At 40.0% G+C, this 72,089-nt stretch overlaps 1 protein-coding gene across 1 annotated transcript; it reads left to right on the forward strand.

Annotated features, from left to right (window-relative positions):
- The first annotated feature begins 10,376 nt into the window (after positions 1-10,376).
- On the forward strand, positions 10,377-45,721 carry KCNK1 (potassium two pore domain channel subfamily K member 1). Its single transcript, XM_008920153.3, has 4 exons — positions 10,377-10,557; positions 11,166-11,687; positions 38,560-38,955; positions 42,449-45,721. Exons 1-4 carry the CDS (start codon positions 10,377-10,379, stop codon positions 42,706-42,708), a joined length of 1,359 nt encoding a protein of 452 aa, XP_008918401.3. The 3' UTR covers positions 42,709-45,721.
- The last annotated feature ends 26,368 nt before the right edge of the window (positions 45,722-72,089 follow it).

The raw sequence follows: 72,089 nt of genomic DNA on the forward strand, positions 1-72,089 counted from the left end.
TCCATTGATATTTAAACTGAAAATAACTGCTGTTCTTTAGTGGGGGATAATGTTTGGGAGATGCTGCATCATTACAAGGATGTCAAGTAGAAAAGGTTGATGGTGACTGGGATCAGAGCAGTTGGTACATGGACGAGTTTTGGACGTGCCTGCATGGATACAAACATCCAGAAAATACAGCAAGAATTACTGACAGGTAAAGAGTGTGGCCCGGTAAAGGAGCAAGGTAAGACCCCACCAGGGCACAAAACTTGCTGGCAGAGGTCAGCTTGGAAATCATCCCTTCCACATGCTGTAAAATAATATACTTTCCCTACACTTTGTACACAGACTTATTTGCTGGCAGCAAACAACTGATTCCATCATTGTTTTCTCTTCCATGCAGTGACTTTGGTCACTGGGGATTAGGAGGCAAGCAAGTCCTTCGTGAGACTGCAAAAAAGTACTGTTATCAACTGTACATAGCAACTTCCTAGTGATGTCAGTAGAGGTTTCATGGCACTCCTGACTATTTATGTTATTAATGTTATTAAATGCCTTGCCCCATCTCATGGTGACCAAGGTTCAAAAAGTTATTGTCTGTTTCTATGACTCCATTTTTCAGGCATAAAATGAGGAAAACAGAATTTCCTCACTCAAAGGCTGCTAGGAGATTAAAAGCACTGAAACTTTCTCTCTTTTCAGTGCGCAAAATCATTAAGCTGTTCAGTAATTATGGCACACTAATATCATATAATACCTGAGATAAATTTTGTGGCTTAATATATTTGATAATAGCATGAGGCTATAAATATGCAATAAAATATTGAGGTTTTCTCAACTCTGGATGAAATTGCTATGGTTTTGAATAGCAGGAATAACCATCATCATTTTTATCATGTATACATATAACCTCACCCATTCTGTGATTCTTGTCACTATTATTAGCTGACAAGTAGGACTTTTCTTCTAGGTGCCTTAAACAGCTTGAGGCAGATCACAAGAGCCTTTCACTGGTTTTGGCTAGGGGAGACTTGTCTTTACTGGAATTCTGACAGGAGGTCATTCAGCCTCTAGCTGCTGGATGCATATTCGGCTTGTCTTCTCATGCTTGTTTCCCTTGTGTAAGTGGATTGAGAATCCTTTGAGGACCAAGGGATCTTTTCAGCACTAACCTAAATGCTTAGTATCGGTGAAGCTTAATGTTTAATGTATAACACCATACATCATTCTTACAAAAATCTTACTGAAAATATCTTTTATCACAGTCTGATTCTTCTCTATTTTAGCTCCTTGGTGCCTTATAGTGAATTATTGTAATCAAAGCTCAAATTAACTAAAGAAGAGTATACAGCCCATGAGCTCCTTCTCTAAACAATACTTTCCTTTTTGATTCAATAATGGATTTTGGACATACTGGATTTCATCAGCAGATTCACTTTTTCTCATGAACAGTGGTTTGTACTATTGCAGGTAAATAGCACTCTACTGACAAAACTTTTCCAAAAAGAAACATTTTATGTGGTGAGGTAGGCACACAGCATATGAAACCCTTTGTATTTTGTAGCCAAACAAGTTATGGTAAGAATTCAACTGTAGTGAAACAGAGGACATCAGTACGATGTGAAAACGATTTATTTGTCCCTATTGACTAGTGATATGACAAGTTATTCTAATACCCAATAATATTAGGGGTTTCTCCTTCTTTTTTCCTTCTCTGTGCACTCCCTAGAAAAATACATCCCTTTACTTAATAAACACAAAATAAAATTAATTGTCATTATGGCAGTATGTCAGATTACTATTAATTATAACTTTATTATTGATTGTTAATATTTTGATTTGGTTTATTTTGATGAAGGATATGACACTGACTTGAAAGCAGAGGTTCATCCAAAGCATAAAACCTGTCAGGAAGATTGTTCTTATCCACTAAGTTGCATACGTACTGTCTCAAAATTAGTTTTACACCAATTCAGTTTCATTGGAAAACCTAGACTAATGGTCAATTCTGCAGCCTGGTTTAATATTTTATCATTAATTGTTTGCACCGAAGTAATGCTTAGGACTTCATCCATGAAAGGACAGCTTGAAAAATATACATAGTGTTAATTTTCATTTTTCTGTTTATGAAAATATAATCCTAAATTCACTTTATGGGGTGTGTAGTAGAACAAGACTTTTAACTAGGAGCAAATGGAGGCACAGGTAGGACTAGTTTAAACAAAGAAGTGGGAGAGGTAGACAAAATTGCAGTGCAGCACAAAATCAAAATCCATAGTTGGCAATGTTCAACAGGGTTTCAATTGTTAGGTCCCAACCTGATCTTCTCAAAGCATTTAGTAGATCAGTCTTAAAATCGGGTGTGAGACATCAGAAGAGAAATGGTGGCACTGTGAGAAATGTTTAGTCTTTTTTTTTCCTCTGGAAACTGGGTTTTTCAGTATTTTATTTTTTATTCCTGGCAAGGTTGAAGACTTTTTTGAAGGATAGCAGGCTGGATTCTGAGAAGGAGATTTCAAGAGGAAGGAAGGAAGGAAGGAATGATCTTCTAGCATATGTTGTAATTGTGTCCCATATAGGTCTCATGAGTCAGACAGAATAGGATCAGGTCACTGATACTTTCTTTGCCATTACAGCAAGAAAAACAGATTCTGGTGGTGAGGGTGGTGGTGGGGTGATGTTGTTTTTAAATTGCTTCATGCATTTCTAAAAGTACAGGGGGGAAAACTGTCAGGTTTTTAACAGAGGTTCTTCTGGATAGACTTATATTTTAAGCCTTTTTTTTAATAGCCTGTAGGCCAGGCAGCTTTTATATTTCTATATCTGTCAAATGCTGAAAGAGCATACAGTGCACTCTGACAGAAGTGAATAAAACAATAATAATACTGTATTATGTTAAAAATTAATCAACCCAATAGTATAAAATCTCAAAGTTGTCTTACTTCACAGAAGTTATTCTCTTGTCCTGTGATATTCTTTCTATCTTTTCAGGGGAGAGTGTAGAATTTGGGCCTGCTAAAATTGTATTTTTCTTAAACTTCAAGATATCTGATGACAGAAGATTTGTGAAGGTGTCTTGGGCTGAGTGACAAAATCATTCTTTTGTACTTCTGATAGGTTTTTGGGTTGATTGAAAATCAGTGGGTGATAATAGGATTCAAACTCAATTTTGATTGATGAGTCAGATGACACAGTTGAGAAAAGTAGGACACTGCAGCTTATGCTCCCTCTAAGTGGATAAAAATAAAGGACTAAATTTTCAAAAGATTCAGGTCACTGAAATAGGCTTTGGTATTCATTATAGCAGGTGCATGTGGCAATAGTACCCATGGGCTGTTCCAGACATTGGTTCAACAAGGCAACGAATTGCACTTATTAAAATTTAACACTGTTGAGGCAGAAGGTGTGTCTGGAAAATGAACCTATCCAAACGGTATAGCCAGGTGGGAGTATCACAAATGAGATGGTTTTGCCTGTGTTTCCTCATCAGTGAAGAGTAACTCCTGCTGACTTCACTGTGATAATGTGGGCCTTCAGCTATGAGGAACAGATGCTGTGGCTGAGGGTTCCTGGTTCAGTACGTTGGTTTATGCTGCATTCCCAGTGAAGAACTATTATGCCTCAGAGCTATCAGGACTGACCACTGAAAGAGGTGGATTTGATCAGCAGGAACGATGAGGGAAGGGTGCCTGTTTCAAAGCTCACCCCCCACCAAGGGCTGGCTGTAAAGCCTGTGCCCAGGGAAGAGGGTTCCCTGGGTTCTCCCTCCTGCTAGGACAGTTGTAGGAAAGCAATGGAGCTTATGCCTCCCTACAGTTAAACATTAAACTCCTCTAAACTGTAGGATTCAATCAGCACAGGAAATACACAAGGTCAGACACAAGGGTTGTTTTCAGGTATGTCTGAGTTTCTGGGTTAGAGTGTATTTTATGTATTAGAGACTGCAAAGATGGGTCTCTCATTAGAATTTAAAATCTCTAGGAGTCTAGAGCCCTGAAAAGCCAAGCTGCTGTACATCCTAGCTATCAGCTATGGCTGCAGCAGGAAACAGATTCTTTCCCAGAGCTGCAACCCTACTTCTTCCAAGGTCCCTTACTTCATGGGCTGCATCTAGGCAGCATCTGATAGTCACCCCAAGAACTTGCCCTGTATGATCCATGTGCAGGCATCCACATCCACCACCAGACTTCCCTGCTTTAGCAAAGTATCTTGGCCCGGAGGCAGTGTGTAGTTTCCAAAAGGTCTCAGACTGGCCAGGATCATTGCAGGTATCCAGACGTTCACTGTTACAAATGACAACTTCAAAAACACCTCCAGTCTCTGAAGTCCAACTGCCCAAGGCAGAGCCAAAGAGCAGACAGTGTCTGGACCCGGCTCCAGCACACTGACCCCAGTGCATGCAGTCCAGGTGTGCACACTGTTCTGTCTGAACTCACAGCCCAGGGCAGGGAGGCCTCAGAGAGCAGTGCTGTGCTGTGTACACATGCTGGTACGCAGGAACATGAAGTCAAATGGAGCCGAAGCTGAAAGCTGTTTTGACAAGTTAATGTGACCATTCTGTGAATGGACAAGAGGGGTGTGTGGGCTGTCAGTGAGAATGTCACCACTGCTGGGTCCAAGTTTTTGTCTGCCACTGTAACACAAGTTCAACTCAGCTTGTGCATTAAATTGATTATACAAGTACACAAATTCTACAGCAATACAAACTGAATTAAAGCAGGCTAAAGGACCTACCAATACTCCTCAATGACTGGGACTGGCTCTCAGTTAACCAAAATCAGAAACCACGGAAATATAGCCTAATGACTGGAAAAAGTTATTACAGAGAGACCATTTAGTGTGTAATCCTTTCTGGGGCTGTGTGTGTTTAGAAAGTGACCCAGAGAAAGATGGTAGGCTTTGCAGACACTATCTTTTCCTGAGTGCCCAAGAACCATCTCAGAGACAAAGCCAAGATTGGTCCCAGAGCTGGTAAGATCAGGAGGAACACCTGGACACCCACAGCTCTTTGAGCCCACCTCAGTTAATTTCTTATTTCCCATCATAGCCATCTTTAACAACAGGCTGCCAAGCAGGGGGAAGAAGTACAAAAAATTCTACAGAGAAGATGGAAGACATATAAAATATTCAGTGAAGCCTTATTTTCAGTAAAAAGTATTAAGTATATTAACCATTTTTCTTCTTTTGGGCACTTTGAACAAGAGGTTAAAAAGACCAGTTCTGCTGGGTGAGTGTCACAGGATTTAGGAGGACAAGGTCACTTTATTTAAAACAACTAATTTCATTTAATGTAATGTTCCAATAAGGTCATGTTGACATCCTGAATTCTCTGAGCTATTACATTTCTTTTAGCGTTAACACAATCCTACAAATCACAGGTAATTACCTTTCTACACAGATATGACTCAATATAATAGTGAGAACTTTGAGGAAGCATGTTATATATAAGATTATATAAAAAACATACACGCATATACATGGATGCATGTATTTATGTACATATATGCAGCCCTCATCCCCACTGGACTGATACTTCTTAGAGCAACCATGTGCCTTTTTGGACAATGTCATTGGGTAAACCTGATGGCAAGTATACACAAAATTAATTTTTCCATGACACAAAACGATTATCTTAATAAAAAAGTTGTCTATCAGTTATTCTACCTAGATACCAAGATCATTGGTTAAATATGAATACCTATTGCAACTCTAAGGAAAATCACATTTGCATCAAAGATGACTCACTCAAGAAAGAAATTGTGCCTGACCATGCATATAAACTTCCTTGATTCTAAACATTACTACTTCATGACATAAACCTTCCCCTAAATATAGCTCCAAACCAGGCACAGTCATTCCTTCACTATTACAGATCAGTGGTCTTAACCTTTGTGGACAGTGTTGCACCATTAAGTTAAAAGCATAAAATGATTTTTTGTTAGGAAGCCACTAAATCTCAGGCCTTCTCCCCTCCATCTCAAGTAGAATTCAGCCAGGCAGGATGTTGGAAATGGCATAAACATGGACAAAGATTTCACTTGTTTTCTTCCACAGCAATATTTCTATCCTCATCAGTTTGCTTGCTGATAAATTTTAAAGACCTAAATATTCCATACTAAATAAATAACCTATACTCTCCTATTGCATCTCCATCCTTCTGCCACATTAAGATGGAATGAATCCCCTCTTCAAAGATTACATCTTTTTTCTATAAATTCAAGCTGTGTTGTTTCAAATTCTGTAAGATTTACATTATTTGACCCAAAACTAGATGATTTCATTTAGCCAAAATAGAACACCTTACCCACAGCAAACAGAACACATGGCAACCCATCTGACTGCTTCTCAACATAACTGCATTTGTGTCAGTGCCTGTGAGGATGTGATTCTTAAAACTTCACATCCTGCCTGCCCACAGGGCCATGACATTCAATCAGAGCTAGCCAACTTTATGTTAACTTCTGCAAAAGCTCACAAATTGAGTGTTCAGAAACAATTGCTCAAATATATTTACTTCTATAACAGGAAATGTATTACGTCCCAGCTTTCATTTAACAGATAGAGCAAATCTTGAAGGGTTCTACTTCTCCTCAGTTTCATTTTAAAAAATATTCAGTGGAACAGTTAAATGTGGCAGAAGCACTAATGGAAGTGAATTCAGAGAATCTTACATTTATGGCTGTCTTTCTTCATTTACACATAATTTAGGACTGATCAGACAGACTTTAGACTTGTAATCACTGAATTCATACTCGCACCAAATTTGAAGAAAAAATACTGAAGGACAAATCAGTTCCCTATTGCTAGTCAATATTCAGCTGTCAGGGTGACACAGGTTTGATTCTGACTCATGTTCTCCCCACGTAACTGTTTATTGCCTCCCACGCTGTCCTGGTTCATCCCACTGTTCCTCAACACCACCTCCTCTGTTCTCTGAACTCATGCTGTAGGTATGCCAGAGCAGAACAGGTTTGTCAGGACAAGTATTGCCTGGTAACTGATTTTATTTACCCACTTCTTGGGATTTATGCTCTTCAATATAATAACAGGAAGGACATTTTCTTCCAAGACTGATGTAAAAATTTTTGTGATTTGGCCATGACACTACTCATTTGGGAAAAAAAAAAGGAAAATAAATAATCCTTTCAGTCAGCTTGAAACTTCTTGTGTATATGAGTCACTTTCAGGGTTTCCTTTAGTGCTGAAAATATTTTACAGTCTTGATATTAGTAACACTGCTAAACATGGGTGTCTTCCTTTTCCTCAGACTCATTCCTGCTCACAGACTAGAGCTCAGTGATTACAGCAGCCGAACCCCAGTGTCAAATCTCCTCTTTGGCATATGTCACTCAGCATAGGCTAGTCTCTGGGCGCTGAAGCACTGTTGTGAGCTATTCTTGCTTTTCACTGAAGCTACTATTTTTATCTATTTTCATTTTCATTCACTGGACAGAAGACTAGAGTACAGTGGTCCCCCTCTCTAGTCACTGTCTGCCACCAGGCTGTCCTCTTCCTCTAGCCACCATCTCTTTGTCTTCCGGTGTTTCAAGCCCCTCAGCATTTTATTGGAAATGTGTCAGTATAAAGATTCTTTTAGTTAACCAAAAATCTCAGAGGAAAACAGACTTGCCATGAACACAAAACCTTTTTACTTCAATTTCACTTCTCCTAACAGAAAATGTCTGTGATTTACACAGTTCTCAGAGGGCCTTACACTTCTCATGTACAAGAGAGGATTTTCTCAGCCTCTGGACTATGCTACAGAAGCTGCTAGCTGAGGGATGTGATAGGGGAGTTGTCCTATGTCCCCAGGAAGCAGAGTTAGAGAGACTAATAACTTTCTCTGTGGTTTTCTAGCACCCCGGGGCACAGCTGTGGCTTCTGTCTCAGTTCAGTGGTGGATTAGAGTGTCTGTCTTCTCTTCTCCCCTTGTAGACAGGCAACCTGTACTTGCATTTTCTGTAGCTCAGAGGGGAGTTGTGCAATAGAGAGCACCAGTATCTACCAATAGTGGGTTTCTTCACTCTGCTTGCAGCTGGACTTCTCCAGCACTTTCTGAGCATAGCTGGTGGATGAATGATGTGACGATGTGGTATACTTTATTAATAAACAGGATTCATGTTTTGTTGAGAGGGACGATCACAGTAGAATGAAACTTCTGCTGGGAAAAGACTGGTCTGTAACAGTCTGCTCCACAACTTCAGTCACTCCCTGCTGAAGCATGTTGGGACTTTCTGTTATATAGTACATAACACTGAATTCAGCACATTGAATCCTTGATTAGCCTGATCCTTGACGAGCAAAACAATGTGAAAATGGTTACAGCATACTTTGGAATTAAACTGGAATGACATAATTACATTACATAGGATATTATCTATAACAGGAAATGTATTATGTAAATACAATCACTTGAAGTCAGAAAACTGAATATTAAGACACCTTTCTGCACACCTATCCCAAAGAAATCTGTAATTAAATTACCAGGTATGTTAAAGGCTTTGAGTTAAACATGAACATTAATAATGGTGGCTAAAACTCAGACCGTTTAGATGTTTGCTTTGGAAGCAAGAACTTGAATGCTTTGGTGACACAGCTGCGATACTCTGCCATTGTTTCCCTCAGCCCACACCTCCAAAAAATTGTGGGGGGAAAAATCAAGTTAGAAGAGTAGTACAGGCTCTATTCAGCAGAGTCCTCTTTTCTCTCATCCCAGCAAGCCTCTAAGTGTGAGCGGCTTCTAAAAATGGAGAATGAGTGATTCATAAAAATGGAAAACTGAAGGAGGCTGGTAAATAAAACTGTTCAGCTACCCAGCTACAGTTTCCTATGACCACTGAAGTGAGGTGTGTTCTTAGGCAAACATTTTCTAACCTTTAAACAAATATTTAGCTTGAAGGTTGGGAAAATACTGTTTTATAGCAAAGATATGACCATTCTCTATCGCGAAATCAACTGTACCTACCAGATGTTGAAATAAATTAAAAATTGTATTATGAAACCTACCATAGCTAGTACATTTGATCAAAATGGATTCCAGTATGTCACATGTACTGTTTTAAATGTTTTTTCTATTAGAGATAGAGGTACTCAGTCATTTGGAATTTGAGGGGACAAGTGACTAACTAATTGGATGGAGTTAGTTAAGCATACCAAATCAATCAATGAGGTTCCTTGACCTGTTTTTCTGTAACAATGTTTAAATTCATGCTGCCTTAGTGCAATGCAAGCAAACATTTGTTTGGAATACTCCCTTCCAAAGCTTGTCTGCATTACACTCTCAGACAGTATAATCAATTTTTATTGCTATTGACTGAAATTGCCTTTTTCCTACACATCACTAGTTTATATTATAAAAATACACTGATGCTGATGAAAGGTGCTAAAGTGGTGGTATAGGGATGTGACATCTCTGCCTCTGTCCTTTTGTCAATTAACTTCTGGATATACAGCATGGATTTTCTTCAGCTCCTCATTTCAAGCCCTTGCCCTAATTTAATTATGCTGCACTTCTGTTGGGTGCTACAATTTCTACATATAAATAGTTTGGAACCATTTGCAACAGTCGAGGAGTTCAGCCACGGGGGAAAACTTAACCTGTATACTAAAACACGCAAGTGTCCACAGTGCCCCCTCCCCAGCTGTATGATGCACAGACACACACGTGTGGGCCAGCACATCTGTGCGTTCCTGGCACAGCATCGAGAGTCTGCCTGCTCGGCCTGTCTCGTATGTACCTGCCACATCCCCCAAGCGCACTACTGACCAAGCATTCAAGCAGCTGCTTTTTGCATGTACGAACATATTTACATTTTGATCATAAAACAAGGCTAGTGGGAGTGCGGGCCATATTTAAGTCCCTGGAATAGCTCAGCTATGGCTGGCAGTGGGGAATGGACCAGGAACTGGATGAGCTGTTCTGCCAGGCCAGATTAATCCCACAGTTTCATGTAGCCGTCCTATAACAGGAAATGTTGACACATTGTTTAAAGTTTCTGGCATAAAACATTATTTTGTGCCTTTCATTTTTCTCTCTTTTCCCATGGTAGCCCTTACAGCTTTGAGGGGTACCTCAGAGCTTAAGATAGGTTGCTGGATTTGATTTACTCTGTCCAAATTCATTGGCTCAGCCCTAGTAGGGTTCTAATTTACAAGCTACTACTTTGTGACTGTAGTATAAATTGCCATCAGCTGAGAGGTGAAAGGGAACTGGCAGAGCCTGGCAGGATGTGATCCGAGAATGAGAATCTCGTCTCTCTCCTTTACCAGAAGCTGCCTTTATTCACCCCTAAGGGATACTTTAGGAAGCTCTAATTTTCACTGATGCTTTTCATCTGGTGGGGAACTTCATCTGGTAAGTTAACTGTGTGGTTGCTGGCCAGAGTTTGAGATGGATGAAGAAAGAAGCATTCAAAGTGAAACTTGCAAAGATCACTGGCTGTGACTACACAGCGGGATGGCTGAACAGTGCCTTTGTATTCATCCTGGACGCTGCTTTGAGCGCTAGCTGGGCACTTCACACCATTAAAAAGTGTCTCCAGAAACCCAGCACAGTGGCAAAGACTCCTTTAGCTTGTATGGAGAGTTGCTAGTTGTATGGAGGTCAGCTAGTTTGAATTGCACCCCTAAAAGGCCCCATTTTGAAGCTATGGACCTGAGGGAGGACATTATTGCCCAATATCTGAGTTTCTTTGAACTCGTCATGTCCTGAACTGAATGAAATTCAGCCTACTGCTTCACACTGCGTCACCTTATTCTTCTTTGAAATGTGAATGAATAAATAAATAGCACTAATAAAACAACTCAATAGTGGAAGGAATTGCTGTTTTGGGAGTTTCCAACTGTAGGGGGTGGGGAACAGCGAGGCAAAGAAATCTCCAGAGACTTTGTGTGGAAATGGGAATAAACCGCCGCTGCAGCGCGGGGCCGGGGCGCTCTGGATCGGCTTCGCTGAGCGCCAGCGGGGGATCCCCCGCGCTCCCCACGCGTTACTCATTGACAAGGAACAGAAACGAGAGAAAGCGCCGGCGCCCCGGCAGCCAGCGGCAGAGGCGTGGGGCGGGAGAGCGGCGGGACCGGGCGGCTGCGGCGGCGGGGCAGCAAATCAGCAGCACAGGAGGCCGCTGCCTCCCTCCCTCCTCCTCCTCCCTCGCCGCGGTACCTGCGCCGGCGGCCCACGTGAGCGCCACATCAGCGCGGCTCCGCGCCTCCAAAGTCAGCCAGCGGCCGCACAGGGGGCAGGCGCCGGCCGCGCTCCCCCTTCCCTTCCCTCTGTCCCTCAACCCCCGCTCCCCCTCGGCATCCCGGCCCGGCCCGGGGCGCAAGCCGGCCCCGGCTTCGGGAAGATGCTGCCAGTCGCTGGCGGGCAGTTCCTGCGTGCGGCTTGGTGGAGGCAGCACCGCTCCGCTGGTGCTTCGCCCTGCTGGTTGCTGGCTACCTTGCTCTAACCCTGGTGTTCGGCGCTGTGGTCTTCTCCTCGGTGGAGCTGCCCTACGAGGACCTGCTGCGCCAGGAGCTGGGCAAGCTGAAGCAGCGCTTCCTGGAGGAGCATGCCTGCCTCTCAGAGCAGCAGCTGGAGCAGTTCCTGATGCGGGTGCTGGAGGCCAGCAACTACGGCGTCTCGGTGCTCAGCAACGCCTCGGGAAACTGGAACTGGGACTTCACCTCCTCCCTCTTCTTCGCCAGCACCGTCCTCTCCACCACGGGTAAGGGAAGGCGCCGGAGGCCTTCCGGGGAGGCCTGGACCCCCTCAGGGCCGCCGCGGAGATAAGAGGGGCTGGTTTGGGGGCAGCTGGGGCTGTGGGAGAGGGGCCGGGGCCCGCCGGCCCCCGCATGTCCAGGGCCGCGGGGACGGTGCGACCTCCGGCCCCGGGCGTTCGGGGGGCGGCGGCGCTTGGGCTCCCCAGTAATTGTTACTTCCCAGACTCTCGTGTGTGAGAGGCATGTTTTGTGTAGGATTCATCACCCGTATTTGAAACCCGCCCTAATTCAGCGTTAAAAGCCAGGTTGTCAGGTCCCCCCACCTTGAAATCACTGGCGGTTTCGAAAATCCTGCCTAATGCCCATCTCTTTCTTTGAACTTTTAAATTATTTTGGGGGTGTCTCCTGTGCGTTTCTTTCAGGCTGATTTGGGCGGAGAGGGGAAAACTGCTAAGCGGAGCCTACTGATGAAGTTAAACTTCAGTTTCATATTTTACTGTCAATTTCCATTTAACGTTTGCATGTAAAAGACTAAAAGATAATGCTTATTTTCTTCTAAATAGCAGGTTTCATTGTTGTTTTGAAAAGCTTGAGGAAGCATTCATCTGACTATAGTTTTTATAAGCACTTTTTTTTTCAGCAATCGGATTTCACTGAAGAGCATAGTGGACAGATTTCTAAAGGATGAGTGGAGACGTTTGTGCTGGGGAGCTGGGCTCTGGTGATTTGAATGCAGCTCACTGAAATAAATAACAAAGGCTTGTCAAATAAGAAAAGCGTTAAAAGAATCACCCTAAAATTTGTCCAACCAGAGGGCTTTGAGTCTTGGCAATACGTTGATACTACTATAAAAGATGCACTGTTTATTTTTTTATTCCCCCCTCCCTGCCCCCGAGTTAGCACTCCTTCTATTATGGGAAATGTAATCAGCAGATATTAATAATTTAATAATTTGCTTACTTGATCTTATTTTGGCGCTTCCTGACTGATTTCAAACAGGCAGTGCTTGTCCTGTAAATATTGCTATAAATAGTTGTCATTGAGTCTAGAGATTAGGGTGTCTGCCTGTTATAAGGAGGTTGTGTTTGTAAAAAGTAAACCAGGGTTATGGGTGTCCACACAACACTTCCCCCGTCTGCATATTAATAACTAGAGTTAAAGTTTGTGTGAAGAGAGAAAGTGACATGCTTGTGACAGTTGAATGTTCTCAGTGAATAAATTTCTAAACATTAATCAATGTATAGTAATACTGTGAGTGGAAAAAACATGGAATTGTGATAATACTTCAGCACTCAAATTTTTACTTTTTTTATTTTTTTACTTTCAGTAAAACTGTAAGGCACTTTAAACTTAAGGTGCCTAATTGACCTTATGATGCTTGTTCTCATTCCTAATCAGTTACACTGTCTGTTACTATAAAATGTAAATTATTTTGTCCGAGAGCTATTTTTTTATTCAAATTATTTTTTCTATAATAACCCTTTTTAAAAAGAAAAAGGTATCCTGCTTTTCTATATGTTCTTACACAGTGTACTGCATGTAACTTCTCTTTTTTTTTTTTTTTTAACCAGACAAATCCAATCCACAGTCCCTGCAGTTTATTATTTTTAAATCTGGTAATATTGATTTCAGAGATAAATCAATCAAAAAATGTTCACAATCAGGACGGTGGGGGTGGGACTGAGTTCGTAACACCTTAGTACTGCCTGGTAATACATAGCCACATATTTTAATGTGTTTGAATTCAGTAATACAGTTCAGGCAGAGATATCTCTTACCCACTGCATATCTTCTTAAGGGCAAGGCATAACCTGGCCCTACATGTGTGGCTGACTTGATCATAGAGGCCCTACAAGAAAAGAAGACGCAAGGTACCATTGTCCAAATGGAAAACCCATTAGAGAACTCCACTTAAATGGCATATCCTCAGAACAGACAGAGGTCTGAAATGCATGAGTTATCATTATTTCTGTCCGTTTCATAAACTGAAGTTCATTTAGTCATCATTGATGTAATAGGTCAATATTATAGATCAAATGGTGGTACTTCCTTCTATGTCCAATAGTCCTTTGCATTGGGCCCCTTTTAACAAAATCTGTCTGTTTCTTCTTTTATGTAGTAATCTTTAACTGCACTTGATTCCTATTTAATATCAATAACTTGTGCAGGGTAGACAGGTATAAATCCAGATTAATGTAGTATGACCAACACTTTTTCAAATACTCCCCAGAGCCTGCAGATTTCTGGTGAGGTGCATTTTTTCTCCCTAATTAAGTCTGCACCTGTGCAAGAAATATTTCAAGGCTCTTGAAATGGCCATGAAAACGGGAGACAAAGAGCAGAACCTGCCTGGTCACTTCAAACAGCTGTTCAGAAGTGTTTGAACATTTAAAAAATGCTGTACTATTACAAACTGTGCACCTGAAATGCCCTCCCTTTGCCAAGTACAGTAAGAATAAAAGCAGAAAAGAGAACTCTGGTACTGGTGGTACCAACTGAGGGTTGCTTCTTGTGCATAAGTGAAATTGCAGGGAGCACAAGGATGTTCCATATGTTCAGCTTACTGAATTTGTCATTCATCATGTAAATAAATGCACACCTACTCCTTGCACAGAGGACAAGGCTTCTTTCATAACCTTTTAGTTTTCTATATAAAATATGTAGGGAAAGTGTTTAAATATAGCATCCCTAACTTCACTTGTTCCTTCCTGTCCTTATTATATTCCTTGACTTCTTACTCACTAGAGAAAATCCTTGAAGAAAGTGATAAAGTCATTTAAGAATTTGGAAAAAAATCATAAATGGAGGGAGTTTGCAGAATAAACACAGTAAAGGCAAATTGTTACTTGAAAGCAGTTTATGTTGCAGCACACATGGGCTGTCACAGGACTGTCACAAGCTGCCTAAAGGACGGGCAAACAAAGGGCAGTGAAATGGGCTGGTGGTGAGGCTTCAGCAGATTGTAGAAGTGACTAGCAGGAGGTTTCTCTTCTAAAGACTTTATTCCTCCCTGTGCAACTTAAGCAGTCATGCAGAAGGCCATACAAGCCATGTGTAAGAGAAAGCAATTAGATCACTAATAATTGACAACATAAACAGTAAGACTATACAACTGTGTGCATTTAAATAATGTCTGTCTTGGAAACTCTCTGTAATTATGACCTTATACATATCTATGGTTGTTGCTTGTGTCAGTGCTAGATGTCATGAATCATCGTGCTGAAGCAGTTCTTTCTGGTTGGCTTTGTTGTGGGGCCATCTGTACTCATGTCTTTTATTACTAACAATAAAAATGAAGTAATTTTTTGCACTCACTCTTCTGGGTGGTGTTTTCACTACTCTTGGCAATGTCTGCGTTCTTATCCCATATTGGTGCAATATGAGAATACTGCACTACATGAACTGTAAGCAGAATGAAGTAATTGAAGAAATTGATATTGCTTGATATTAGCTGTGTTGCAAGATATGAAGAGTACAGTGACTTCTTTTTTTGAAGGAAAATAGATAGGGAAGGATAGGAAATGCTGATTTAGGAACTTGGGGCCTGTATTTTTATGTTTGTTTTTGGAAAGAGTCTTCTCAGTGCAAGGATGTCCCATGGCACTTTATGTAAACAGACCATAAGTCTTATTCTGACTGTCCAGCTTTGAGTATTTTTGCCTTCATCTGAAACACAAATACAGCTGTAGATTTCACTTAACATTTGCATACCAGAAGGATGCTGAAAAAGATCCTTCTCTGTTGTGATAGGGTTGGCAAGATACCCACTAGAAGGAAGCTAGGAGAGCCTTGCCCTGATTTAGGGATTTGCAGAGGAGGGGTGAGAAGTTGCATCTTCTGTGATGGCAGTGCATGTTTTAAATCTTTTGATTAAGGTCAGGTGGTCATTCCTCTGAGCCACAGGAGTCAAGACAGTAAGAGAACTGTTAGTATTCAACCACTTTCGAAGCCTGTAATGTAATTGTCTGCAGGGTGGTTCGTGCAAAGCAGCATCTCCTCCAGAATTTGGCTTGTACCAGTTTCACTGTTGACACTGAGGATGAGTGTGTTGTGCTCCACTGCAAGGAATGTCCCCCAAGATCTGCAATATACTGAATTTGGGTTTCTGCTTGCTGTGTTATGAAGAGAGTACGCAGTAGCTGTAGATAAATGGTGACACTGGCTGTTAGTTTGAAAGTGCTTGGTTTAAGGGCTAGTAGAGAAGAAACATGGCTTTCAGGGAAAGTTTTGCATTCACGTTAAATAACTTACAGGAGTTTTACTGGCAAGCAGTACGAGGAGTTAATGCATGTATCATTTGATTCATAAGGATGTTCTTGCTTAGGTCTGACTGTCATAAGCATTGCTACTGATGACTTGCCAGAGAAACTTAACTGTGCCTTTATTTACAAAAAGTAACAGGCTGTGATGTTATGCTGGATTAAGTGGATGCACTGCAAAAGAAAGTTCATTACAGATCTTAACGGATCCATGGAATATGAGGTAGTGCCATGAAAGCATCACAATGGAGCATTGCAAAGACATCATAAGATATGTAGTCTCTTACAGTAGAACCCTCAGATGGATGAAACTACCTGTGTCTCTCATACCTTATGGAAAAATGTGAATTTGACTTAAATAGAAAGAGGATAGTTCACAGAGGCTTTAGGGAAAGTGGATTTTTTTTGGTCTCATACTTGAATTAAATGTAAAATGCATATTTTATGTTGATGCTGTCAGAATATGTGGGCTGTGTCCCTGGCGATGCCTGTAGTATCTCATTAATACACACCAAATAAATACATTTCATAATTCATACCAAATGAGAGACCAGTCATAAGATTCTCTGTTGCTTCTTATATGAAAATATGGAAACTTTGTGATGGATTAAACTCAGATTGGTCTCACTAGTAGTCACTCCTGACTCCAACAGAAAACTGAAGCTTCACTGTACTGTTGCTCTGACTGTAGCGCTTATAGATTATTTAAATTGGTGGGATGAATTGCAGCTATTCACCAGGGTGAGGATGCCAAACTTTGGGAACTTTATTTCTCTTTTAAGAATTGTTTATGACTTGAAAACAACATCTCCGGGAAAAGGTAATTTGCTGTAGATGATCTCGACGCAAAGCGAGGTTGTGCTTCGCCCTGCGACAGTGTTTTTTATATTGGAGTACTTCTAAGAAAATCAAAGGAAATGATGGCAAGGGAGGTTGAGAAAGATGCCAGAAAAGAAGGATTACATTGAATAAGCCAACTGTTTGGATCTGAAGCCAAGTGGTTGAAGGCTACAGGGTGTTCTGGGACAGGGTAGTCACAAGCTACTATCCCCGAGGCTGTCGGCCTCCAAATACATCAGTCCTGGAAACACTTGTATTAAGTAGTATAAACGTGAAGTCAGAGAGTCATTCTGTCTGCCTGAGTGTCTACTTTCTTCTCAGGGAGAATTCCTTTGGAGAAGCTCCAGACTTGCTTCTGTCATATTCTAGTCTGGCCCCTGGGTTAAGATGCTGCCTTCTGAGATGTGGGAGGTTTCAATTGAGTTTGGCTTAATGTTATTTTCAGGACAAGGATTTGAATCAGGGTTTTCTAGCTGTTTTTAGAAAGAGGAGACAAAAAGACTACTACATCTAGGGAAGGTGTAAGAGAAGTTGAGTATATATGAACTAATACTGAGCAAGTAGATTGGATGCTTTTGGTATCTTTGCCTTACAACACAAAATCATGGGAATGTTCAATGAAGTATTAAAAAAATTAAAGCAAAAATGTAGGGGCTTAAGTTAAAAAAAAAACAAAACAAACAACCAAATAATGAATCCCCAAAAAACACAGAGCAAAACTCAGCAAACCCACCAAAAAACACAAACCAAAAATGTGTTGTATGAAGGTCTCCAAGAAACCTGCATGTGTCAAAAGCAATAATATAAACTTTTTGGGAAGGATATTAGGCTCTGTGCTTCAGGACACAAGCCACTCAGTTGCCAGAGATGACAGTTAGAGCTGGCAGATTGGTCACTTATCTCTTGTGTGCCCAGGACAAAGGTCTTGTTTTCTCTATTGAAGCAAGCAATAGCAGAGAGGAAATCTGGGTCTGTCATGTCTTGTGTTCCAGGCAGGGCGGTAGTTCCTGGTTTCTCATGGGACTGCAGCAATCAGCTGTGCCAAAATCCTGCTTGTGCTTGCTGTAACAAAGGATGTCAAGAGTCACTCTAATCCAGTATTTGTGGTTTACAGGCAATGAGTAGTAAAAACCATCTCCTGGCAGAAACTGGATATGCCATGGAGTAGCAGGACTGTATTATTGTTTAGAGCAGTGCTGGCTGTTCATGGATGGAATGTCTTTCTTACAAAATCTGTCCTCACTTCTGTGTCATGGGGTTCCATTTGCCTTGCTAAATTTAATCGGTGATAAGGAGCCATCCCAGCAGCTCTCAACAGGTGAAGGGCCGCAGCTGCTGCCTCAGTAGTCCTGTGTTAGGCATAGGGCAATTCTTCCCTTGCTGAAACACACACCCACTATCCCTCCCCCCAAAATAAATAAAGCGTAATCACAAAACAAGTCCATTGAACTTAGTATGATACACAGAGTTTACCTGGGGTCAGGACTGAGTTACTGGTGTTCTGCCTTGGGCTTATTAATTGACTGCTTTTTTTGTAAATGTTTACCTTTGCTATTTCTCTGGTTTTTCCTAACTGAGCTGTGTTACCATTATTTGTTGTCGTAGATAAATTACATGGTCTCCTGTTGCTCTGTTATTATTTCTAATCATTACTCTGACTTTATTCTATGATATTTACATCTTTATTAAAAGAAAGAGAGTCATCTTCCCCCAAATTACCTTTCATTAAATATTTTCTATTTTTAATCCTTTTGTAATGCTGGAATTTTTGTTACTATTCTACTGACATCTACAAATCAAATCCCAAGCTAAAAATCACGTACATTCTCAGAGCAAGACTTCTAAAACTTAACAATCAACTCCTGACCATTGTTTAGTAGGATTTTCGCTTTTATCTGAATGTAATTTAAAATAAGTCTTCTTTTAAATCTATTGTTTCTCCTGTTTTCATTTATTTGTTGGCTGTTTTTTTTCTTTCTTTATTTCACTTTGGGCCACTGCATCATCATTTTAATAATCTGTGGAGGTCTTTTGATACAGGGACATCATACTCTATGGAGAAATGCCTACTTTAGCCGCTGCTCCAGGTTAATTATAAAGTAGGCTGCAAGCTACTTTGAAACCATATGAAGACCAAAATATTTCTTGGCATGTGCAGAAGTGGAATTTTAGCAATTTGAGAAAAATTAGGACTCCTATGACAGTTTGGATGCCTTTAGGATTAAAGAATAGCAATAAAAAGTTTCTTAGGAATTAGCTACCTAAATTCCTACTGTCTCTCTGGATCTGACCTCAGCTGCTTGAGAGTTATGATGTTTGTACAAAATTCAACTGAAGACCTAGTGTAGTAACAGATGTGACCCAGAATACCTGGGAAAAATGTGTCAGTTCACTTTTTCACTGTAGAACTTAGCTGAAACAGATTGTGTTTCTTGTGAGGACAAAACAGCAATGTGATTAAAAGCAGAACTGAAAGAAATGAATGAAGCAAAGCATTTCAAGTGACTGTGCTTCAGGAAAGTATCAGAGCACCTCTTGGAAGAACATATGGATTTTCTTTCCTTTGGAAAGAAAAAGATACACATTCGTCTCTGAAAACAGAGTATGCAAACTTCCTTGAACTGAAAGCACATATGAATCAAAGTGGTACACCAGCTGTCACCAGACTCCAAACGTTTACTAGCTGATGCTTCCTAAGTAGAACCATAGTCTGTACTCTAAACTGATTCTGTGACAGTTGCTTAAGCAGCTTCGAAGTTATCACATCATCTTTGAGGAACTGGGGAAATGCCAATGGGAAAGGAGGGAGATCACTTAGGCGGTGTTCCCTAGCAGCAGCTGAGGGTGGAGATTGGGCTGGGAAACAGGTTTTGCCAGTGGAACAAGCCAATCCAGTAGTCTTTTGAGTACAACTCTGCTTGTGTGTGAGAAAGTGAGGCTATGTCCTCTGACAAAGTTTCATACTATTTGCTAGTAGAAACTTTACCGTCAGTATTCTGTCTTTCTCCTGAGAATTCTGAGTCCAGACTGTTGTTATGATAACAGGGAGTAGAGGCTTAGTGCCTCTTTTTACTGTCCTCTACTGCAAAGTGTAAACTTCTGGAGTGACCAGAACCTCTATATAGAATGTTTTCAAGCACAATTTAATACCATTGCAAATGCAGCTTTTGAGAGCATTTGAGAGCATGGTACTATAAGAATGGGGGTGTATCATATCTTTTGCTCTTTTTGCTGTGCATTTCATGTCCCACACACTGAATGTTTTTTCTGAATATGTTAAAAATAACTCCAGAAGCTAAAATGAAAAGGTTAAAATGTACCTCTGAATTTCATCCTACTTGTAGTAGGATGAACCTCCTTCTGTGCCTTTCAATTACTTAAAGACTGTTTAAATTTGCTCAGCTAAATAATCTTAGATTCTTTAACAGTAGCTGCTTCACAAAAGGTTTCCAAGAGTAGATACATAAGTTGGGTTAAGTGGGGAGAGGGACCAACCAGAATTAGATATTGAAATGATAAGGTTAAGACATATAATTGTTTACATTTTTTTTCAATAAGCAGAAGCTTGATTCTAATGAGAGATGAATCTAGCTTCAGAACTGTGGCTTTTGCAAAAAAAAATACATTTCAGGCAGTACTTGAATTTTATGACTTATTGTCTGTGCTGTACTGGCTGTATGATATTGCTAAAAATGACTGTAAAAGGAATCCTTTGCTCAACTTTACTGAAAATGTTTTTAGGAGCACCTCACTTATGAGGAAAGGCTGAGAAAATTGGGATTGTTCAGCCTTGAGAAGTGAAGGTTCTGGAATGACCTATTCCAGTACTTGAAGGGAGCCCATAAGAAGGTTGGAGAGGGCCTTTCTATAAGGACATGTAGTGACAGGACAAGGGGGAATGGCTTTAAACTGAAAGAGGGTAGGTTTGGGTTGGATATTAGGAAGAAATTCTTTACTGTGAGAGTAGTGAGGCATTGGCACAGGTTGCCCAGAGAAGTTGTGGCTGCCCCATCCCTGGAAGTTTTCAAGGCCAGGTTGGATGGGGCTTTGAGCAACCTGGTTTAGTGGAAGGTGTCCATGGCAGGGTGGGTTGGAATGAGATGATATTTGAGGTCCCTTTCTACCCAAACCATTCTATGATTCTATGAAATACATACTAAAACTACAATTATTTCCAAGTGTGAGAAGATTTCTCAGCATTAAGAGGCAAAAGTGATCTTTCAGAAGACCTCAAATGATGCAGCACTCACCAGAATGGGACTTGCGTATGATTTTATTTTAAAGTCTGTATTGAATTTTCTCTTATGTGACACTTGGTGTTTTACTTTCTATGTTATTTTAAAACTACATGACATACTATGAACACATATTTTGCTCAATCAAGCTTTTAAAATGTGATTGGCAGGCTTAGACATTGCAATGTGCAGTACTAGTGCCAAAGTCCAGAAGCAAGCTAGAGTAACTATCCTCCTTTGTTTACAAGATAATTTGAAAAGGGGGACGTTACTTTAGAGTCATCAAATGCAAACACAAGATGAAGATCTGATTTCACCTCCTCCGTGATAGGCTGAGATTGTACTGTATGTGGCTTAAAGAAAGCTGAAGCGGAAAAATACCCCGTGTGTTCAGGAAGTAACAACATGTCCAGAGATCTGCTATAAAATTAAATAGCTTGGATGTTTAACTCCTGGGGACTTCATTATAGAAGCTTATACATCTCCCTTCACAAAAAGGGAAAAGAACCCTAAAAATTGCTTGTTGTATTTAAGATTAATGTGAGAAGGCCTTGGAATCTCTCCTCTGTATATTATTCAAAATAGCTATTTTCCCAACCGTGTGCTGTACAAGAATGGCACAGACCTTTCCCTTTGATGCCTGCAGCCGAAAGGAAATGAGAAAACTCTAAAGAACTTCCATCTCTTGTAGAGTTTTGGAAACTCTAGGCTGTATGATTTACTAATGGACAATTAAATTTTAAACAGTTCGCAGCATGTCTTGTTACTTATTTATAGATATTACATATATTGATGATTGGACTTGATGACCTTAGATTTTTTTTTTCCAACCTTAACAATTCTATGATTTTATCATCCTCATGGCTATATTTTTGGTTAGTGTTGGAATGCTGACTCAGCACCATAGCAAAAATTGATAAGGCTCAAAGATTTATAATTGTATTACTATTTGAAAGTCCTAACTACTGTAAACTGTATGTGGTGCACAGAAAATAACGCAAAATGCTGTAAATAATTTGAATGATTACTATTTAGCAATGAAATTAGCAATGAAACTCTCTTATGTGAGGATAAAAGGTTGTTTAATTTACCTATGTGCATTCGTACATCTGATGAAAAATCAAGGACTCCAGCCTGGCTTGTGGTCCACTGCTGCAACTCTGGTTGGGCAACCAAAGAACCATGAACGCTACATGATGTTGTATTGTGTGAATCAACAATTTATATTGATAAGAAAATAGTAAATCTAAGGCTGCTCTCAGGCCTTAGATTTAGGCCTTAGTTTATTGTTGGAGTTGTTATGCATACCTGTAGTGCAAAGGTAAGTCTTTATGTTTCAGTCATATCTTTTAGTGCAGCTATATGTACCTAGTGAAGCCAGCTGAATGTTCAGGTCAAGTTTTCTGGGGCTAACAGCCACCTGATAGGATTTTGTATGCTGCTTCAAATGTCATTTACACTAGGAGTTCTTACTAGTCATGAATCTCAGCCAAAGCAAAAGATAGAAGCTCTCTCAACGTCTCAAACAGAAGTTTGAACTCCAGGTTTTAGCCTTGCATTATGCCATATCCTTAGATGTCATGAGGGAGATGGTGATAATCTTTCACATTTCTGAAGCACTTTTTATCAGAAGATCTTGAAGCGCGTGCATACCAGAAACTGTTTTATTGGTTTACTTCTATTATATTCTGCATCTTGTGATATCACAGTGACATTTCCGTATGTATTTTGCAAAAGAATGAACTCAGACAAACAGTTGTGAAAGGTCATGTATGAGCCATTAGTATGGTTGAGAATAGGAGCTTGTGAATTTTGTCTTGCAGTTCTCCATTCCTGCTGCTAGGCAGTGTTCCCATACAGTAAGCTGATTTCCCATCCTGGGGGGGAGAGCACTTCAGTGTGCTTTTATTTTCTTGCACTGGATGTTCTTTTTTCCTTTGGTAATAGTTTTTCTGCTCAGCAACATTAGAGAAAATTGCAGCTACTTGAATAAGGAATTACTGAAGCCATATTGAAGTGTGCAATGCACATTTCTGTATCTTTCCTTCAGTGGAGACTCCAGAAATATTGCCTCTCCCTTCTAGGGAATTGTTCAGTTGTGTCCTCTGTAGAAAACGAACTACACACCAGTTAATACAGCCCATTTAACTGACCAAATACACGAGTAGCCTTTTTGAGAAGAAGGCAGTATTTGTTCTGCTTTAGCATGCTGAATGCCTTTCTTTGCCTGTTAAATGTTTGCTCAGGGTGTTGTAAAACAAAATGGGCTGAGCCTACCTAACAGCTTTGCCAGCGGTAGGAAGATGTCTTGGATTCTTGATTCTCACCTGTGGTCCAACCCTGTGCTAGGTCTATTGCCAGCTGAACCACAACAGTAAGCCAAGTCAGTTTGTCAGACTGGAAGAAACATTCATTTCCTGGTGGATTAGTTTGCTCTGAGTTATTGCATTCAGGTAAACTGCAACCAATGCAAAAGGGGGTAGATCCACATAGCAATTTTTTTCCTAGCAAAACTGGATTTAAGTTAGGTGTTTCATGTAACAACTTGGGAAAAGCACAGAAAGAGTAAAAAATGTATGGACAAATTAACAACAGATAGGAGCTGGCAACCTAAGAACATGTTCCTGTAATGATAATGTATCTGACAATTGCTGCCTGTCCCTTGTAAAGGAGCATTATTTCAAGCAGGATTAAAATGTCAGCTAGCAAATCTGAAAGAACTTAACAGGACTCCTGTTTGTTAATACAGATGCCACCACTAAAATATTTCTATCCTGTGTATCTCAGGTACACATATCTCAAGGGGAACCTTATTTTTTCCTGCTGGGTAACTAGTGATATATGATAAATTGCATCATCTTTGATGTTAGAGAGGAAGTAATGCAGTCATACCACTGTAACTAGTTTACAAATTCTGATAATTGAAAATTACAAGAAACTGGATGCATTCATAGGATCAGACACTTACAAAGAAATCTCTCCCTTGTCAAGGTGTGTTAACTATCAATTTACATGTTGCTGCCCAGGCTCTTTGATGCTAGGCCTTTTTTTTGGAATTACCACCAATTTTACATTCCTTTTCCCATTATATTGAGGTCTGAGAGACACCACATACAGTATCGCGCTTTCCTTATAGAGTCACAGGTCATATCAATCCAACCTTTTTCATGTTGGTCATGGTTTGCAAATGCAAGCAGGAGGTGCTGAACATGAAACCTTAGTGTGATTCAGTCTTGCTAAGCATTTCTGATATGTGTGCTGCCTTGCTAGAAAGGGATTTTAAGGAAATGGGACTCAAAATCATTGGTCAGTGTCGATAGTCTTTGACTGACATGGTGGGACCAGAATTGTGACTGGAGAGCTGGAATATTTTTTGATGCATTTTCATACTGATTTAATGCTTTTGTTTTATGCAGGGCTATCTTATTCTGTCCCGAGAGATTAGAATGATGTATTTTCACTAGGAAAATCATCCTATAGTTGTAAGAATTTCTAGAATCATCAACTATCCTACCAAGAGTCATTTTTCTAACAAATTGAAGAGAGGTTCATTGTTTTAAAACAAATTGCCATAAAACTAAACAGATACTGTGTGGTTTTCAAACACTATATTATTTAAGTTGCTCTGTATGTGTCTTTACATTGCTGGCTAAATGTCTTGTATATGTAGTTTACCTTAGATGCTACATCCCTATTTATTTCTAAATAACTTCTTCTAGATAAGCAAAATCCTCTACATTTCATCTGCTTTTGAAGATAAATAGTATGTGCAATTGCAATGCTATTTTTTTCTTTTCCCTTTTTTTATTGGTAGGATATACAGTTGTGATTATCCTGAGTATCCTGATTCCAGTGTAACAAATCAAGTTTATGTTTCCCACAATTAGTATTTGCTGTGTGGGATGCCCTAAACATGTGAATGATTGAATATGACTAGTGTATCTATAAAATTTGTTTATAGTTCACTAAACTAGTTCTTAAAACAGTTGAAGTATTTCCCCATTGAGTTTTGCAAATTCATGTTCTATTTTGAACTTGAAATTGTGAATATATTCAGGTGGGCTGTATTCAGATGGCAGAATATCATCAAGCGTCATATTTAGGACTGTGATTTAGAGTTTAGAATAAGCCATCTCATCCTTAAAACTATCTCACTTTGGCCCTTGTGTAAGTATTGTCCCCTAATCTATCTTAACTATTATTTTTAAGTTAGAAATTAGTATTCAAGATGGAATATACTGTGTGTAAAAGTGGAGTGTGTTGCACTTCAGTTCTGTGCATTTTTGTTAGTTGCTTTAGTGAATTTTTGCAATTTGTGTTAAATTGTTTTGCTTCTGTTTTGCTTTGCATGCTGTTGAATTCTTCAACTGAGAAGTAGGTATTTACTGAGAAATTTTAGTAGAAATTTAGTAGAAATTTACTGAAAAATTCAGTAGGTATTTACTGAGTAGGTATTTATTGAGAAATTTACTGAGAAATAGGTATTAAAACAGAAGACAATATTAGGATTTATTCACATGCAAATGAATTATGTCTGATTGATTTACATATGAAATATTGAAATATCTTACAAGGATAGGTAAGGACTATGTGTCTTCCTCTGCCAAACAAAACAGCTGATGCTAGTAATTTCCCTGTGTTCCACATGTCAAATCGATAACAAGATTAGAAGTAAATATTTCTGTTCCCCTGCTGCATCTAGTAGATAAAGCTTTCTTCTACATGAAGTTGCATTCTAATGCAAAGATGCTGCTTACAGATTTGATTTTAACTCCAGAGCATGAAATGGCCTAATTTTTTAATGTTGTGTTATAATTCCTTACTGCCCACAATACAAGCTTCATTCACTGTTTTCATGCTCAGTTCCTTCTGATGGTGCAATAAAGCAATTTTTGTTTCAAAGTGGAGGTGGGGAGCATACTAATTTGCAGCTGGTAGTTTCTTTTTATTTCCAGATGGTGGGAAGAAAAACTGTGGCTCATTTCAGTGCAAGAAGTGATAACTTAACAAGACTAGATAGGTGTTCTTCACTAATTGGATATGTGATTAAAACACTGCAGTAAGTGCCACTGAAACACATTCAAAGCTTTTGACACATCCTAGGGTACATTTGGGATGGTAACAGGTGCGAATTATAAATATTTAGAAAGCTCCTTCTAATGAACTGTACCAGGCTTCAAGCAGAGTACCACAGTGCACAGGTGCTGGGTTCAGCAGTGGCAGCTGGCTCATCCCTGTGGTACACCGTGCATACACAAGGTCTTTCGAGTAGTGGAAGGCTGAAGTAATTGACAGAACTTTAAAACCTGTTACATGAAAATCAGAAGGCGTGTGGAAAGATAAAGTTGCAGTATGAAATGAATTCATGGTTCCAGATCTTTTCTGGAAAGAAAAAGCTCCATCTTCTGCCAGTCTCTTCGAAAAGCGTGTGTCCTCAGAGCTTCACTGTGAGTTAGATGCTAAATGTGTCTTAGGTGCTAAAAAGAGTTTTTCCATAGGTACAGACTACTGTAACTGAAGACAAAATCTGGATGTGTAAAATATTTTGTGAAAGATATGCCATCTTTATGCTGCAGTCAAGGTGAAAGTTTCATCATGCCTTTTACCAAAGAAATGAGAAGAAATGAGAAGACCAATATCAAGCTACTGGCTAAATCTAGTCAATAATGACATTTTCTCTCTGCCAAAATATTGTCCATGTTAAATTTTTTTCCTACTTCGAATATTTCAGGATGTGAATCTCAGGATCTGCAGTTCTGTGAACTGCAGGAAGGCTTGTACCCTGCCCTGGTTTCAGCTGGGATAGAGTTCGTTTTCTTTTTAGTAGCTGGTATGGTGCTGTTGTGGGAAAAATCGCTCTTTTAAATTTAGAAAAACAACGTAACTCGGGGAACAAAGAAACAAAGAATTTATTCAGCGTACCGGGTCATTCTCTCACTGAGTTTTTCAGGGAGAAAAAATCTCGTGGTCGTACAACTTACACATTTTATAGTTTTCCAAAATCCCACCCTTTTCAGATAAGTTTTAATGTATTCAGTTTTACCTGAAAAGGTTTCTTTTCTCTGAAAAGGGGCTTTCCCTTTATCCCAATTGGCTGCAAGCCATTCCCTGTCAAAAGTGATGGATCTTCTTTGTTCTTAGCCCAAAGAGAAGAATAACCTTGTGTACAAAATGGCCCTAAAAGATTTAATTTTTAAGAATTTTCTCATTTCCCTTATACCACTGAAAGAGACCCTGATACCTAAGTTCAGGTCTTGGAACTTGGATGTCTTACAACTTCACAATACGCCTATTTATATAAAAAAACCAAATTTTAATTTCTCATATTGTGTTCTGGATTGAGGATGAAGATGAGAATAATGTTGATAGCACACTGATATTTTAGTTGTTGCTAAGTATCGCTTACCCTAAATCAAGGACTTCTCAGTTTCCCATGGTCTGCCAGCAAGCGGTCACATAAGAAGCTGTGAGGGAGACAGCCAGGACAGCTGACCCCAACTGGCCAAAGGGATATTCCATACCACACAACATCATGCTCAGCATATAAGCTGGGGGGGCTTGGCTGAGAGGGGCCGATTGCTGCTTGGGTGGTGAGCAACAGTATGCATCACTTACCTGTTTTGGTTTTTATTCCTTTCTCTCTCATCTTCATTATTATTATTATTATTGTTATTATTACAATTATTATTATTATATTTTACTTAGTTTAAATTATTAAACTTTTCTGATCTCAGCCCCTAAGTTTTGCTTTTTGTTCCTGGTTCTACTCCCCACCGTGAAGGAGGGATGATCAACCAGCTGCATGATACTTAGTTGCTGTCTGGGGTTAAACCATGACAACCTCTTTCAATACCTTGAAGTTGGTGTTGAAGTTCTTAGGAAGGTTTTTAAAGAACCTGTTTCTTTGATTGCTTGTTAATCTTCCTAATCATTGGCTTTAAAACCCCGTCATTATAGTAATGTTGTTGTATTCATGTTGCTGAACATACCAGTGCAAAAACCTTTCACAAAAGACCAGCACAAACCCTCATCTTGTTTTCTAATGTTTCAGAGGTCTGGAAGTAAAACTTTCCTAATAAAACTAATTCACATTTCTCTTTTATCAAATTTAAGTTTCTGAGACTTACGTAATTTGTTATATTAGGAAACATTCATAATAAACTAGTCTGTTGGTAGAGCCCCTACTTTGATACAGATTTTTTGACCATCTGTTGCCTAGCAGGCAAGTAAACCAATAAAAGAATAATTGGAATATTCCTGGCTGAATTCTCAGAGGAGCCCTCAGGAAGTCTCACCTTTCTTTTGATGTGTTGGCTGGGTTTTATTCAACAGACTTTTGTAACTTTTACTTTTTTTCTCTCCGTTGCAAAATGAATCTGAGATAATAGAAAATAACTGTAGAAACAAGATAAAAGTTTCTTTATTTATGCTAAATCTTTGCTAGAAGCAGATCTAAAGATGTAATGTTTGTGTTTTGGATAGGTATTTCTAGAAATGTGCAGTTATTGAGAGGTCTGTGGGGGAATAAATAGCCCAACACCAGATGGATTCTGGTTTGATTGCCGTTTAACCCTTATAGGATCTTAAGGATATAGGATCTTAACCCTATAGGATCTTACTGTCCAGGATGACAGTAAGAGGAACCAATTTCTAGTATAAAAACTTTGGGTTTAAAAAAAAAGCAAAGTACTGTTAGCTTTTAAAAAACAATGAACCCAAACGGCAAACCAGAAATTCATACGTATCTTTTGAATATCATCTGTGATAGAACTAAAGCCTGAATGCTTTGCCACAGAGGTTTAGCAGACCTTTGCCTGCTGAAATCATTCCTTAAGCACACTGATGACAGGAAATCTTTAATGACACGTCATTTCAAAAAACATGACTGAAGTTTTCAGGGCTCTGTGGGAGTATGGGTCCAGCTCTCAAGAACTGCATGTCAGGCTGAAAGTTTAGCCTGTCGCAACCAAAAGGAGTTTCTCAATGGACAGTCTGGTAGGAGCTGTGTAGCTTACAGGCAGACTTTGAGAAATCTGCTCTTGCAGGATAAGTGGGAAAGCTTATTCTCCAGCTGAGTGCCTGGAGAATCCAAGCGCTTCCTGAGGAAAGCATGTCCTTTTTAGAGGCATATTTACTAGCCCTGGGATGGAGTATGTGCCTCACCTAGGGTCCTGCCACCCTGTCTAACACGTGTGCTTTCATGTAGACTATGCTGAAGGGGTCTGACAGTACCCTTGGGTTGATAATACCTGTCTTACTCATACATAATGTATCCAGGCAGGATTAGCAAGATCTGGTGTCGGGCAGTGGCATGAAAGAATGCTATCGTTTTGCAGTTAAAGTTACTATCTTTTGAGCTGTATTTCTCTCTGGTACTTTTGTTGAGAAGAGATAATACTGCACCAAACACTCACTAATAATCACCTCAGATGTAGAAGGGACATACTAATTTCTGTACTTAATATTTTATCTGCATTTGGTTCCTGTGCAGTGGATTCTATCTGCTGTTTTGCTGCTCTAGTAATGAGTACTTCCTTATACACCCCCCCCCCCATACCCCTCCCCGGATCTCAACTGCTGATACGGGAATGACTTCATCATTAGCATCACTGTTACAGGGTTGTAATGTTTTTCACTTACTTCATTACATAGTTACTGTGGGTAAATACTGTCAAAACCAGCAGTCCCTGTAAATGGACAAAATGTTACTGCTTGCTGCCATTCTGTATGCCCATCAGACTGTAGCCTCTACCTCTGATGTGCCTTGCCTTGCTGGATGGTGTAAGCAATACATGGATGATCTTTGGGACGAGAGGTAGTGTAGAATAATATGGGGAGGTGTGCCATTAAGCCACTCTGGCTGAGCTCTGCAAGTGGAGGAGCTGATGCCAGAGAAGCGCTGCTAACTTCAGCTTCGAACTCTGAAGGCAGCTGAAGTCTGCCAGATTTCTTGGCCCTGTAGTAGTGTAGCCCTCAGATCAAGAGTGCACTGCAGATCATTCCCACTTCCCACTTTGGTTCACACTTGTGGAGCATACAGACTGGGCTTCTTTTCAATGAAACAACGTGAAGCAGGCACTCCTGGAGGGCAGTAAAGGGTACCTCAGATATTACTGGGCATCCAGTCTCTGTGAACAAGAGTAAAGCAAATCTGAAGCAAACCCTGGCTTCCCTAAATATAGTGATGAATTTAGGTCCATGCACCAAGTATTCCACTCTATGGATCAACTTTTACTGTGCTGTAATACTGATGTAAACAAGGTGACTATGCAATTCCTTTTATTCCATTTTTTTCCTGCGACTATACACTACATTCCAATGGTCAAAATAATTGATTCTGGGCAGGCATTGGCAGATACTTGATCCTTTAAGTAATACGATCAAATATTGCTTTTTTCATTACATTCAGATAAGATTTTTAGAATAAGATCTCAGCTCCTGTTTGAACTATTTTCATGTTTTAAAGAACTAGTTTTGCTGACAGGCCAAATGCAAAAACATTTTCTTCATTGTGACATCATGGAATTTCTCCTACTGCCTCTGTGATGTGTAAAGGGTATCAAATATGATCATGTGTTGAATAGAAAATTACCATCTATAAATATGTAATTTCCAGGGGTCCCCCTGCACTGACCGCATCTTTTCTCTTGCTGATTGAAATGACAACAAGGTACTTGTACTTTTTTATGTTTTCTCACTTGTATTTGGTTGAAAAATGTTTTTTACATGCATTTTTATATTACTGTTTGGGGATCATGAGAGCAGCTAACTCGCAGTTGGAGCAAAGCAAAGCTATTTTTCATCAGTCTTCAAGAACGTGGGATTTTTTTCTATTTTGAAAGTCATGCTTATATTTTAATCTCTACATGAGAGAAAAGTATAATAATTCATATGAAAGAATGTCAGAATTTGAAGAAAGAAATAAAAGGTTGTTTTAATTCGTCCTAAATATTTAAGATGGCAACAGTTTCTTCTGCTGCATAATTGGTACAGAAAAAAAGTAGAGTTGGAAAGACATGCCCAGGCCACAATATTATTATTCCCACCTCCTATGCCTCATGTTTATATACAAAGGTGCACAGCAACCTGAATATAGTACAGGGTACAGAAATATCTCCCTGAACAGATAATTTTCCAGCGTCATCAGCTAGGTTGGCACAAAGGCAACAACCATATTAACGCATTTCCTAGCTGAGAAGAAAATATTCCTTGGAGATCATGGAAATGGGTTAATGGTAAATAATGAATAATATAAGGATTTCTGTGCCATAATTTTGCAATTATTAAATGTTTTTTGGGACTTGAGAGTTCCCAGGACTACTAAGCTGCAGAAGGGGGCAGTATGTAACACTCTAGAAAAATGGAAATGGACTTATAATAGCAAAAGAAGATACAGGAGTTCTTATTATAAACAAATGGTACTGTAATTTTTCTCTATTAAAGAAAATTAATAGATGTGTAATGTTTGGTTTTATTCTGATCCCACTTACTTAACTCATTTGAAAAGACTTAATGGCCTTTCTGTTTTCGTTGCATAATGAATAGCTGAAGGAGAACCAACAACATGCACAGGCAGCAAAAAGGGCTAATGGTGTCCTGGGCTCCTTTAGCAATGTTGCCAGCAGGCTGAAGGAGATGATCTTTTCCTTCTGCTTAGCAGTGGTGATCCACACCTGGAGTGCTGGATCCAGTTCTGTGCTCCCCAGTGCAAGAAAAAAAAAAAAGATACTGAACTATTGGAGAGAGTCTGTCAAAGGGCTACTAAAATGATGAGGGAACTGGAGTGTCTCTCCTACTAGGTGTGGGAGAGACTGGGACTGTTGAGCTTGGAGACGAGAGGGCTCAGGGAAAGCTGATCAATGTATGTGGATACCTGAAAGGGTAGGTTAAGTAGTGATGTTGGAGATGGTGTATGGGTGCTGTTGTGTTGCACACTGCCCAGTGTCATATCGTCCTTTTCTACTTTTCCATTCATGTTCACTGGCTGGCTTATATTTTTTACTGAAATTGGACATTTTGAGGGAAAGGAAATATTTTTATTCCACATTGGTAGCACAATAAGTATAAAATAACTGAAAATAATATAAACAGTAGTGATAATTATTGTGGGATGTATAAAATACTTCCATATCAGTTTTAGTTTAGTTTTTAAACATTTATGTATTAAGTTCTAAATGCTTATTACATTTTTTTCAAAATAGTATATAAAAATATTTGTTAAATACTAATTTTTTAATGTATTTCCATGTGGGTAATTATTCTATTACTATAGAAATGGTTTTCCACCAGAAGTGCCACTCTGTGCAAAGGTCCCAGTCAGTAAAATCCTTTGCTGTCTCTTCATGTTGGACTCCCAGAAAAAGCACAGAGTTGGAATGGGCTTGTTGCAGGAAAGGGGATGACTTTTCAGAGGACTAAGAACATACTCAGTGAGAAGTTGGATGCATTAATTGTCCCAGTATATGTTGGGGTTATCTTTTTTTTATTAATATTCGCCATGTTTTTTGAATGTGAATGTGTTACATGTTAGCTACACCCCCTTTCACACCAGTTATTTAAGCTGACTCAGAATATATAAGAACAGGAACTGAACATCAGTGTTTTGCCAGCACTGATACAAATCCTTGGGCAGTTTAAAAAATACCAAATATAAGACCAGAGAGTAAGCTGGCTTTCTCAGTGTATTCACACAAATATGAATAAAGTATGGAAGTATCCCTTGTCCTCATACAAACATTTTGCCGGTTTAATTCATTAGCATCCCCTTTTCCCAACATCTGTGGATGCAGTTTCTAGCTTGGTTTCTTTGGAGAGGTGAAATATTGCTTCCTGTGCATGAACAGATGTGCCAGACTTCATATGCTTTGCAGGATATAAGTGTTCTGACATACAGCTGTTCTGGTAGAAATTGATTTTGAAACCGGTTTTGAACATAGAAGCCAATATAGTCACGCCTTGTTTCTTTGATTCAGATATTGTTGACAGTCAGCCAAATTACTCATACAACCTTATTACTAAACTGATTGTGTTAAAAGACATTTCAACCTTTCTTGGTGCAGCAGGTCACATTTGTGAGTTGATTGTATGAATCATATATGAAATATGCTGATCCTTTCCAGGGCAACTCCAAACCTAGCTAGCAGAACATTGATTCTGAGGAATCAGTAGTCTTCAGCTTTGATAACTAATGGCAGCAGAGAACAGTCTCAGAAGAAATCAAAACCATGTACCATTGGTAGATACATGTAAATCACTGTGTTGGAATCTCTTTGGGGTTTGTTTTTGTGTTCATTTGTTTGTTTGGTATTTTTAAAAGAAGCCCCTTGATTCTAGAAATTGGCAAAACAAAACAATTCTACTCTGAGAAGTGATTAGGCAAGAAATTGTTACAGAGAAGATCTAAAACTCATGGTTAAATTAATTGTTTAAAGTTGTTTTTACTACTTTTATTCTAGTGAGGTTTGAGGGATATAATATTATTGAAGAGAGCTGGTTCAGCACCATACTAAATCACCTCAGCTGGAAATTAAAACCCTTACTGGTGCTGAGTGAGAATTAATCTAATGAGTGTTTTCTTTAGTGTCAAAACTGGTTTAAGAGGTTTTTGCCACACCCTTCGACACCTTCCTAATTATGCCGGTGCAAGTCTTTAAGGGCTGCCTTGTAAGCTTTTATTAGTGAAATGAACTCGGTTTCAAACAAATCTCCTCCTCCTCACTTTCCCTCTTTTTTATTTTCTTTTTTTCCCCCCTTTAAACACAGATCATCATCTTAGTTTACAGCACCTCATCCTCCTACTTCCTCTGATGCACACAAAATCAGTTCCATTAACTCAGCTGAGGAGGTAGCAAAATGTAGCATCCAAATGGATTTCCTCTGCTTAAAAATGCCTGTCATAGTGGAAGTTTTCCTCCTCCTTTCTGCCATATAGGGTAGCTTATCTCAGTGTGGCTGAAAAGCTCGGATTTGTTTAGCAAAACTGTATTGGTGAACTTTTCCACTGTGTGTAACAGTGAAATACATCCTGCTTCATAAAACCGAGTCTCAAGTATTTTTTCTGTTTCAAGGAAGAGCATAGCAGCAACCAAATTCTTTTACCACATGGATCTACCATCACCTGATATTTCCTTTTTTTATATTGGAAAATAGACCAGTTAGGAAAAAAGATGTTAAATATAGTGGAAAATGCGAAAGGTTTATAAAAATTAAAGTCTAGAAATTATGTAAATATTATCATTGACCATCTTCATCATCATCATGTTCCAGTGAGTCATTCCAGTTATGCTTAGGGTGAATGAAATATTTTTGCATAACTCTAAAATATGTAGCACATGATTCACTTAATTTATTGGGGTATTTTGAGATTATGAGCCAATTTAAAGGGCTGACTTCTCTTCAAGGACACTGACTCAGACCAGCAGAGGGATGAGTACACCTGTCATGTTATGCTACCACATTGAGTTTGCATGTTATGCTTTTGCCATCTGAATGGGTGTGTTGGGGAGGACACTGGATGTGCTGAGTAGAACCCTTTCCACACCCTGAGAATCTCAGTGGTTCTACATAGGGCATGGTGGTGTTGCAACAGGTCACCTGGGGCCAGAGGGAGCAGTGGCTTGACAAAACCTGTAGTAGAAGAGAAAGAGAAGAGCACCTGGCAGAAGGAAACAAGATGACACAAAACCATTAATTGATGGTTTAATTCATGAAAGGAGAGGAGTGAGCTTTGATGCTGTGGGCAGTGGTGCCCATTCAGGGGACCAGCCCATGAGAGCAGGCGTGGATAGCTGATGCCCTGGGAGTGTAAAAGAGGGGCAAGAGAGAGAGGCAGTGCCGCAGCCTGGGTACACACCTGCCAGGCTTCATCACCATAGCCTGGGAGAGGCTGACTGAGGGAAGCTTTCTGAGGGCTATGGCACCTCTGTTTGCCTGGTACTTGCCTCACCTGATGTCAGATCCAACATTCGAACATCTGTTCTTCAGGGCAGCCTCCGGGGACTTCTGTGTGGAAGTCTAGGCTGGGTTGTTACAACACAGAATTGCAGCACCTCTGCACTCTGGCACTAAATGCTCAATTCAGGGTCCTGAAAGACCTGTAAGGCAGCCACTGCCTCTTAATATAGTGCAGGACCCATTAATGAGCTACAGGAGGGACTGAACTGTGAAGAGACAAAGCAGAGATAATACACAACTGCTTAGATTTGTCAAAGCAGTATCTGAAAAGGATGAAAGGCGAAAACACCGAGTGCCAACAAGTGCCAAGCTAACACAGGATGGAAGAGTAGGGTGAAATGCTCATAGGCAATGCTGGCTTTGACATGGGCTGTTATGAGTTGGACATTGTTGTAAGCTACTGAGAGACTCAGAAAAACAAAGTATGATGGTACATAAAAATGGAGGGAGAAAATATATCTTACCTGGAATAAGTGATCAATTCCGTGTATTTATCTACAGAGTGATCTAACAGGAACAATTAGACACAGGTAAGACACAAGAGAAAATAACTAAAAGAGGAACTTGTACAGGAGGATACAACCACTGAAGAGTATAGAAAAGTCATGACTGAGCCTGTTTAGAAAGATATAAGAGCAAAACACCAACTTGAAGGACAGCACATGGAAAAATTTTTATTGAATGCATAATTGACTTGTATAATTCAGCACCAAGATAAATGTAAAAATATTTAAGTATTTTAAATGATTTCTAAAAATACACTTTCTTAGTATATGACAACATTCAGAATTACATCAGAACAGATAAAGACATTTTGTATATTTATATGTGTATAATAGTAGAAATCCTTCAAGTCATAAGAAAATAAATTACTTTTAAGGAGAAAATCCCCATGTATGAACAGAAATAAAACCCAACTGCCAACATCTTGTGGGGTTTTGCTCTTTGTATGATCAGTCAAATATTGTCTATCTCAAGACATTGAGCTTACATGGGTCATTGATCTTATTTCATTTGGCAAAATCACCTGGTCTTGAATGTGTTCTTTTCTGTGATTCCTTTTTTTTGAAGGAACAGTACCTCTAAGATATGAATAGACAATAGAAGAGATTATTTGTGGGCGATATCCTTTTATCACTGGTGTCACTGTAAGTAACAGTGCTTGGACAGGTTGTCTTAGGGTGTGGCTTTTCAAAGGCCAGTGCTTTTAAATGGGTGATTGTTATTTTGGTATTTGCATTATACAATATGAAAATACAGCATTCGATAAATCTTGTCTGTCTTCATAATCAGTAATAGTTATAAGACATGCCTACACAGGCCATTTAATTCTGGTCACCCATAGCAAGTGTCCTTGATGGAATCAAAAAATGTCTTCATAAGTAGTCCCCTTTTGGTGAGCATTCATTTTTCATACCAAAATAATACCTTAGGATAGCAATTGTAAAGCTTCTGATCATGGTGGTTTCCACTGAGAAAGATGAGTGGACATACACATCTCCCTGAAGAGGGTACAGTGCAAAGAAGCTACAAACAAGTGCAGGAGCAGAGATGGGAGGCAATAGAACACAAGTGTCTGAAAGCAGATATAGAGTATCTCCTGCCTCAGATCCATAATTTCCTCTCTTTTAAATTATGGCTGTGTTGGTTTGTTTTTTATTTTTTTGATGACTTTTGTACAGTGATGACTAAGATAATTGGCATTGTTAGGAAAAGTCACATAAAAGCAATTGCATTCTGGGGAAAAATAGGAATCCTTTTCTTCCCCACTTGCCATAGCCTCATAAATTGAAACTGTTTTAGCTCAAGCTTTTCCATATAATCATTCTCAAGTGACTCTGTTTCCTGAGTAGCAAGCAAACACAGATCACTCATCTGTTGTTTTTGGAAGATGTCATCTTACTGCTGCTGGCTGAGAGGAGCATAAACTCTCTCCTCGGTCTAAAACTACCAATGCTCTTTAGCATTATAGTTCCTGTATAGTTAAATGTAGGAACCTGGAACTTGCAGGGGACTTTCTGGATCTGCAAGCTCAATTTCTGCTTGTCATGTATAGCTTTGTGATATTGCGACATCCATAAAGTTACCAAGCTTCGTTGGGCTCCACTTTAACATAGCTGGGGTTTTTTTTCCCTAGTCCTGGAAGTGTATGGCTGCTCCAAAGCTGTTCTCTGAAGCTTAAAAACCTTTTTCTAATTTCTAGACTAAATTTATGCATGTTACATCAAAGCTGTTTGTTTGTGTGGCACTATTATTCTTCTTCATCTAAAGAATTTCTTTTCCTTCGGTAGTACTTGTATGCTGATGCATTAACAGGGAGATACTCTTACTTTTCAACCTACATTCAGTTGTTCCGAGCAAGTCAACCACTTTTATCTTCCTCTCATAAAATAGTCTCTATTCCTTGATGGTTTCAGTAACCTTTCTCTGTGCTTCTTCCAATGTGCATTTGTTCTTTAAGCCTGGATATACAGAGCCCTCATGGAATGTCTGCCCAGTCTAGTGCTGCACTGGGCAGACTGGGGAAGTGCAGAGTGAGCCCAGTTCAGAAATCAGAAGCAGCATAATCCTGTATGCACTAGGGTCTGCCTGGACTGCTCAGGACAGCCAGTTGCAGTAGCTCTGGAAAATGCCTTGTTGTACAGCACTAACGTAACCCAAGTGAGCTAGCTGATTTGGGGATGCAGAATTGCGAGGGCCTTTTCTGCACTTCCTTGGTTTGATATCAGTGTAAAGGCTGCCCACACTAGATTTCAAGAGATTTCCTCTTCCTTGCTGCAATGAAAACAAAAATACTCATTTTTTTTTGTTGGCAAACAGAAGAAAGCATTCTTGTTTTATGCTGGATTTACTGTTCTTTTCTGTTCCTATGATTTACATTTAGAACCAAGCTGTCTGTCAGAGTGTGCTTTGGCAGTGTACCTATTGATACTTCCAGTGTGTAAATGGTGAGGCAAAAATCCAGCCACAGTGGATAGATCCTAGGAGTTTTGCTGTGAAAATGTTTGTTCTGCTTTTAGATATCTTTGGTGGATTATAATGTGTGGAAGAATGGAAGTAGATAGCATGGAATGTTGATTACAGTACTTCTATGTAATTTAATTGATTTTCACAAAAGGTGTTGGAGTGTGTTACTACAAAGTAGACGTAGGAACATTTTTCTGAAGTATATATTATTCTAATTCACAGTGTGGGTAGAAGAAGTTACATCACTTTGTAAAACTAAATGAAAAGGTCAGCAGGAAAACCCAGATAAAATAGAAATTTTCTGGCATAAGCTCCTGCTCCTGACTAGGCATTTCTTCATTTTCCAGAATAAACATTTATACAATGATGTTCATAATTTTGAAATATAAAAATATTTGGTTTTACTTAGTTATGGCTGAGGCTTACGTAGCTTAATGAAGCTTACTGAGGCTTTGTTTGCCTGCTTAAAACAGACCTTTGAACAGCATTTGTCAATAATAGAAGAATTCAGAATTAGCAACAGTGCAGCGCAGCTTATTTTTCTCACTCAATATAGCCATTATCAAATTGATACATGAGCTCCTACCTTTAACTCAACCTGTGCCCTCTCTGCTTTGTTTCAGGTTATGGACACACAGTGCCTTTATCTGATGGAGGAAAGGCCTTCTGCATCATCTACTCAGTCATCGGGATCCCATTTACACTGCTGTTCCTGACAGCAGTGGTGCAGCGCATCATAGTATATGTCACCAGGCGGCCTGTACTGTATTTCCACATTCGCTGGGGCTTCTCCAAGCAGGTCGTTGCAATCATCCATGCTATGGTCCTTGGGTTCATCACTGTCTCCTGCTTCTTCTTAATCCCAGCAGCAATATTTTCGGTCCTGGAAGATGACTGGAATTTTTTGGAGTCTTTTTATTTTTGTTTCATTTCCCTGAGCACCATTGGCCTCGGTGACTATGTGCCGGGAGAAGGCTACAATCAAAAATTCCGAGAGCTGTATAAAATTGGAATTACGTGTAAGTGTCAAACTAACCAGCTAAGTAGAAGGCATTTTAAATTAAAAAAAAAAACAAACCAACAACAATCACACTGTTGCCCACAAACTGGGTATAAAAAGAACTCTCTAAGACTCTTCATGAGTATTAGGGAGCAACATTCTTTTATTTACGATGTTGGATGCACGAGGAGATGGGATCCTCCAAAAATCATGCATGCCAAGGTTCAAAAGCTTCATATCTTTATTTAGCCATCTAATGAATAATTCATGGATTCCACAGATCTGTCCTTCCCATTTCCCAAAACTGTTCCTCACCTTGACATGCCTCCCATTTTGATTTGGTGGTCCCTTAGGGTGGTCCTTCACAACCCTCTGTTGGTCATTCTGCAGTTTTCCTCACACTGTCCTTTTCTCTTGCTTTTGGCACATCATCATGCCCTTTAAAACAGTGTCCATGCCTTTTGGAACAGTGTCCAACCAAAAGGGCAGTTTTGACTAGTTTGTTAGCTTTATGTTCCTTTTATCAGTTGTGCTTTACAGAATAAAGACACCCTCTGTCTTTTGAGAAATTCCTGTCCGTTGAGAAACTCCTGACCTTTACATAGCTTAAGCTACACTGATAAGCTACATAGTCTTAAGTTGCACAGTTCTATATGGCTACAAGACTTTCCTTCTCCGTCCTGTGGATAGTGAGTGTTCTGTAAGTTGTCAGTTAGCAAACTAGCATTAATTTAGGTAGTTCTGTAAGGAGGAAACTTTTAAGTAAGGTTAGTTTTCTTGGTTAAGAAAAAAAAGCTAAAACCAGAATCCCATTATGCTAACCATAACTACTTACTTTCTTATTAATAGTAGGAAAAAAAAGCTCACATTACTGTTACGTGAATGGTTTAAGAGCATCTTGGGCTAAGATTTCAGTGCATCATAGAGCCAAGAAGATGATCTGTGTAACTAAAGGTCGTCTCATAAGGTGATATGACAGGTGGACAGAAATGAATCAAGGAGCAGTGGGAAATGAGGCAGAATAACAAAGTTTTTGACTCCAGTTGTAACAGAAGGTAGTTGAAGATGGCCAGCTGTCAAAGACAGACAAGTAAACTGAGATGATAGCAAAGTGAGACCATAAATGTTAAATTTAAATTGTTTCATTATGTTTGACACAGAAGAGGTCGCAGTGATCAGTGATTCTAAGAAAGTGAAGCTAAGGAAATTATCTTTATGTAGGTATTCTGAGTAAATGTGTGCTGATGGCAATATTTTCCAGTGACAGTGTTTTGAAGCATTCCATTTCAGAAACAGCTTCAGTCTGAGCAGTCCTTGGATCATCAGACACACCAGTTAAAAAATCTGAACAGCCAAAACAAACCTTTCCTGTCAGGTCCGTTTCTTAGGTCAGTATGCATTTGACTGTGCTTCTGTGCCTGATCCAGCAATGCTAATGCAGGCAAAGTGTCTGTTGACTTGTTCTTTTTGTTTTATACAAAGAAAGATTGGACCTTGAATTTTCATTCCTTGAAGCAGGGCCTTGAACTACCCGATAGAACACTTTATTTTATTCTCCTGCCAGGCCTGTTGGCATTGCAGGAGATTTTTCCTTTACCCAGTGTATTTATCTTATGAGTGGTAGTTTCTAATTATTAACTTGCTGATCTGCAGGGTTTATTTGGGGGTACTAGTTGATGAAGTGAATGGAAAGTCACACATAGCAAAGGCCTTGTTACAGTCCAAGCTATTCTGAAAATTCAAAATCAGTAGAAAACATTATGGCTCAGATTATCCTTTTTCAAACTTTAAAACAATTAGGAAATAAATTGCAGGAAATACTAAAAGGAAAAAGTAGTTTCTAGGCAAAGTGATGACCTTAGAATATTTAATTTCAATAGGTTTTGAGGTTGTACCTTTTAAATTATTCTTCTTCCTCTCATATGAACAATTCAAAGAACCAAATAAAATATTTTCTCTTGCTGAACTTCAATTTTCTTCAAGGTGTTTTGGAGTTCTACATCAGAAAATGCTTAGTAGTACTATAGGCTTTTCAAGAATTTTTAAGAGAACACCAGTCCTTTCTAAATAACTGGCAATCAACTGGACTGAGTTTCAGAGATAATTACAAATTCTCAGTGTAGATTTATAGATGCCTTTTAATTGGCATAGCTTTGTCACTTCTTCCTTGTGTTAATGCATAGTTGCCATTTGATATATGATAAAAAGCTTAAAAACAATTCATAAATTTTAGCTGTAGTGCTGATTTAGGTCAGTATTTGGTATTGCAGTATTGATTTAATAGTACTCCTGGAAGGAAAAGGAGAGTGTTATTGCCAGTAAATAATCTGTAACTACAGGTGAAATATTTATAGAACAGTGACCATATGTAGATTATAATCATTAGTCTGTGCTGATCTTTCAGCACATTTAATGTTCAGCCTTTGGATAAATATGTTATATGAATAGTTATACACTTAGCTTCTGCATGATTTACTTCATTGACATGATAAAATAATCAAGTAGTCATGCTCCTCATTAAATGTAATGATTAATAATAGGTATCTAATGAAATACTGAGATTAATAAATGCTCATTATAACAGCTTCCTTTCAATTTTAGACGCATATGTTTGGAGAGGAAAGAAAAAATAGAGCACTGTGTTCTGCTTATCATAGGAAGTTCCATTTCCAAACATCTCAGTTATCAGAGCTGACTATTACCTTTCAGAATCAGAGTCAGTCAGTACATGGGTAAAGTCATCAGTAATATAATTTAAGTAACACTTCCAAGTTTTGGGTAGTTTATATATGTTAGAAAAACATTCAAATAACCATCAAGGTGTCATCAAATATAGCAACTTTGTCAGGTTTTTAAAATTCCAGGAGCAATTTTACAGTAATTTTTCATTTTGATTTTATTGGATTTGTACACATTTCTAGTTGTTTGGTTTTTCCGGTCATTTCAGGGTGTTGGATATCTTATAATTTTAAAGGAAAATAGTTCAAAAGTTTTCATGCAATACAAGTGATTTGTCCTGCTAAACAGGTACAAATTACCATAATTACCTGCTGTCTTTTTACCAACAAATTACTGTAATTAGCTGCTGTATTTTTACTTCTACTTGTAACATATAGGAATATTGAGGGAAAAATTTCTTTTTGATCTTTTGATCAAAATGTTTTGTAGGGGACTTAATCATGAAGGTCATAAGTGGGGGAGTCTGCCTGTTGTAAATTTTTATATTCTGTTTCATTTAATAGCTTTACACATTTTTCTTCTGTACAATTATAACAGAACTGAAGCCACTAGCATTGCTTTTTCAGATTATGTGTGATCTTGTTCCTTGTGGAATGAAAAAAGAAAAAAAAAAAAGGATGTGAAAGTCCAAAGTTCTGAAACTGTGTCATAAAGAAAATTAACATACTAGTCAGAGATGATAGGGGTGAGAAAAGTTACAGGATTAAAACTGTTCCAGCCCCAACTTAGTTTGCTAATAATTAAACCACTTTTTTTTTTTTTTTTGTACTCAGGTTATCTGTTGATGGGCCTAATTGCAATGTTGGTGGTTCTTGAGACTTTCTGTGAACTCCATGAGCTCAAAAAGTTTAGAAAGTTGTTTTATGTGAAGAAGGACAAGGAAGAGGACCAAGTGCATATAATGGAACATGACCAGCTCTCCTTCTCTTCCATCTCAGACCAAGCAGCCTCCATGAAGGACGATCAGAAGGCAAACGAGCCTTTCGTGAATTCCCAGTCCCCAACTTCCAATGACAGCTCTCTAAACAATTAATACAGGAGTATATCCATACCATTGTTTTGGTGCATTTATGCTACTTACCATAAGAAATAGAAAGCCCCTTTTTTTTTTCTGAAAATATAAAAGCTGGAAGACTGTGCTATTTTAACAAGGATTTATCACTTCTGACTAGAAAAGACTTTTGAGGAAAATGTGGGAGCTACCCTGGGAAAAAGCAAAAAATATAGGATGTGGCTGGGAACATTAGGACATTTTGCCAGAGGGATAAGGAATTAGTTGTATCACTTTCAGAGATGCCAGAGAGAAAGGCTTGCACAAGCTGAACATCTTTAGGAAAGTAGGCCTTCACTGACATCCAACTCATTGAGTTGCATGCCTCATTTTCCAGCTAGGTGACAGCAATATTGGGATATGCACTTTTGATTGTCAGAAGTGTAGTCACAGATTTAATACAATAGCTAGCATCTTAATCTGGAAAACATTTTCAGAGCAATACCTATAGATCTGCTGAAGGGGGGAATATCTAGATCATCCCTCTATTATTACCCAGTAACTTACAGGTGCAAATAATAATTCTAGGAATGAAAAGACAAGACTGTGGTCCCTCCTTTGCCCATACCATTTGCATTTAAATTTCCTACTTCCTTGAAAGGTCATCTGATCACCAAAAGAGAGTGTGCCTTCAGTCTTCCATGCTATTTGTTTTCTTTTCTGAGGGATAGCAAAAGGAATTCAAAAGTTCTGGGTGAGATGGGCTTGTAGGCAAGGAAGGTGGCTGCAATTCAGGCCTCTGAAATGATCAGGAGTGAGTTTTGAGCTACATGGAATGGAATGGAAAAGAGCATATGCCATGGCTGGCATAGTCATGTGCTTATGGCATTCTCCTAGTGGATGGTTGAAATCTGTTGAGCAGAAGAAGGGCTCGGTGATGTTTTTTCCACTATACAACCCAGTGTGTGCTCTCTATTGGCAGTGTGGAGGAACAGAAATAGGATCACCTTTGAACATAACTCCTATTTCTTCTTTTGTTTTTCTAACTAGTACTCCGACCACTTTGGAGGAGAAGGGAATGTTTCAGGGCAAAACAATTTTTCAGTTTTTCATATGGCAAGAAAAAAAGAAAAATTTGGTTCAGATGGAACCGATGGAACCGAAATTTTTTCCCCTTGGGAAAAGTCAGTAAAAAGTCAAGATCCTGCTCAACTTCTGAAGCTGGAACCTCTTTGGCTGTAACAAGAGAGGTGTTTTGGTCCAGCTACCAGTCACTGTGCTGAATGCAGGGATCTCAGCATGAATTTCAGTGAGCATGAGATGAGACGTATGGGTTGTAGTACTTTCTCTTCTGGCCTTAAAAATCTTACGATATGGGAATCTTGATAATGCTTTGCAATGAACAAAAGATCTGGAGGACAAATAGCCATATTAGGACAGCCTCCCACATAGAAACAGTGTAGAGGAGAGCCTTTTTCCTGCAGTGCAAGCATGCCAGATTGCCTGTAATTTGGCTTTTAGTGTTTAGAGCTGAATAATATTTTACTGTAAAAGAAAAAAATGCAGTGTGTCTAGATTTAGCGCACATGGGAAAAATACTTGAAAGTAAATAACCCAAAATATACTGTGTTTGAGCTTAATTATAGATAGCATCAAACAGATTTTTATATCTTTACTGGAAAAACTTACTTTAAGGTTAAATCAGCTGAAAGTCTTCAATTAAAATTTATATTTATAGAAAATCGAAGCTAAAGGTTTTGGTTGTTTTGAGTTTTATAGATTAGGTGAGAGCATATTGTGTTTGCATGTTCCCAGGAAAGTGGCTATTTTTATACTGCTTAAGTTAACACACTTCTATTTATAATGAATGTTAAACAATATATATGTACATATATACATAAATATATTTATATACTGTACATATATCATAAATCACCAGAGTTTAACACACTTAGGAATGGCATATTTTTTCCCTAGTCTTCTCTTTATACAGTCAATATTTGAAAACTATGGCATTAAAATGACACTGACATAAAATTGAGAGTACTGTACTGCAAGAAACATTTATACTGGGTTTTTTTCAGTGGACTCTTATTCATTGTTTTCAATACCTTAAAATTCAAGATTTCTTTCGATTTCCGTGTAATGTTAAGTTCTAAAGGATATACACAGATGTTAAATGATATATAAAGTTAATTTCGCGGCGTGTACACAATTGCAAAATGTAGACACGTGAAAAGAAAGCACAAATTCAAAGCAGAAGCGATAAACTAAGCAGTATACTGTGATGCAGGTGAGTATTCGTTCTTTTAAATAAAGTCTGGCTTTTGCCTGCCTGCACAATAAAGTGGGAGTATTTTCTTTAGTGGTGTGTGTGCGTGCACATACGTTGCAGAAATCCTGTCTGCATTTGTACATCCTTTAGTTAACTTTCCTCAGCTCAAGAAGGGACTGTTAATTTCAGAGTGTGTTACGTTAACCTTGATATTGATTGTAGCTTAGCAATGTGCTGGTTATTACTATTAAAAAAAAGCAATTCAAGGTGTGTTTGTTTTTGTTTTGGATGCTGATTGAATATAGCAAATAAAAAATAGTGACATAGCATTTATCATGTCCTTATGAGCTAACTGCTCCAATATTTGAGGAAATCTGAAAAACTGTCATTGCAGGTTATCAGTACCACGGATGAAAATAATGGCCTTCGTTTCCTGCAGCTTTACATCTTCAGGTGAAACCAACACATAAGATCAGAAGAGTTAAAACTGGAATCCAAACCAGAAGGAGAAAGATTATCATGCAAGATAATGTAGTATAAAGTGCACCTCTTTCCTCAAGGCAAACTGTGAAGTGGATGCATGTAAACCCAAACAGAGAGCATGGGTCATAAAGCAATGGTCCTGAAACAAAAGTTGCAAGAGAGTTAGAAATGCAAGAAAATTACGTGTACATATAAAAGAATTGCCTGAGTCCTATCCTCACTCTCCTGTCTCCAGTTGATCCACATTTACCATTAATAGCTTATTTACCATTAATAGCTTTATTCCAGTACTATAACTGATATTTGGCATATTCTCTTTGTCTTTCAGTTATTAAATATAAACATGTTTTATTGTTCTTTCAAGGGAAAGAACTGACAGGCCATTCATTGTGTTGGAGGAAAGAAATGGAAAAACTCGCTTGATTTTTGATTTTGGAGTTGAGTGGCAGCTATGTTATCCCTTAGAGAGCATCTCCTCTTCCCTAAGAATTTCTTCCATGGTTCACCAGTGGCACCTTGTGTGGGTGCTGAAGACTTGCTGGAGATTGAAATGAGTTATTTTCCAAGTAGGTAACTTCAGAGACTGGAGTTGTTTGCAGCTTTAGTGCCAGCACTACTGAAGTTATCTAGTTGGGTGCTTATGTCAGAGTGATTTCTTAAGACTGGATTACATTAAGAATTTACTTTCATAAGTTCTGGATTACATTAAATGTTTGTCTAGCACAGTATTTTGTCTCTGGCAATGTCTGGGAACCAACATGTGAACTTGCGTAAGGAGAAGATGGGCGTGTAGCAACAGTTCCCCAGAGTATTGTCCTGCTCCCAGCAATGTGCAGTTCTGGATCTATCGATGGCAGTATCTAGGAGGCATGGACAGGCAATGTAGGTATGATGTGTAGGAGACATGCTGCACTGATGTGCGTGCTCTCTGCGTTGGTCAGTAAGAGGCTGTTCTGCACAGAACCAAATGGAGATTTACCTGTTATTTCCCACAAAGCAGTTTCAAGTTAAGTGCTTTGCAGTAAGCAGGTGTCTGCATGGGATGGGCCCTTGAAAAAGGGACGAAAGGCAGTGGAAGACTTTTTTTGCGCTGTAACTTGGACGGTGCTGTCCTCCAGGTAGATAGGAACTTGCACAGAACTTGTTTGCTAATGCCAAATCTTGCATCTCCGCATTACAATTAGTTTTGTAAATAGTAGTCAGAAATGTACCAAGATGAACCATAAGTTGCTAAAAATACTACTGCCCTTATGTTAGTCCATTATTGTTCATTCTTCTAGATATATAACAGGAAGCAGTGTTATTCCAGATGTGCACCAGTACAAAAGAATGGGGCTTTTCTTCTTTGCATGAGTATCTGCCCTTGTTGTAGCATGTATCAAAAAGCTTATAGATAGCAAAAAAAAAAAAAGTATCTTCATGTTGCTTGTTTCAAACAGAAACTGTAATTTTTGAAATCCTGGAGACTAGTTCTGCAAAGTTGCATGCTTGCTTAATGCATATTAGGTACTTAATCTGTGTCATTTTTAATGACTACAGTGTTAGTTTCATCCCTTCCTAAGTTACCATTCCACATGCTTTTTATCACAGATTTCTTATCACAATTATCTTCAAAGGTCATCATGTTGCCGCTGATTATGAGGGCTGTGATGCAGTTATTTTGCTGGTGATGATGCAGGTTTGTCAGAACAATTGCCTTACCTGATAAGGATAGGACCTCACGTGTGTCAGTTGGGGCCAAATGACGTTGTGGCTGGGAGCAGGTGCATTGGCTGACAGCCAATGTCAGGAAAAAATCATCCTGGCAAACTGCTAAGTGACCACACAGTTTCACCAGGCTTCACTGCCTGTCACTAGGAGTTAGAGAAAGGAAGAGCAAGGACATTGCCAAAAGTCATCTAAAATGGAGTTTAATGGAAGTAGCTTTTTCACCTTTTGTCTATAGTCTGCAGCTCTCTGTTACTTCAGTTGCACCATATATCGTGTGAATCAGGAAAATGGTGTGGCATTTCCCCACTGTAGATAGTCCCTGAGCTCCTGCAAGCTCCTAACAGGCTCCTGCTTGTTATCATAAGTTTTCCTGTATCAAGTTTACTGAGTGTTCAGACCCATGAGCAGGAGTGTAGGTCAGTGTCACAGGGGTATATGTGGCTCAAGACCCTGGCCCTGGGTCTGCCTTCCTTTTTGATTTCCAGGCTGAATGGAAAAAGAGTGAACTCTCTGCCTTAAACAGTGAGAAACATACTCTTCTGTGAGGCTCAAAGCTCCCAGAACTCATCTGGTGCTAATCCCAGAGGTCTTGCAGTCTTGTGTGTACTGTACGTATATGCAAGTATCTAGAGTAGCACATAGAGCTGTGACTTCTTTTCTCTGTGCCTAATTTTTTGAGAGTGGTGGACCCTTTCAACCTTCTGAGTTTATCTTCCCTGCAATATTCTCTGACTGTCCTTAAGCACTCTCTCATACCTAGCTGGGCCATTTCATTAGGCGGCAAGGTGAGATTTAGAGAGTAGAAGGAACTTTACCGTCTGCCCTAAGGACTGATGATGGGACTAGGTGAGGGGACAGGCAATCCCTGGGAAAGCCCCATTCCTGCCCATTAACTTTAGCTGCAGCCACCACTAATAATGCCACTTTATTTCTAAAACCAATTCCAATGTCTGGTATATAAGGACTGTATGATTCACTTGTCTGCATTCTCTACGTCAGCCAAGGTTCATGCTGCTAGTAATGTAATGACTATAAAAACTAATAGCTCATCTAGAAGAATTAAATGGTTTTATTTTTCTTTTTAAGTGCATTGCTGCTGGGCTTATAAGCATTAGTCTAATTTTATTCTGGCCTGCAATGCCATTTTATTCTGCAACTGTAAAGCTTCCATCTCAGGCACACATGAGCAAAAATTAATTGGAATGCTTGCATAAACAGAAGATGGCAAACTGTAGTATCAGTTTAGATAGGAATTAGCAAATCCTAATTCTGCACTCCTGGGCTGGGTTCCTGATTATGGGCAAAGATCTGATAAATTTGTGCAGTGATTGCAAGGTGTGATTTGAGGAATGCTTTCTGAACAGAGATGCAAAAAATATTGATACTGGTAACAAAGTATATCACCACCTTTAGGACAAAGTCCCGCAAATGTTTTAATGGGCTACTTTTGCAGATTAATGCTATTTGCATGGGGCAGTAAGTCCTTGTTTGAAATTTAGTACGCAAAAATTAAAACCCACACTTCATTTAACTCAAATTCCTGCTGCACATTCAGCGAAGAGAAAAATCAATATGAAAGACTGATTGGTCAGACCCCTCATTGCCAGGAGCTCGACCTGGTACTGCTGACCCCTGCTGAGAGCTGAGAATACTCCGTGACCTTCCTGACCCATACGGAGCGTGAAGGCAGGCAGTCTTTGCCCCAGGAAGGCTTACAAGCAACATCCCCACCTCTAGAAGATGGAGTGATGAGGGGAGAGCAGCCTTAATGGGACACAAGAAGGTAGACCACAGCTGCTCTGAGGCCAAAGGTAAATAGCAAAAATGTTTACCCCTCCAGTGAAGGGGGTACATGGTGAATACTTGGAGCAGGCAGGGGCAAGTCAGAGTGCTCCAGGCGCTGGAAAGGAGCCTACACACAAGGCATTGTGCAGAAAGGAGTAAAATAATTTGATAGAAGGATTATCAAAGAGGAGATATTGCTTTTTTGGAGTTACTTAACTTTTAAACTTCCACACTGAGGTGTGGGAAGCTTTGAAATACACTGCAAAGAGACAGAGAGAAGTAGGAACTAGTCAATCAGTTACAATTGGCAAGTGTGGAGGGAAAAGGTTCATTTCTGCATTTTAAAGGCAGAAATGGCCCTTGCGATGCTCTTCCCTGACATCTTACAGGAACAAAGACATATTTGCAGTAGCTGTATTAGAACAGATACGAATTCTAAGTCTGACAGAAACTGTGTCCCAGCTCTCATTCTCTGTCCCTGATGCTAATTACCAGTTAAAAATTTCCTGTTTCCTTTGGCTAGCTACACAATTTCTAATTAATTGTTCCAAAAGCAGCATTTCTATAGGACTTTGTTATGTTTTTGTCTGCTAGGTGACAGACCACATTACGTTAGCTGCCAGCTTGCCCTGAGAAGAAGAGCATCCCTCAATGTCCCCTTTAGTAGGTAAAGCATGCCAAGCTCTTCTGGGTGCTGAACACAAACATCTTGACAAAAGCTCAGCTCATTCCTGGTTCAACATGCATTTTTCAGTGGAGCACTGAAACCAGGGTGCCATATTGCTGCCAGTACTCGTGGTGGTAACTCTGCAGTGGGGCTGGGCTGCGGCCAGGGAGTAAAAAGGGAAGATGGCATTAGCCACCATTGTTCCTACTGCCATGCTTTCCAGCTCTTTGGGGACCCCCAGGTTTCCCTTATCCCTCTCCTCACTCAGTCCCTGTAGGGCACAGCTGGTACTTGTCCCTACCCCAACTACCCTGGGGGAGATGCATGGGGACAGGAGAGGCTGTGACAGTACCAAGTCTTCTCTGCCCTACATGGTCCTAAATGTCTGAAACAGACATTGATTTTTAACATAATCTGCTGCATCCTACAAGAGCCAGGAGCTTTGTAAACCCCTCCTAGCCCATCTACCCAGCCTCCTGGGCAGAAGCTGTTTGCCTCTTGTGTTGACCCTCAGGATGCAAGAGGTTGTCAGAGCTCAGAGAAACGTGGGCAGAGCTGCTAGAAGCATCAATTGCACATTTATTTCAGACAATCTCAAAGCACTAATTTTAAGCAATAGCTCATCAATCCTCCTGCTCTTGTGGCAGTGCCTGAGGCATCAACAAGATGCTGAGCACACATCTGAATGTATAAATGCTCCCTTGGTCAGGACTGAAGCACCTTGCAGGGAGGGCATTGCAAAGAGAGGGGAGGTGTATTTTTATTAACTTCAGAGTACAGCTCAAAAAAGATCTGATATTAGCCAGAGCTGCTCTAGGGCTGTAGCATCCCTCTGTGATAGACAGTGGCCCTGTGGTGTGCAATGGGGATACCTGTGCTGTGACTCCCTTAGTGAGGTCTGGTTGTGTTTAAAATACAACTGAGGCTGCAATTTCCTATTAGAGATGAGGCAAGAGACCTAACTCCAAGATACTGAGGTGATTAAGGCACCGAGGCCCCACCTCTAAACAATCCAAAACCATGTGAATATCTACCAAGCTACTGGTAATCTTGATGGTGAAAGTGTTGCTACCTCAATTTTCTCACAAAGGAGGCTAATAAGGGTTGTGGATTTTTCTTTGCAAGTCACGCATTGAAACATAAACTAATCTCAACATAACAATAGTTTTTTGAAAAGTTTTAGTCCTGAATGCCCTTAGATATGAGTTTGGTGACTAAATAGAGTAATGTATTGATCTGTATGAGGACAGGACTGACACTGAATGCTTGAACAAAAATAGAACCCCTGGGCAAGTGTTACCCAGGACTTTCTTTCCCAGCTGCAAAATGTAAGCCTGGGTGAAACTTCCAGAGATAGTAGCCAGAGCAGAAAAGCAGGAATAAATGGAAAGCACTAACCCCAGTTCAGCAAGACCCCAGGAAGGTAATTTTGCTGCATTCCAAGAAACAGAGGAATGTGCATGCACCAAACTGACCAAGAGGGATAGCTAACACAACCATTTACTTCTGCTATTTTTCTACCTTTTTATCACAACATTTTGGAGTCAGCTTGTAGTCCAGGAGGTACCAACCTTCTTGAATGCAATACAAGCTTATTTTTAAATGTTTTTTAGAGACATTGCATCAGCAACATTATGCTGTCCTAATACTATCAACGTTTGCAGCTCTGTGAGGCGTTCCCTGAGGTCATGTGGTCAAATCTGGCATTTTAAGCACATCTCATTATTTAACCTCACATCTTGCTAGGTGTGAGATATAAAAGCAGTAGAAAACCCATGTGTTGAGTATTACAAGGAGTCACCATTCCAATTTCAACCTGTATTTCTGCACCTCTCTCAAAAGGAAGCCAGTTTATCTTGTTAATTGACTTTATAAACCCTTCTGCTTGGTAGATCATGGCTCTATCACACTCTAGAAATGCAACAAGATTCTGCCCCCTTCATATTTGTGGTACTATTTTACTATAGATGAAAGCATTGACACACACAGTTTATGTATGAGACCTGAGGATTCTTCCTCAATTCCAAGAACTCAATTTCTGTAATGACAAACTGGTCTCTGAAAGACTATGAGGAAGCAATAACAGGCAGTGAGATGGGATGTGAATTTCTGTTCCTCTCTTGCTTAGATTATCTTCATATTCTCACCCCCATGCAGCAGCTACAGTGCACATTCCCATGGGAATTTAGAAATTTTAATGTAAATTTGGCCTATTTCTCATCCAAACTTCAATGGTGTGCACAAAGCATAGCGTTAACAGCTACTCTTCCATATGATACTGTTTAACTTCAAGCCCAGCTAAATGGATTATAGCAAGTTATTTGTGACAGGCTTGGAGGTGCTGGATAAATACCATCTAGAGGGACAAACTCAAAACAAATAGAGATTTGGGCTTCATATTAGCTCTAGGTATGTGTTAAAGCCATGGCAAAACAGTATATGTTTTTAACAGGCTTAAGTTTTACTCCGTTACCAGTCCTCTGAGAGATGCTGCTGTCAAATGGTTTAGTCTAAGTACATCTAGCAGGTTTAATGGCTGCTAAGACTGGTTCTGAAGGAGATTTTGGGTAAGCAGTGCTCCTGCTCAGGAAAATAGAATTCATGCTCATTTATGTTACAGATTAGTAGCCGGGAAATATTCTTGGGTAAAAAATATGCACTTTAAATAACAGCTCCTTTGGTTATATTTAAATGGGTTGTACCTTTTGGGTTATTTATATGTAATGTTTTCTATTTGTTGTCACTTAGTAGGATTTGGTTCTCCTGTTCTAATAAAACAAGAAAACCCGGGTGAGTGTTCGGCTTGGGAAGGGTACACACCGAAAGCTCTAATTTACAAATGGTCATGGTTTCTGTAGGTAAATTTTCCCCAAAATGAGAGGGTCTCTCCCAGCCCAGATCTACTGATCTGTGGAAATGCTTGCAGGACTGGACTCGGTCCAGGTCAGAGGAAAAAGCCTATCAGTTGCAAAGACTTCTCAATTGCAGATGGCAGTACCTTTCTTTATCATATTCTTTCTTTCATTTTCAAGCTCTATCAGCTGCCAAACATGAGAGTCTTCCCCCATTGTGTCTAATACCACTTAAAATTTCGTGGAAAAGAGCAAGCAAAATTGTCTCAGCTGACCTGGACCACTCTGAGGTCAGGGGGGAACACAAACTGGTGGACTGCCTGATAGTGTTCTCTGTGCCACTGAGTCATCCATGCACCTGGACCAACACCTTACTGCTGCCTGCAAAAGCTGTAGTGCCCTAAAGAAGAGTAAAAATCAAAATCAGAATGAACAGCATCAAGTAAGAAAGAGAAAATCTGTCCTGGAGCCAAGAGATAACTAGGAAACTGGCCTAGCATGAGAGTGAACAGCTAAATCTAGTATCACAAACACATGTGACTAAGTCTCTTTTCAACTGGAACTCTGAATAATACTAAAGGAATTGAAACTCCATATCTTACACTATCATTTCCAAACCCAAGAACCATCCCTGTGTTCACACAATCTCTTCTGTAACATAATCCAACATTATCTTGTAACAATCAAATACCTTCTCCCAGCATCCCTGTTCAAGGTGGCTCTGGCACTTTATTTCTGAAAATTAAATTTCTTCTTCTTTCCAAGCCAAATTATTTCAGTCTCAGTGTATACCTACTTAAGCTTATAGCAGCTTTTATCTGAATCGAAATAATTCCTCTCTCTTCCCTTATTTATTGCTCAAATATAACTCAACTCTCAGTTTTCTCTTAACACAGCTACACAAGACAGGCTTTTTTTGATCTACCCTTAAGAAACAGAGAGACTTATCTCTTGTTTCTGAGTAGCCCTTTTCCCATTTGTCTGTTTATAATCATCTTTTTGAAAGGCAGTCAATGAGAAATGCACACTGACAGCTCAGTGAGAATGTTGTGGCCCCTATCCAGTGCCAGGGCCTTCCCTGCCACCATGGAAAGCTTCTCACCTGATACTTCTTGGATCTACTGTTACAATTTTCCTGGCTGTTGCATGCAGGAGGCTAAGCAGCAGCATATGGTTTTACAGTGCAACCAGATCATCCTCCTCCCCAGTAGCCCTTGATAAAATCTCAAACACAAGGCAACAGACTTTCTTCTTTGACCCCTGCTGAATTATGCCACACTTTTCCTCCATCACATTTCATGTGTTTACTAGCCCCAGGACTACCTAATTTTTCCTATGCCATAATCCAGTCACCCATTATAAATACAGACCTTGTCTGCACCATAGGCAATAAGTGAAATGGGCTAATTTGTGATTTGAGATACCTCTATGTGTTGGTAACACCCCTACCAACTAACCTTTTTTTTATTCTCTCCTCTTCACTTAAGTCCTTATGCTGTTTGTAATTCTTGCAGTATCCTAACTTTACAAACAAATTTGTGTGAGTCACTAAACTCTTCTGTAGAGATGAGGCCAACCAATCTGTGCTATTGACTGGAATAACCCTTTTGGCAGGACTCCCCATCTGTATGCATTTGTACATTCTAGCCAGCTATTTCTATGATCACATTTTGTAAGTCTTTTTAGCAAGCATGATGGGGTTTGTTGTTTTCCTAACTTTACCTCTGCCCATTAATAAAATGTAACAAAGGAGGTGAAAAATGCTTGCCCTGTGTTCTTGAAAGAAAAAAGAAGTGTCTTGATGGATATCAAAACATTGACTTTAAATATGAAATACAAGACCTAACATGGTTTAACCTATTGGGTGTTTCTTCTTGATGTCATCCCCTTTATCCCAGTAAGACACGGCCACAGAGAGCCTGGATATGTCACTGGTTAGGAGAACAGTGCCTTTCGTGTGCACAACATCTTCCAACAGGTCCCGAAGTGCTCAAGAGTTAAATGAGACTCTCTGCATAAGAGTAGTGCAGATGACCATGTCTCACATTCCCTTGCCTATGAGAAGGAATACTGGCCAGGGCCAGGGCTGGCTGATGGCTGCATGCCTTCCCACCTCTTGGCAGGCAGGATCGCAGAGGGTCTGGAAATCAAACTTCCTTCTATGCTTGCTCGTCTTCCTGCCATGTTCACTGATAAAAGCGCTTATGCTGGTTTTCTCAGAAAGGTCAAACATATGCTGGCTAACAGCTCATACTGATTTGTTTTCCTCAGTGATATAAAGTTGCCATTTGCTGGCTTTCCCAGTCTGCTGGCTCTCTGCAGAATTTGCTTCCCATTGAAGGTGGCTGCAGCTCTGTGTTCATGCTGCTTTAATCATTTCCTCCTTGGGATGAGGGTTTGTTTGTATGTTTGTTTGTTTGTTTAATCATCTCCTGCTCTGTTGTGCTGAGCTCCTTCTCAGTGCCTCACACTCCCCCACTCTGTTCCAGTGCCTGCTGTTATTCTTGGCATCCGAATCAATGCTAACTGGTATATAATCAGCCTGTGTTTTACCGACCAACATTTGTTCCACTGTCAGCTTTCATTTCAGCTTCTGCTCTGATGCCAGTTACTGTTCTGCTCTCTGGTGTGGAGCTCTGATTGCTCTGCAGGGTGCTGTACACCACTCTTTGGGCCTCTGCTAATTATGTCCATATCTGTGTCAGTGAAGCTTTGCTGCCCAGTGTCGCATCCCTGCTTCTTACTAGTCCATATACTTGGTCCACTTCTACTCTATATGTCCTGTCCTATTGTATTCGCAGGTTCATGTGATTGCAATTCTGTACAAAGTATTTCTTAATTTTAAGCCTAATATGATAAAATATTAAATAAATGGCTCCTGAGAGGCATACTTAGAGATTTTAAGATGACTGCTTGGGTGTTGTGGTGTAAAGCTACTTCATTGCAATCTGCCTGTGATAATGAAAATGCTAAAAGCACATTTCACTCAATTCCCACCTTTCCAGATTTGTATTTCATTGATAACTGGATGCATGTGTTGTGCTGAACCAATAGAAACGTAGCTACATATTGCCCATCCTATGGTGAGACTAGGTTGTGTAGATTGGACTTGATTTTTGTGAATAAGAGGCCAAAATTAAAATAAACTTAAAGAAAAGCTGGTGTGCACAGGAAAGGACCATGCTGTTTGGGCTGGCACGGAGGGGCATAGTGGGCAGGACATCAGACCCTGTGGCTAATGAAGCAGGAGAAATGGTGTAATGTAGACAGAACAGGTGGGCTCACATATCACCTATTCTAGTCTCTAGGAGTCTTTCTCTTCCAGCATCACATAGCTGGCGAACTGGAGGACGTGGAGTTTCATCATCCAGCGTATGAGAAAAGTCTGCTGGAAAGAGCTGAGCAGCCAGGAAGAACACTCACACCAGAGAATCAGAATATAAAGGGAAGCGAGATATAAATTCTTGTTTTAAAAAGTTTTCTGAATTTAAGAAGCAATAAAATAAAACTCCAATAATCAAATAAGAAGGCTCAGAATTGTTTACTTTTAATGTTGTGGATAAGGAAGAGATACAAGAGTGAACAGAGGATAAAATATTCTAATAGAGATAAGATGCAGCAGTTCATTTTAAAATAATTCAAGACGACAGCCTGGATCCCAAGATAAGGAAAAAAACGATACAAAATGAATCATTAGCTCAATAAGAGTCTGGCAGCTCTTTTGTGTGCCCTGATGTGTTTTCAAAACTAGACAATATTGTCTGTTGGGCAAATACCTATGGAGAGTAAACAGAGCTATATATTTTTGCAACAGATAAAGTAGATATTATCTTAAAGGGGGCGTTAATATTCCTCAGTAGACCAAATCCTGCCCCAAAATCACACTCAATGCTATATTTAAGATGATGTCATTTTCTTTTGCTAAACATGTTTGCTAACTTTATTGGATGAATGTGAGTGAACAGTCACAGAGTCATCTGCAGAGCTCCTTAAAGAAGAAAATGTGTCCTCTGGGGTTCAGACAGCTCCTCCTTTAACTGAGACCAGGCAGCTGGGGTAGGTGATGGCAATCAGTGACTGGGTAGGGAGAGGTCTGTGGTTTGAAGGGCAGAAGCTTCTTCTCTTCAGAGGGTCAGACTAAGACTAGATAAATAGGAGTATCACAAAAATCTAGCAACGTGCAGAGAAAAAACACCTGGTAAGACAAGTCCTGGCAGCTTTAGCTATGGAGTGAGGACTTGCAGCAGAGAGTGATGGTGGCTCTTATCAGTGCTGGCGGGTGCAAGAGGTGTGAGTAGCCTTTCAGGCAGTCTATCTAGGTCTGCATTCATGTATGTGCAATGGCCTCGGTCCTGGAAAAAGGTAAGACGAAGCATGTGTCTCCTGTTCACTGCACCTTTCCCCAGCTCAGGGCCAGAGGGGGTGTGCAGGGACTGGTGAGGGGCTGTAACTGCTGCTTAGGGTGGGTAAGGCTATAAAGGAGTGAGGGTGATGCTAGGGAGTGAGAAGCTGAGACTAGAGAGAAATGAGAGGGCTGTGCTGGGAGCAAATGTAAGCTAGGAGATCAGTTTTCTTTTTAGACTCTCACAGGTTCTGTTTGGAGACCTAGAGAAGAAGGCTAGACTGCCCTGGGACTAAAGGATGTTTCCTATCTGAGGGGAAATAGCAAGGCAAAGATAAATAAAGCCCTTGCTATGAGAATAGCCAAATATATTCCTTTGATCTAGCTGGATTTAAACCTCATCCATATGTTTATTAGCCTCCTCTTATCTGAGCCATATGCCATCTTGCAGCTGCATTTCTCTTATCACACAGCAGTGGAAAAGACTCAAAATGCCTAAAAAGCATGTCAGTGTTTGAAAGGCTTCATAAAATCCCAGCTGTCATAAATCCATAACTGCCTTAACTCCTCCTTACTTTCCCCTTGATTGCCCACTCCTTTCTACTCCTAGTCTTTCCCTCACCCCTGTCCCCCTTCTCTGACCACCTCCTGCTGAACCATCCCCTTCTGGGGATCCTTGGGCACTTCTTTCCTCTGTCCCTGCCCAGTTCACCGACTGAATGGCTGCTTTAAAACACATTGTCATGCAAAAGCGTCTTCCTGGCTAGTCTCTGGCACTTTTACAAACTCAGCTGCTCCAGACATTTCTCAGGAGAAGAAATCACCCAATTCTGATGGCAAGTGAATGCCAAACAGCTGACTGCTGTGGGTGTCAGAAGTTAGGGATGAATGCTCATGAAGTTCCAAAAAATGAAGCAACTTTCAGTAAAATGTAGGCTGTTAGAGACTGAAAGTCTGGTATGTCCCTACTATGCTTATTCGGGAGAGATTTTTGAGTGGGATGTCCCTTCAAGCCTGTGGGGAGGTGGAGGTATATGTTGATGCCCTAAAGCACAACTGTAATGATATGACCTCTGATCTCCTCCTAAGGCTGGTGCTTGGCTCTATTTAGGTTGAGTGAAATTTCACATAGCAAATGTCTTTGCTGCATGCAACAATCAAATGCATTTCCTGCTTGGTGGTAACCCATAAAAGTAGGACATGAGAAACCATAAAACTTGTGCAGAGCCTGTTAAAAGAAGATGATTGTCTAGGGCTGAGGCACAGGACCGTACAAAGAAGCAGAGACCCCAGCCAGGTTGAGTCTGAGATGGTATGAAAACCTCACCCACACAGTGGCTTGTGGAGCATATGAGCATGTGCTGCAGCTCTGCTTGACCCCATAGCCAGGCAGGAGGCAGGAACTATAGCTGTGGAGGAGGGCACAGAACCTGAGTACCTGTGGTGGTTTCACTCTAGGCCTTCCTGGAGACCAACTTGTAACCAGGAAGGAACTAGAAAAGTGATCACGGAAGTATTCCATGCTATTCCTTTACGTAACTTGAGGTATAAATAAGGCCAGCGGGAGGCATCTCGCTCTCTTCCTTTCCGGCGAGGTTCGAGAACGGCGGGTCCCTGTTTTGGTCTGGTTTATCTGGAGCCGAGGCCTACAGTGACTACCGTTATCTGCCACGCGTGAGGGGAGAGCCTTGGGCCGTGTCTAGCCATCCTGCCTGTTCGAAGGGAAGTGGTGAGATTTTTGCTAGTTTGCCTTCGGTCGGCTGGTTGGCTTGTTCGGTCCTTGCCCCTTTTTGTCCTTCTCCCTTCCCCTTCCCCCCCCCCCCTTCTGTGTGTGGTATTCTCCTTTTGTGTATCTGTCTCATATGTAATATATATATATATATATATATTTTATAGCTTTGCTATAGCTTTGGCTGCTTGGTTTTTTTTTCTTTTCCCTCTCTGGGAGGCGGGTCCTTGTTGTCGAGTTTCGGGGACTTGGCGGGAAGCCAGCTCGAAACTTGCACAGTACCCCAGACAAGCATGGGCTGAGGACAGGACCCTTCTCTTCTTTCCGGAGAAATTGTATGTCTCTTAGCCCAAGGTGCTTGGTCTGTCACAACATTCTGGCTGAGGGTGCTCTCTCAAGGCAAAGCAGCAAGCCCAGGTTCTGGTGCTGCTCCCGGGGGCCCAAAACAGGGCACAATGAAAAAGTCCACATGGAATAGGGATTTGAGCCTTTTTGGAGGTGCCCTGCATGAAACTAGGGTTTGGGCACCTGTGGTTGCAAATATAGGCCTCCACTTACCTGTGGCCCTTCTCTTTGTTATGTTTTCCTTAGGGGAGGCTCATGCTCTGCCTACATCTCACACAGCCCCAGCTAAGGGCAGCTATGGCTTGTAGGAAACCATGATGGTGGTAACGCTCTCCTTTCTGCCCACAGGGCCAGGATGTCCTGGGTGGCACCTCGCAACAAGCACGTGTGGCAGAGGACTGAGGGTTTTTTAGTTTGGTTTTGTTGTTTGTTTGGTGTTTTTTTTAATTGTACCAAACTTCACTGATGGATTTGCCCAAGACATGCAGAATTGCAGCTTTTGTGTGATTGGTTTGTCAAACCCCCCCTTTATGTGACCAGACTGGGAAAAGATCACACTGTGTGGCTACAGCCTGCCAGAGCTCTTGCTTCTGAGTTTATTCTTAGCTCGCTATCAAACACATCAATTTTTTAAATTTTTTTTTCCCCACATCTAATGGACTTTTTCTCTCCCAAAATTTCTTCATTGGGGAATTAACAAAGTGATCCACTGGTTCAAGTAGAGACTGTATCCCCAGGAGTTCTCTGTATTGCTGAAATTTAATTTCTGGTCTGCTAACCAGGAAAAGTACTTGACAGGGAGTAAAGTGGGAAGAGGACAAGGGCACAGACACGAGGCAAACTGATACAAATTTCTGTGTACTACTTAATGAGGGAAACAACTCCAGAAAGTACCCAGTTTTGGCAAGTCCCTCAACCTTCCCTGAGCAGTGTATTAATGAAGGAAAACAAGTAGGACAGGGTACAAGCAGAACACCAAGGTGTGGCCGAAGCCTGGACATTATTCTCATGGCTATGCTCAGCCAAGGGCTGCTACGAAGGACAATACGGCAGAAGAGTGCAAGCAGACTTAAACCAGTGTTCTGCAATAACATTAACTACTTCTAAACACTTTTTCTTGCACTAAATCTTCATTAAAACAAAAATAAATAAACAAGTTTGGGTGCATGTTAGGAAGATTACTTAGGAACACTGATGCTAAGGTGGTGTTCAGTCCATCCTCCAGCCCCATCTAGCCTGACATTCAATGACAGCCTCTCAACTGCTCTGACAAGGGAAGGAAGCAAGATGTGCACAGTATCATTATAACAGGTTTATTGTCTTGCTTCAGGCTGTGTTGATCAGCTGCATGGATGTTTGATGAGTAACCCACAGAGCCCAAATCATGAGTTGTTTCACCTAGCAACCAATCCCTTTTAATACCTTTCCTTTCCCAAATAACTGACCTGCTTCTATTTAATTTTTGCCCACAGGCCCCAGCTTTGTTGATTTGACCTTAGCGACAGCCAATAAATAAGCATCTCCCTATCTCTTGAAGTTTCGGCTAAAGGGAGTTCCTCATGCTCCTATTTCACTCTCTGAAATGCCTATTAGTTTTTTCCAGTTCCTGTTGGATTAGTGCAGTCTCAGATATGCCTGGCCAGCTGCTTTCCCTCTTTAATCCTGTGCAGTGTTTGGCTTAGGGCTGGTCACCTGTACACCTTAACAACCGATACTTCCTTCTAAAGACTGTAGAGTATAAACCCTTTATGGCTGTATTCAAGCATTTTGCTTTCAAACAATGGTGTTTTCAATTTCTACCAGAAAATAAGGCTGAGTGAAAGACAAAAAGGCAAAGAAATACTGAATCCTCTGAATTAAATGGGTAGAAAGTCACTCTCTTCCAAGCTGTTCAGGTGGCATGAACAGTACACCCAACTTCAAGGTTTCACATATATGAAACTTTTTTTCCCTAAAAAATACTGCCTTCAAATCCAGATTGGACTTCATAATAAATATCTAATGTTCATTGGAAGAAATAAAGCCTTTTTAGACACTATCAGCTCTAAGCTTTCATCACCTCAGTGGCTGGGCTGTTTGCTTTTTTGTGCACTGTATGGCCTCACTTGCTCCCTGTGCCCTGTTTTTGGAGTGGGACTAGTTATACCTCACTTAGCAGAGAGATTGCTTGGGCGCTCTTCACAGAAGAATCAATTGTTTTGACTTTTGGTCTTGAACACAGCAAAAGAGAAACACTCTCACTGGGCTTTCTGCCCAAGCCTGTAGCAACCTGGAATATTGATTTACTTTCTAATGTGTTTGGGCACAAGTGTTGCATGAAGGGTTGGGAGAGCCAGGTGAAGTCCTGTGGGAGAAGATGGTGGAGGAACCTTCAGAAGCCAAGCTTGCAAGCTGAGGGAGGCAGGAGAGGAGAAGTAAGGACGTGGAGAAGGAAGGAGGGGGCACCAAGGGAAAAAAGACTAGAGATAGGGACCATGCCAAAAGGGGCCACAAAGAACTAAGGCACGTAGAGAAGGGGCGTTGATTTAAACTCTTGTAAGTCACCTGGAGAGAAAGACTCTCTACAATTTACTGTTGCTAGTGACAGCTTCTGGAAGAAAAGTGCATGAATCATGTTGCTTTTCTTCATGGGAGGATGCAGTTTTGAGGGTCGAGCCTTGCAAACCCCATGTTCTAAGAGGGAGCTGTCTGGCAATGAGATACTGACATGAGGCAAGCAGGCTGTATCCATCCACTGAGCTCCCACATGAATCACTGCTTTGAGACTGTGACGGCTCTTGGGAACAGACAATGAGTGGCCTCATTTTAGAATTACCATGTCTAACCACTTAATAGGTGTGGTGTATTTGCTTCTGCAAGCCGCAAACAGAACCATAAATAAAAAGCTTTGCCTGCGTGCATGTCACTATAACTAGTGAGCATCCACCATCACCTGGGTCCTTCCCTGCAAAGCCTGCTTGAGTCTCCTTCATCTGTGGCATGAGCTGTGCCAGCTTGTTTGTGCAGAAGCAGACGCACCTCATTTTGCTGTGCAGACAAATCCTGTAATTTATTCCCGCTATTCTCTGATGTAAGACATAGACACTCAAACACACCACTTTCAAACAGCTAGGAACTGGGCTTCAAAGCTAGAGTTCATGCCTAGATGATGTGGCACTGGGCTATGAGAGGGATGGTACTAACTTACACAATGCAAATACTGCAACCCTTGTGGCTCTTAGAGCACTTCTAATTTGGCTAGAATATCTGAATTAGTTCAAGTGTCACCGTGTGTTATGACCTACCCCAGAAGGAGAGGGTAGCCCAGGTTCTTGTTAACAGATCCCTTGGGGCGGATTAGAGTGAAACAATGCTAAATGGTCAGTGTTTCTAAATGTATATATGTAGGGCTTATTTTAAAACAATTTTGGTGGCAGAGGAAAACAGGTAGTTAACAGTTTTGGTTGTTATTGCCTATAGTAATATAGCAATATAAAAGCATAAAAATAACAATTAAGAAAACGTATAAGAAAGAGAAAGAAAGGATAAAAGTAGAAAGCTATATAGTCACCACCTGTTGGATCCAGTGATGAGACTTGGTAGTTGCAATTTCGATGTCTGTTGGTTGAAGTGATGGTCTTGATCCGTGGAGGAAGTCCACAAAACTCAAATATTTCATGAGTTATATACACTCGGGATCCTGGTACCTCCCCTGGGGCAGGGAATTTTACAATGGATGATGTAATACTGGATCACGGGACATGTCATAAGCGTCTGACAACTCCTAAGATGTTACAGCTGCCTATTATGTCAGTGTAGGTGAGTCCATTATGGCCCATCAGCAGAGATGAATACCTCCAGGCCACACATGAATGTCTTGGTGCTTCCCTCGAGGGGAGTTATCACAGCTGAGTAATTTGTGTAAGGAAAAAGAAACACTACCCCACCCTGCAGGGTTTTCCTCTTTCCTCATCTTGTTTAACACCCAGTTTGTAGCTTGAGGTGTTGGATGTGCATGCCCTCAGCACCTGGGCAGCCACTCTGGACATTATTAGCATAGTACCCTGCTGGCTGTTTGAGCCATTAGCATCAACAGCACAATCTCTCCCGGGAGGGGGAGACTGTGTGAAGGAACCTGTTGCCTGTGGCCTCCTCCCACCCTTGTTTACTTCTCCTTAAACCTGAGATGATTAGACAGTAGTATCACCTTTATCTTATCTCAAATCCCTGTCAGGAGACTTAACTCACATTCCAATTCCCTGAAATCCAGGAGGCATATTCAGGGACTGGGCTTTGGTGATCTTAACGGTGTTTAAGCCATAAACCATTTCAGTCTCTTAACCATGTCCCCAGCACATCTATTATAGAACTATATAATTATAATGTGTTACAAGTTTTTATAATGTAACTGCTTCCAAAGGAGAAATCCCACCTGAAGTGGGACCTGACCATGCAGTGAATGGATGGTCTGACATTTCAATTTCTCTTGATCCTGTAAAAAGGAAAGAAAGTAAAAGTCCCTCAACACCAGATTGCTGTGGCAGTAAATGAACATCTATTATGTATTCAGATATTGCAGTGTGAGCGTGCAGAAAAGTGCAGGAGAAGCAACAGTTTTCCTGTCACGAAAAGAAACAGAAATACTGTGTGGTTTGACAAGACAATGAAGGTGAGATAAAACACTGAATAGCTGTATTAAGCAAGCTCCTACTTTCTTCTGTGTACAAATGGGTCCCACAGAGAAAAGCAAAACAAAAAGCAAAAAGAAACCTGTGATCCAATACATTGTTTGAACAAATTGCCTCAGTTGCAGTGTCTCCTAGCATCCAAATAGTTCAACCAATATTACAAGACCATTAATGTCATAGGCTGTGTTTTATTTCACTCATAATCCAAGAAAAGGGAAGGAGAAAAGAGATTTGTCACGTATTCAGTAGAAATTCTCTCCAAAGGTGAATGGCTGATATGCCAGGAGATGGCCTGTCTTAAATTCATAACACTGACCCTAGAGCACAAATAGTGTCTGCCCTGCCAATGCCATGCAGTATTTGGCACAATGGTTAAAAGACAGACTGTATATAAAAATGATGCAGCTGAAGCAATAGATAAACACCATTTTGGAAACTGCTTTCAGTGTGGGAAATCATATGATTTGGGTGACAGGACTGGATCAAAGAAGGGCTAAGGAAAGAGGGAAGAAAGAGTTGCATGTGGTTTTGGTTTGTCTATTCATCACTTGCCTCCTCTGTACAGTCAGCATCACTCAAGGCGCTTTCATACCATGGATTATTCTCTGTTGCCTACTGTCTGGGTAGGATTGCTAATGGATTGGGCTTCTTCCTCCTGGTTTGATGACCAAGCAAAAAAGGAAAAGAAAGAAGTACTTTAATCTGAAAGGAAAAGCTCAGGTTTGTGGGTTCTTGACAAGACCGTTTGGTATGAAAGTGTTGTGAGGGAGAGCTCTTAATCACCCTTTTCTTTATCGTGTTAGCAGAGATTAGTACAGTTATAAATTTGATCTTTTAAAAAAATTGAAAAATTTTTAAAAAATATACTTTTCAAAGAAACCTTTCCTGAAAAAAACATCCTGTTTTTAGTCCCATTTTTTTCAGTGTGTTCAAAACTAACCACTTAATTTGACCAAAACTCATTGATGAAGTTCTCCTGAGGCATCCTTCAACACTGGGAGGGTTATGTAAGGTATCAAATAGCAGTTGCCACCTCCATTCCTATGGTATTGGCCCACTTGACTAAAAAAACGAGTATGAATGCCTCCTCCCTGGATACAGATACGTTTTTTTCCAGCTTTGTGCTAGGAGCAAGGAAGCACATTAGTTGAGCATGGCCACACTCTTGAGGGAGGGCGGTGTCATCAGACTCTTTTTCAAGCTTTCCACTGCAACAATGTTAGTAGATATCACCCAAGTCTCACCTGATCACTTTGAACACTTTGCTGTTCCCTGCCTCAAAAGGTGACATATGCAGAGGATAGAGGCTTGTTCTGCCTGAGTGCTTTCACTGTCTAGTAAGTCCTCAGTACTATTCTGAGACTAGAGCCTTCACACCTTGACTTCTCTCAATTAGTTGAGCATACATGATGCCAAAACTTGCTTCCCAAGCAGAAAATTTTACTTCTTTAGGAAAAATAACTGGTATGCTGTTCTCATCACTTTGGAGGGAAGATGTTTGTTCACCTTCACTTCGCCCAAGTTTTGTACACATTTTTTTATATAAATGTGTTTTTTATTTTCAAGTAATCAATAGACTGAAGTTTTCAGCTGCTTTTAATCTATTGATCTTCATCAGTTACATACGTTCCATTTTAGTTTAAACTTTGGAAGGATGATTCTTGCCAAAATGATGGCTAGCTGCTCAGTGATTGTTCAAAAAAATCACATTCCCAGGTCAGCATTGTCGTGATTTCACCATCACAGGCCCTCTGTCCTTCTGCTGCTCAGGTCATGTATCTCAGTGCTCCTTTTCAGTTTTAACAGGATTTTGCATTCTAGTTTGACCTCCTAGCAGATATTTCCATCTTTTAGTTGCAGCTAAGAGACTCTTCTTCTCAGGTTCACACAGAAGCCCCACCCTCCCCATCTGTAGGCTGAGCAGCCACCTTAATTTTCTTTTTCCAAAAGAGCATGGGTCAAAGTCTATGGAATATGGAAGTAACATGCAGATCTATGGAAGTCATGTATTATATCTAATTGTTTTCTGTCTTACTTTATACTCATAGATGAGGTGCATCTACTTAATAAGCACAAAGTTCTCCTACTGGGGAAAAAAAGGAGACGAAAACATACAGATGATGTAAAAGGCTTGAAATAAATAGCCAGAAATTGTGCTCATGTGTATCTATCATATAAAAGTGGCATGTGAAAATAGGATTTATAAATCTCATTAGCTCTTGAAAGGAAGATCTTCTGGCATTGCAGTTTCCATTGCAAATTTCATTTTATATATATGTATATCACATAAACCTGTTTTCAACTTGAGGCTACCTCAAGTGAGAAAGCAGCCTGAGCTTCAAAAGCTGCAGACCACTTCTGGTTTTCAGAGTCCAAATTATCTATTGAGTGTCTAATGAAGATTTGGAATAACAAACTCCAGTAAACAATTTTCTCTGTATAATATGTGGAAATTCTTTCATAAGCCTCCCTTCCACTGATATGAAAAAAGAAATCCAGCAAACATTGCATGCGGTTTCATAACATGCTCGGATACCTTCTTCAGTTTGGCAAAAATCTGGATCTATTAATGTGTTGGAATTTTTTTCCTTTTTTTTTTTTTTTTTAATATACACTCTCCAAGTTAAAAGGAAAAACCACCAGCTTGTGAAAGGCCAAAGGGACCAGCATTTTGCACAGGTGTGATGTTATCTGCTGTAATTATTGACAAGTAGAAAGGGAAAGCATGGAATACCCTTGGTTCAGTGGTGCGACTTCCTGCTGGGGAGTCCGCAGGCAAGCCCAAATCAGGGGAAGGACTTTGATAAGCAGCTCCTTTGTATGCAGAAAGCATCTGCATTATCACCCAGAATTTCAGGTCACATACCACAGGGCTATCCCTGCCAGTGCAAAACACCTGCCAAGTCTCTAAATATTACTTTTCCAAACAAGGTATTGCCACAGGCTCAGGATTATTCTGTGTCTGCTAGACAGAATTATCTCTAAAAAAATGTTTCTAGTTTAAAAATTAATTCCTCCAGCTACATATGAGAAAGGCATGATCACAGTACAGCTTCGAGGTGAAGAATGTGGTTCTGGAAAAAAACAAAAAAAGCTCAGGGGTAACACTCAAAAGGCAAACAATTCAGGAAAACTGAGTGGGGGAGGATTAGGTCACAAAAAATAATTTTTTGATATTTAAAAATTGTAGGTTTTTTATATCTAGAAATTGTACTTTTTCATAGTGGTTATGCCTAAAAGTACTTATTTAATGTCTATTGATATACCTATTAATGTACATATTTTATGTATGTGTATAAATATATATGTCACTACTATTTTTACTTTCATTTAAAGACATTTGTATAATGGAAGCATATTAAACTGTCAGGTGTAGATATGTACCTCTCTCATATTCTATAAACAGTTTTTAATTTTTAAAGAACAACAACAGTCTATGATCAATAAATATTAAAGATAAAGAGAGGGACTGCAATCTGATTAATTCATGGATTTGTATTTTGCCCCCTAGGAGAAAAGGAATCACACTGTTACACTGCTCTGATGTGTACTGTAGCACTATTCAAATACCTATTTGTGACAATAAAGAATCTACCTGGCACTGTGCCAAAGGATGTAAAAGCAGGGAGTATCACAGGAGGAGAATATGCTGTTTCTCTGCAGGTTAATAATACCACCACTGCAGGAATAAAATAACCTCCTCTAGAGCTAATACTCTTTTGTATCATGCTTTGTGCAAAGGGGTTCAAGGAAGATTTTAAGATGGGAGGAAAAGGACATAAAATTTAATCTCTTCACCTACTGCAGTTGAAGGTTAAGAGGTGACTTGATCATGGTCCACATATATGGGAGTAAGAAAGGGATTTGAATATTTAGGAAGAAAAACTCACGCAAAAAAAGAAATCTTCAGTGCTTTAGTGATAAACTACCACATCTCTGTATTCCCTGATCAGTTTGAGTTCAGAGAACTTCTGCAAGTTAGCCTGTAATCTACCAATACAGACATGAAGTAATTCTGAAATCCTCTTCTTCTCTCATGATTGTTCAAAGAAATATTAAGCTGTTAAACTAGAGACATCATGAATGAGATAAACAGAAGCTTCCAAGTACAAAAGTCATTTATCCGTCCAGTTTAAAGAGTCTCCAAAGACCATAGTTTAATTCTTGGTCTTGTTCCAGCATCATAAATCAGGTTCATTTCTGGACAAAGCTAAGCTATCATCCTTCTGGCTGAAGTGTTTCCCTATACTTTCAAAAGCTTCATTTCAGGGATTTATGAGGAATATCCTAGGAAAGAGGAAATGCTGGTATAGAAAAGATGCAAGTAAATTTGTATATTTGTAAGCTCCATCAAGAAACAGTATTTTCAGAAACCTCTTTGGGTCATAAAGACCTCCTGTTTACAGTCTCTTTTGGAGTTGTATAGGCAAATGAACAACATACAGAAAAAAACCTGGATTTTTTATTCTCCTGAAGGCTGGAGGCTGATGAGAAATCCCCAGAGACATGCTAGTCGGTTCTGTAAAAACTGGATGAAGAAGTAATGCAAGTGTGTTCCCTAACCGGTGTCTCATTTGTGTGGAAATGGAAATACTTATATGCTCTCACTGACACCAACAGCTTTCCTGTGTTCAACCCCTTCACTCTCTTTTCTGTCATCTTGGCACAAAAAGCCAAGTAACTTTAAAACCTATAGCAGTTAATACAGCTCTACAAAATTGTCCCCATAATGTACGAGTATAGATCCTAAACATGACATGTACTTCGTCTTAGTCAAATGGAAGGAAATAAATGCAAGCAATTCGAAAGATTACTATAGGTTGTTTTCGTTAAATGTAAACTGCACATCTCTGGTGTGGCTAGGTCTGGCAGAAAGTCTTTTTCTGTCATTCTGTCATGTACAAACTACAATGTCATTGAAGGTAGATTTTAAGATATTTTAGGCCCAAAGGCAGGCCTGCAGCAGCCAGTGTGTGATTATTTGTGGCCAGGATCACTTCTCTAAATACACAAATGTTTTGAGAAAAAACAGAGCAGATTATCAGCCTTGTCTCATCTGAAAGTGCTACCTATTCATTATGTATTTGCAGTCAGATACACACGATCTGGGTCTAATTAAGCACCTGCTATCTGTGTTTCTGTTAAAAGCGACTCCCTGATGTTCTACTGTCTTTCACTTGCAATCATGTGAACTCAAAAGGAATTGGCTTTTTCTCTCTCCTTTGATATCATACAATTGATATTCTTATCTCGCACAATGGTTTTCTGCAGAACTGACATGATCGCTCTGGAAATTGCACCTAGCTCATGTAAGCTACAATTGATTTAAAAGTGGTGACTATTCTCAGTTGCCATCTCTGAGCAGGCTTTAATACACCGAACTTTGTATAAATTTGCTGGGCTTCTCTGTAGAAGTGTTTCATTAATGGGAAGCTATGGTTTTCATTTGCAAATTTTAATGGGTCTATGACCTCCCATGGTATCACTTTGGGTCTCCTACAGAAACTAATGGGAGTTGCTTTAAGAGAGTAAGTCTTCCTAAGAGTGCCTATGTGCTAAGACTTTCATGCAGCTTTGAAGATGGCTGTGAATTGTGTTAACACCCACAGTGCACAAATAGTGTTCAGATAGAGGGTTTCTGTACAAATTGGCTCTAATTCCCACCAGAAGCAGTCATTGCCTGCCACGTTTCAGATCTTCAGCCTTCACTGTCCTATTCTTGCCTCCAGTCTCAGCAGCTATGTACAGCTGTGAGAAAGCAGAATGTATTAATCTAAGCCCACCTGGCTACTTAAGTCTTGAAGACTTTTGCAGAAGAGCTCAGGCCACATACAAACTAATTCAACATAGCTCTGTGATGTCTTGTAGGGAAACCTTATCAGCTGAGTGAAATCTGCCTGCCAGGAAGCCCTGTGAAGTCTTCCATCATCTTGTATCTTATACTTCAGGAACCCAAACTGGGGCAAGGGAGCAATTAAAAAATCTGGACTCATTATGCAGCACAGCCAGTGATACTTGATCAAAACCTCCTGGCAAGACAAGCTTTGCTGTGTTTTCCCCCCTATCAATGCATGGCAAAATGCTTTAGCTTTGCTTCAGGCTTATTGTGTCTCTAGTAAATGTTATGCTGCAGTTGTTGCCTGAGCTACAAATACGGCGAGTGCTGTTCTGCTACAGTTAAGATAATTCTACTCCAGTGAGTTGCACTGATATTTTGATGCAGAGTGCAAATGTGCAGTGTTATGCTGCTTGCTGTCTTCTTGCTGGTTGTATGTCTTCTGGGATGGTTATTTTTTTGGTCAGCACCTTCACAAAGGTCAAAATAGCTTTTCTCTTAGTCCCTTTAGAGCTTGCTGTGGCACTGTTAAAATACCCATACATGTGAACGCCCTCTTTGCAGTGACTATGATTCTTTGCTTGCCAGCCTTGATCAGCTGGCAAGAAATTAAAAATGGGCATTTTGTGTTTGGTACAATCAAGTCCCATTTGTGCTCGTAATGTAATGGGTGTATCTGGAAAAATCTGTCCCCTTTAGTCATAATTACAGTTACACTGTTAGTCTTGTACATAACTTTGCTGCAGTAGGGTCCAAACATTAAATTGATGGGACCATATGACAACAGGTACCTCTCTTCCTGCAATGTAGGTAACATGAGAGGTCACTCTACAGAAATGTGAGGTATTCCAGACAGGTCAGCAATACCTAGGCATTCAGAGGAGCAAAATTATTGCTGCAGTGAGAACTTTGGTAATACTGCAGATCTTTTCTCTTAAGATTATGAAACTTAAACTGAATGGACAACCAAGGTACTGCATGAACTTGACGAATAAAACAACTTACATAATACATTAATTACTAGGAACATTAATTGTTTATAACACAGAGGACCTGGTTGCCTGGTGAATCTGCACCTTCCAAAAGAAAAGCATATTTGAAATTAGCCAAATGCCTGTAAAGATTTCTATTAATATTATGCATACAATATTCTACAAGAATCACGTAGAAATAATATTTTTAAAAAATGTTTCTCAAATGAAAGTGTTTGCATTTGAAAAGAACTTTTAAATCATAATAGAATTTCTAGCTTTTGTGAACATACTGAAGTTAAATCAATGGTGTAGCTCAGATTTCTGCTCCTAGGGTGAATGAATATTGCTGATACACCTTTCAGTGATTTGAAACAGAGGACTGTTCTGCTACAACAAAAATACTTTATTTTAGAAATATATTGTGATTATTATAAAAATAATGTTGCCAGTATTGTCATCTTGGACTCAATATATTTGTAGCTTGTATTTACTGTTTTTTGAATTAAAGCAAAATGACATTAGGTACTTCAGTCCAAAGAAATAAGTAAGGAACTGTGAACTTCATCTGCTTAACCAAGTTTTTAGACAGCTTTCATATCTTCCTCTGTTTGCTTGTCCTTAAAATAAGATCATTATCTTCCATTGTCTTAAAAGACTTGGTGGTCTCGTAAATGTGAAGGGTTGCATTCAGGATAGCTGGAGAATGTGTACTCTCAAAAAGACTAATGAGAGAGCAGTACTAGAAAAACCTACATACGGAGGCATAATCTTTCTTTCTGATTCAGGTTAATGGTGACCAAAAAGCTTCAAATGCAATTTATTTTTGTCTAGATGCCAGTTGGACTTACAGTTTATATAAACCTGCTTTAGCCACTGAAGACAGTGGAGATTGTGCAGAGCTTTGTATGGAATAGGGAATCATGAAGGAAAAAATAGTATCTGACATGAGTTTGCCAGCTGAGCACTATAGATCTTGCAGCATGGGGTGCAATTTGTTGTTGTACAGTCCCCATATTTTCACCCAAAGTGCCATTTGATGAAGGCTACATTAAGGCATCTATAGGCAACTCAACAGTATTGCAATTTCACGATCTGTCACAATGCCAAGGCTTCCTATATGCCGGTGTTTGGTTTGCAAGAGTAATACTATCTGAATGCATTTTCTAGCATCAGAGAGGCTACTGATGCTGGAAAATAGCTGAAGAAGATGAACTGTGGTCTACCTTAAGGGTGGTTTTCATTGTACTGCTGGTCCCAGGCTAGATTAGAGATTAGAGTGTTGTTAGGACAAAGCAAAATAGTTAGTAACTATAGCAGCTCCTGCATACTGCACACATCAGTGCCTTCAAATTCATACATTCGTGGCACTAGAGAGCTCTAATCCATAAGCTCTGTGTTTTCATAGTCATAATATTAGACTGATGAAACATGCAGAAGGGCAATCCTGAATACGGAGGGACCTCTGCACACTGTTACACACAGGGTTTTTCTAGTTTGAAGGAACACTTAGGTCAGTATGACTAGCCTGGGCTTTTGAGAGCACTTGTTGTCATGGGTGCTAACACCTTCTGCAGCTTAGCTCTTGGACCAGCCCTGGGTCCCACCAAACGCAGCTTACTAGTGCGTGCAGAGTTACAGTTGCTGATTGCTGGCACTTGAAAGAGTCGTCTGTGACTGAGGCAGTGATAGGAAAACTATATCCTGGGCAGAATTAATTTGCCTTAGCCATGAGCTCATCCTTTCCGACTCATCTGCTGA

Source organism: Manacus vitellinus, unplaced genomic scaffold (assembly GCF_001715985.3).
Source record: "Manacus vitellinus isolate BGI_N305 unplaced genomic scaffold, ASM171598v3 scaffold_37_pilon, whole genome shotgun sequence".
Classification (NCBI taxonomy): Eukaryota; Metazoa; Chordata; class Aves; order Passeriformes; family Pipridae; genus Manacus; species Manacus vitellinus.

What these genes read in the sequence shown, in the direction of transcription:
- KCNK1 (XM_008920153.3), top strand. Translation starts at nt 10,377, where the DNA reads ATGAAGAAAGAAGCATTCAAAGTGAAACTTGCAAAGATCACTGGCTGT. An exon ending in CACCGTCCTCTCCACCACGG is followed by an intron (nt 11,688 to 38,559) that starts GTAAGGGAAGGC and finishes GCTTTGTTTCAG; the next exon opens with GTTATGGACACACAGTGCCT. An exon ending in GTATAAAATTGGAATTACGT is followed by an intron (nt 38,956 to 42,448) that starts GTAAGTGTCAAA and finishes TTTTGTACTCAG; the next exon opens with GTTATCTGTTGATGGGCCTA.